Raw genomic sequence first — 72089 nt, forward strand, 5'->3', positions numbered from 1 at the left:
ATTTTGCATATTTTACTTCCTGATTGATTTGATTTTTCAAAACCCCATAGTCACTCATACTTTTGGATACAAGTAGTGAATCAAGATTGTCATGAATAGATTGTAGATTGTCTATGTGGATTAGACATTGCATTGGTTGCTACAATATTCATGAGTACTTAGAAAATAAAGATTTTGAGTAATGGATAAACCCACGTGCATAGATTTACTTCATGGATTATATCACAAGTAATTTTGAGATGATAATATCTTATATTCTTGAAATAGAGACATATGACTTGTAATTTACAAGTCGGTTGTGCATTGGTGTTATGAAAACGCATCAGTAACGTGATGTTATAAAACGTAGTGTCATGCATGATTTGGTGAGTAAAAGATACAAGCATATGAGTTGAAGTTTATTCATCCCTTTTACCCTAATGGGTAAAGCAATATCTTTGGGCCCCTCAGTGATTTGGTGTTGACATTGTACTGTTGGGCCTAACAAGGACTGGATTGATGTGTTTAATTAGTAGTCTTATGAGGTCATCACAAATCAGGAAATCGGGAAATAGAATTTTGGACAAGAGATTGATTGTAATCCATGTCTCATGTCTATACGATATCTTCAAGAACAAAGGAATATTTGATCACTTATCTTGGGTCGATGTCTGATTAGATCAGAGTCTAGTAGTTGCTTTGGAAAGCATGCTTTGCTGTTTAATTTAGAAGATATACTTGCAATTATAGTTACAGACTTATCCAAGTGGGTGACTATTGGATTAGGTGTCTAAGCCAATAACTAAATTGGTATATACTTGAATTAAAAGCAAAGTCCTTTTTAGGTTTCCCTCAAAATTAGTAATTGACAAAATGACTTTTGGAGAAAGAGGTTGATTTATGGTTTATTATATGATTATTAAATAGAAATAAATAATTTATTAATATATTATGAGATTAATATATTAAGTATAAATAGTATTATTTAATTAATAGTTAATCATAAATTAATTGGAATTAATTTTGGGATTATTTGGATTAACTAAAGGTGAAGGGACTAAAGTTGTAATTGTTTAATAGTTGAACAAGAGAAGGATTCTGGGAGATTACTAGGGTTCGCCGAAATTTGGTTTAATCCTAGAGTTTCTAGATTATTCCATATGTATAATATGAATAACTAGGGAAGAACCCCGCTTTGCGAGGTTGGGTACACCAAAAAAAACGTCAAAAGTAGGCTGAAATAAATATGGAAATATTGGTTAATTTTAGCTATTGTTGCAATAAATCCAGACATAGGGTATAATGGTCATATATTACTATTATTAAATTCCATCAGGTAGATAGAAATTATTTGATAATCAATGAATGTTGTTACCGTAAGAATAAGTATGTGATTAATGGCTTATAGTGCAAACACATAACAAAGATTAACCTAATGCGCATCCAAATCTTTGTTAGCAAAATGTAGAATTAAGCTCAAGAACCTATCATTCCCAAATCACTTTCCATAGCTGATATCCCTATTACATACTTGGTGTCTTGCTTTCTTGCAACTCTTTGTATGTTGGATTGTGTTAAAGGTCATTGAAGATAATGAAAAAGAAATTCAAAATTCAAAATTTTTTACCTGCAAAGATTAAAATAATCTGGAAAGAAAAATCAGATGAGGGTTATGATTAAATAAACGAAATTATAGAATTAAATTGAAGGATAGCTTCACTTAGGCATTTCACTAAACATCTAATATGCACCTACTCGATTTCTATCGGATCATACACATAATCCTAGAGCTAACCATTGTTGGACATGACAGTAAAAGTATAAAAAATGGAGACAAAAGACTTACCTTAGCATCAACAATCTGAGCCTCATAATGAGGCACAAATTCTCCAATGTTATGTTGTACTTTGATATCATATCTTTCTCCTTGCAACATCTTATTTTGATTTTATAATGTTTCCACCTGAAAAAAAAATTGGAAAAACAAATATCTCAAATCAATCCCAAATGTTGTAGTTAATTTTATTGTATGGTTCTGGATTATCCTGTTTATATTACCTTCTGATGGGCCCTTCCAAGCTCATCCCTTAAAGAATCTAGCTTCTTTTCTACAACGATTCTACCCTCATTTTCTTTCTTAAGACGTTCAAGGGGTTTCTATTCAGGCTATAAGTAATTTAAAAAATATACGTTCAATTATATGAAGGAGAATTTCATCCGGGGGCTTTCATTTTTAGCTCCATCCAGTAAGAAATTAAAAATAGAATAGCAAAGCATATACCAGTCATGAGCGATAGCGAAGCCTAGAGAGGCGGAAGCAGTAGCTTCTAGGACGAAGCAGGGTATTGAATAGAAAAAAATTACCTTCTAAAAATTGACAGTGATGCGACAATAAATGTCAACTTTTTTCTTAATCTCATGATCTCCATTGTTGGTACCAATGTTTTAAAAACCGGTTTTTAGTTGAACCGGTATGGTGACCGGTTTCCGGTTCAACCGGTTTAACCGGTTCGACCGCTGAGTAAACCGGTTTCTATAATTTTCATCTTTTTTCGTATTTTCGCACACATACCTACATACACAAATCAAGAATATGATGTCCATACGTTCAAACATTAAAATACACATGAAAACATGTTATAGATCATTCTAAAAACATTAAAATAACTCATAACCATAAGTTTTACATCAATCTACGTAGATAAAAAAGAAAATAAAGTCCTAGATAAATATAAATGCATCAAAAAACTTCATAACATTTATCATATGCTTTTATTTAGAAAAATTATAATAAATGTGAAAAAACTACTAAAGTTTATTATGCAAAAGGTTTCAATTCCATGTGTTTTTATTCAATTTAACCGGTTTAATTGAACCGGTTCAACCGGATTTTTGTAAAAACCAGCCGGTTCGATCTGGTTCAGAAATAGACATAAAACCGATGATAGTTAAACCGCTCCCTTCCCCGATTCCCGGTCCAACCGGTTCGACCGGCCGGTTCAAACCGGTTTTTAAAACATTGGTTGGTACTGTAGAAGGGGGGTTCAAAGAAGAAAAATAATTACACATTAAAAATGAATTTAATTCAACAATATGCAGAGAAATTGAGTCGAATAACATTGTTTTCATACCAGCAGATCTACTTCTTGACAATCCCTTAGGTTTCTTTATCTTCCATGTCAGCATCTGCATCTTGATTTTGTGAATTGTCTGTACTTGATGACGTGTCATCTCCACGAAAACTTCCCACCATTAAAGCTCCCTAAAAACAATGATCACATGCAAAATTACTTATTTGCCCTTCTTTTTCGTTCATTCCATCTTCTCTCATGTTAAATTTGTTTTTTTGGAATGTATTGGTAAAATAGTCATTTAGTTGAGTTGGACCAATCCATCATCTATTTCATAATCGATTTCACCATGTTTAGCAATTCCAGCAGCATGAATTTTAAGGATTTCCATTCTGGATTGCTCATTTGGAAGTGGAATCTCTATTTTTCTGTCTAATCGACCTGGACGAAGAAGATCTGGATCAAGAACATCCGGTCTGTTTGTTGCCATAATCATTTTCACCTAAAAAATCCACATCAATTTTTCAAACGGGAATTCAAAAGAAAACATTTAGTTATTTTTTTACAAACATTTCCAAGCTGATCAAATCCATCAAGCTGATTCAGCAACTCCATGAGTGTTCTCTGGATTTCACGATCAGCACTGGTTCCCTCACTAAAACGACGCCCACCAATCGCATCAATTTCATCCATAAATATAATGCACGGCTGCAACAACACCAAAAAATAAATATCCATATAACAACTATTTACATAATTAAAAAGAATAAAGTAAAAGTCAAAAGTTTTTTTTCAAAGGTATATATAAGCAGGCATTACTTGGTGATCACGTGCATAGCTGAACATCTCCCTGATCAATCTTGCACTCTCTCCAATGTACTTATCAATAATCGCACTTGATACAACCTATTCAAAATTCCATTCCCCAAATCTTAAAAACAATACATTTTCATGAAATATAAAATTAAATAATAAAAATATATATATACCTTCAAGAAATTAGCATCTATGTTGGTAGCAATTGCTCTAGCTAGTAAGGTCTTTCCAGTACCAGGAGGTCCATACAGAAGAACATCCTAAGCAGAACCAATACACATTTGTAAAATCCCATATATATATATATATATATATATATATATATATATATATATATATATATATATATATATATATATATATATATATATATATGGAATATAGACTTTGTTAAATTTATATACACAAGAAAATTGTAGGAAATAGCAACATACTTCACTCTATTTACCAATATATAACAAATAAAGTACAAAATGAAAGCTTGATGGGTAATTCTGGGAATTCATCAATCTCGAAACTTGTGTAATCTTTTTGTAGATCTGTGAACTCTAGACACTTTATTCTTCACTTGAACATATATATAATTTCATAAAACTAAAAGAAGAAGAGTAAAATGAAGCTGAGTAAGAACAGGGCGGTGGCACCGGGAAGTGAGACGGCGGCGGAAGGTCCAGGTGGTGGAGGGCTATAATAGTAGTAAGGGAAGTATGGCATAATTGGGTTGGGTGGTCCTGGTGTCGGGTAATTGCTGTATGGTGGTGGGTAGGTGTAGTAAGGACCCTGATCGGAGTTTGGTGGAGGTGGGTAGTAGTAGCCACTTCCACCACCACTTCCACCGGAGCTAGGGGAAGCAGGCGGTGGAGGACAGTCGATTGATATCGGTGGGGAGGGTTTGGGTATGGACGGTGGTGGTATTTCATCGAAAACCTCATGGGCATGAACAAAGAGCGCAAAGTTGCCAAATACTTGTAATACCCAAACAAAAATAAAAAAGGAAGTGGGAAAATTCTTAGAAGAGAAAGAGTTAATGATAACCTTATAGAGAAATTGATGAGTAAAGACTGAGAATTTGGATCGACGCCCTCAATCCTTCACTTCGTCTTTCCCCTTCCCTCTCAATTTCTGGTAACGGTGGGTCGAACTTGAAGACGCAAATAAGAGGAGTCGCACTGGCAGATCAAAGTAGAGTGAGGATTAGGAGACCAAGTGAAGTTGGAGTTGAGACATAGTGATCAGAACGACAGTGGCGGTAGCAGGCTACCTTTATGGAGAGAAATCATGTAGATTGGCGGAGGGAGCAGTAGGAGAGCAGAAGAATACGTGTGAAGAAAGCCGATGACCATGGGAATTGAAGCCTAGCTCCAAAGAACGAAAGCAACTAAGGATTTCACTATTAACCGGCTATACCAACCACATACGCCAAACTACAAAACCATTGGCTTCAAACTTGTACTGTTCATTAGAGTACTTGCCTTTCGTCAACCTCCGGCCTAGGTTCCACTTCCACCAGAAGCTTGGTAAATCGATTGTTGATCGACCCTTTGTAAATCAAAGATCAATCGGAGGTGTGTAGCTAAAGAGGGAGGAGACTGAGTGTGGATTGACGGTAAGGTGAAGAAATGGGGAAGCGGGGAGGTTTTAGGGATTTTTAATCGGAAGAGATAAAGAAGAAGCGGTGGACCCAATCCAATCTCCGTTGGATTAAAGAGTCGGTGTCATTAGAAGCTGGGCAATGAAGAGGTGATAACACGTAGTGTCTATCGGCGGTAGGTTCTATGAGGAGACAACACGTAATGTTCCAGCAAGCAAAGAAATAAAAAAAAACAAAAAACAAAAAAAATCAACCAATCACATGAAAGTCCTGTTCACTAGGTACTTGTAAATTAGTATATATATATATATATATATATATATATATATATATATATACATATAAAATAAGGAAACTAGATAAAATCAAGATTTGAAATAATATTATTTTATTACAAATTAGGGTTATCTAGGGTTTTCCTATCAGTTATAAATACTCAATAGAACCCTTTGCATATGATTTTCAGTCACCCAAATTCATAGAAGGATAGCCGAAATTCTCATCCCCTAACCTCTCTCCTCTCAAGCCTTCTATTGCTAAAGTTTGGGTACAAACCATTAGAGACATTGGATTTCTGGTGCTAGCTTTCCAAGAGATCAGAAGAAAGAAATTACTTTGATTATTTACTATAATAATTAAAGGGTATTGTAACGCCCGTGTTTCTGGGCTAGGCATTAATGACGATGTAATAGTCTAAGTTAACCTTTGTAACACATTTTGAAATAATAAGAATGTATTATTTGAGTATTATGTGCTTTATGCTTAACTGTGTGGCCTAAATGAATTAAGTATAAAAATAAGCGATAAAATAAAATGTTAGATAAGACCTATATCGATACATGAAGACGTGGTGGTCGTTACAAGGTTTCCGAATATATAAAGAATGCTGAAATCCGAGTTATAACGAAGAAGTTATGACCTGTCTAAGTTTCGCGACAGAACCGACACGACGCTGAATGACGTAAAATATGAATTTAAGATAGAGCGATATTTGGCCTTAGCAATCTAAACGAAAGTCGTAGAATATGTTAGAGTGTGCATAAGAAGAACGTCCAAATCAGACTTCTTATGAGGAAGTTATGATTTTTCTAAGTTTCAGCTTAGCAATATGCAGCCCAAAGTTCGAATATGAGATCGAGTGGTTTCTAGCCGAAACAATCTAAACGAGAATCGAAGATCTCGTCGATAGTAGTCCAACGGTGAAAAGACAGACGAAAACGGACGTCAAACGAAGAAGATATGATTTTCTAACGGAGTTTTCCTGTTCCGGCCTACTAAAATAATATAATAAAAGTTAAATCAAAATTAGCCGACGGAGTCTAAACGAAAGTTGTAGAGCATAATCTCACCTACGCGTGGATATAAAGAACGTCGAAAACGGATCTCGTATGCGAAAGATATGAATTTCCGAAGTTTGGAACACAAACTTCGAGGTCTGTCAGAACTCACGACGTGAGCAGGGTCCTCACGACATGAGCAGGCAAGTTGCAATGACGCACTGGATGATGATCGAGCTCACGACGTGAGCATAGCATTTTTTCCCTATAAATAGAAATCAAAGGGGCAGCCGGGTTTGGTTGTTCCTTTCTCACTCTCTCACTCCATATTACCTCGATTTACGTGCAAGTTATACCCCCGAAGCCCCGGTATCATCCCGAGACCCGAAGCGAGTCCCAACACTCTGAAGATCCTGAGAAGAAAAGAGTTTTCGAGCCGAAGCTCTGCCCGCGAGAAGCCCGGTGTGTGAAGAGATCACGGTTTCACAGAAGAATACTACTCTTAGAGCCGTAGTGCTGTTCGATCATCTTCTGATCAAGTGAGTGTATATTCCTTTTGGGAACAAATTCCACAACTCTTTTAAATCAAAGGATTACTCTGAAAATTATTTTAAAAGCATAAATTAAATCGGTCTTTTCTGGCCGTGATTTTGGGGATGTCACAGTTGGTATCAGAGCATTAGTTTAAGCGAACTAGGAAGTTGTAGGATTTCTAGACTTAAACTTAGAATGCTAAGTGAAGATTTTGAGATAGTGTCTGTTATATTTTAGACAAGAGCACTAGTTTATTTTAGGAAAGTTACCTAAAATGCTTTTATGTGCTAAATGTTATAGGTTTGCCATATATGATATTATTTGTTCGGATCTATGGTTTGTTGCCAACCGGATCTGGAGACCTTATGTGTTTAAGATTCTAAGCGTAGGATTACGGTATTAAAACTCGCATGTAAACGTTTCGGAGTGATAAGGATGATTTGATTATCTATCGTGATTGAGGATCTAAATTCACCTTGTTCGGTGTATAGATCAACGATGGCAAGAACAAGAAGTGGTGTTGGAAACGCAGACGAAAACATGAATCAACGGCTTCAACCACCAGTGATTGAGCAAATACCTGTTGTAACAGCAGCACCTGAGCCAATGACAATGGCTGGTGTACAATTGATGATTCAGACGATGTTGGATCATCAGATGGAAGAAACTAGACGCCTGCTGCAGCAGAATCATGAAGAACCTTCAATGTCGATTGAACAGCCCGAATTGAATGAAGGGCATTCGGAAGGAGGAAACTTCATTGGGATTATTGGTCAAGCCAGCCCATCGGTGGTTAGACACAACAACCAGGATGGATGAAATGATGGGTGTGGGTGTAATTACAAGGATTTCATGGCATCCAAGCCACCATGTCTATCCGGAAGCCCGACGCCGGTAGAAGTTATAAACTGGATCTCCGAAATGGAGACAATGTTTGAAAGTTGTGAATGCAGCAACAGACAGAAGACCTCTCTTGCGATCCCTCTGTTAAAGTCTGGAGTGTTGAGTTGGTGGAAGCTGTTAGCTAACTCGATGCCCAAGGGAGAAGCTAGCAAGATGTCTTGGGAAGAATTTGTGGAACAACTGAAACTGCAATACTGCTCAGAGCAGGACCTTCTGGAAATCAATAATGAGTTTCAGAATTTGAAAAAGGGAAAAATGAGCGTTACTGAATACGCTGCAAGTTTCACAGAAAAGATGAAGCTTATCCCATACCTAGTACCAACAGAACTCTCAAAGGTCAATAAGTTTGCCCTCGGATTACCAGCGGACTTTGGTCCAATGGTTAAACAAGCAGCGACATTGAAAGCCTCCATCTGGGCTGCTAGAAATGTTGAGACCTAGATCAGGGAGAAGGGTCTGGAGAGGTCAGAGGTTGGTGAGAAGAGGAAGTTCGACGGACCCTCAGGGTCCAGCAAGAAGGGTAAATTCGCGAAATCCGGTTCGAGAGGAGGTGGAGGAGGCGAAGCGAAATGGTGCGACAAATGCAAGAAGAAGCATCTTGGGAAATGTGGCGGGGAAGCCACATGCTTCAAATGTGGAAAGCCATGGCACTATGACAACGAATGCACCCTTACCAAGAAAGTCTGCTATGAGTGTGGTGAGGAGGGTCACATCTCGAGGGATTGTCCGAAAAAGAAGGAGGCAGCAAGACCCAACATTCCACCAAAGCCGAAGGCGAGAGACTTTCAGATGACACTTGAAGCTGCTAAAGAAGAAGCTGATGTCGCTTCAGGTACCTTTCTTGTAAACGAATTGCCTGCCCAAATTTTGTTTGACTCAGGAGCCAACTACTCCTTTATTTCGCATGAATTTGGTAGAAAACTAGCTTTGCCTGTTGATAGACTAGATAATGCTTTATTAGTCGAAGTTGGTAGTGGCAAGTTTATACCTGTTATCCATCGTATGAAAAGCATCTTAATTGATTTGAATGGGAATAAGTTCCACGAAGAATTATTGCCTATTGAGTTAAATGGTTTTGACATCGTGCTGGAAATGGATTGGCTTAGCGCCAATGATGCCGAAATACTGTGCAAGAAGAAGATAGTAAAAGTAAACCCGCCAGGAAAAGAGTCATTTATGGTGTATGGGGACAAACGCAGAGTAAATTCTGGAATCATTTCTCTAATGAAAGCCAGAAAGTGTTTGGCCAAAGGATGTACATCATATTTGGCATTCGTGATTGATGCAAAGAAGGAGAAAAAGGAGATGCAGAGCATTCCTGTGGTGTGTGAGTATCCGAAAGTATTTCCCGAAGATCTTCCTGGATTACCACCTGATCGACAAGTAGAATTCCGTATTGACTTGTTACCAGGAACCACACCAATAGAAAAAACACCTTATCGATTAGCACCAACGGAGATGAAGGAGCTGATGATGCAACTTCAGGAGTTATTGGACAAAGGTTTCATTAGACCTAGTTCATCACCCTGGGGAGCTCCGGTGTTATTCGTAAAGAAAAAGGACGAGAGTATGAGAATGTGCATCGATTACAGAGAGCTGAACAAGGCAACAATAAAGAATAGATATCCGTTGCCGAGGATTGATGACCTGTTCGATTAACTACAAGGTTCAAGTTATTTTTCAAAGATCGACCTAAGGTCAGGATATCATCAGCTGAAGGTGAGAGAGCAGGCTATCGAAAAGACTGCATTCAGAACAGGATATGGACACTACGACTTTTTGGTTATGTCGTTTGGACTAACCAATGCTCCAGCAGCATTCATGGATTTAATGAACAGAGTTTGTAATCTGTTCCTTGATAAATCTGTGATAGTGTTCATAGATGACATTCTGATTTACTCGAAAAGCCAAGAGGAGCATGACAGACACTTGCGAGAAGTGTTAGAAGTCTTGAAGAAGGAGAAGTTGTATGCTAAGTTCTCCAAATGTGATTTTTGGATTCGAGAAGTCCAATTCTTGGGTCACGTGGTCAACCAAGAAGGGATAATGGTTGATCCAGCAAAGATTGATGCTGTGATGAAGTGGGAACAACCAAAAAGTCCCACGGAGATCCGAAGCTTTTTGGGATTAGCTGGATATTACCGAAGGTTTATCCAAGGCTTTTCTTCGATTGCTACTCCATTAACAGCTTTGAGTCACAAAGGAGCTACTTATGCTTGGAGTGATAAGCACCAAGAAGCATTCGAGTTGCTAAAGAAGAAGCTATGTGAAGCACCGATTCTTTCTCTACCCGATGGAGTTGAAGACTTCGCTGTCTATAGCGATGCGTCTGGTGTTGGATTGGGTTGTGTTTTGACCAAAAGAGAAAAGGTGATAGCATATGCGTCTCGACACCTGAAAGAGCATGAGAAGAACTACCCCATTCATGATCTAGAGTTGACAGCGGTAGTTTTCGCTCAGAAAATATGGAGGCATTACCTCTATGGCTCGAAGTGCAAACTTTTCACTGATCATAAGAGTCTCCAATATCTCTTTAATCAGAAGGAATTAAATATTAGGCAACGACGCTGGCTGGAGTTACTCAAGGACTACGACTGTGAGATACTTTACCACCCCGGTAAAGCAAATGTTGTTGCTGATGCTCTCAGTCGGAAAGTCAATCTTGAAAGAAAAAGGCCAAGAGCGTTGAGAATAGAAGTTGTCTCGACAATTGTGGAGAGTATAAAGAAAGATCAAGAAGAAGCTTTAGAGAAGAATGACCGAAAGGAGGAACGTTTGGGCAAAACGTTGGTGTTTGGTATAAACGGTCAAGGACTGAAGGTATTCCAAGATCGTATTTGGGTACCTAAGTCAGGAGGAATAAGAGATCTTTTGATGGAAGAAGCTCACAAAACCATGTACTCAATTCATCCTGGTAGCACAAAAATGTATAGGGACCTAAAACCCTACTACTGGTGGCCGACGATGAAGCTTGATGTAGCAAAGTATGTGGCCGAGTGTGTGACATGTGCGAGAGTTAAGCACAACATCAGAAACCATATGGGAGTTTAGAACCTTTGCCTGTACCGATGGGTAAGTGGGAAGACATTGCCATGGATTTTGTCACTAAACTGCCTAGAACAAAGAATGGTCACGACATGATTTGGGTGGTCGTTGATCGCTTCACTAAGAGTGCGCATTTCATAGCAGCCAATGAGAAATGGTCTATGGATAAACTTGCGAATTCTTACGTGAAGGAAATTGTGAGGCTTCATGGTGTTCCGTTAACGATTGTGTCAGATCGTGACAACCATTTCACCTCGCTATTTTGGAAAAGTCTACAAGAGGAATTGGGTACCAAGTTGTGTTTGAGTACAGCTTACCATCCACAGACTAATGGTCAGAGCAAACGAATGATACAAACGCTTGAAGATATACTGAGAGCATGTACCATGGAATTCCAAGGTAATTGGGATGAACATTTACCTTTGGTAGAATTTTCCTACAATAATAGTTTCCACTCGAGCATAAAGATGGCACCTTATCAAGCTATGTACGGACAAAAATGTCGTACGCCGTCTTGTTGGCTTGAGGCTGGGGAAAAGCAGTTTATAGGACCGGAGATAGTCCATCAAACTGCTGAAAAGTTGAAGATAATTAGGGAGAGAATGTTAGCAGCTCAGGATCGTCAAAAGAGCTATGCTGACAACAAGCGAAGGCCGATGACTTTTGAAGTTGGAGATTCGGTTTTTCTTAAAGTCTCGCCATGGAAGGGACTTATAAGATTTGGTAAAAGGGGAAAGTTAAGTCCAAGGTTTATTGGATCGTTTAAAGTTCTTCAGAGGATTGGGAATCAAGCATACAAGCTAGAACTACCCGAAGAACTTAATGGAATTCATAACACTTTCCATGTGTGTTATTTGAGGAAGTTCACGGGAGAAGTTCCCGACATGATTCCAATATCTGAATTAAGAATTGATGAGAACAAAAGGTTAATTGAAGAACCAGAGGCAATAGTTGACCGAAAGACTAAGAAGTTGCGACACAAGATGGTCGAATTAGTGATTGTCCGATGGAAACATGCGAATGGGCCAAATCTCACCTGGGAGACGGAGAGTGACATGATGTGTCGCTATCCGCATTTGTTTGTTGATGTGTGATTCCGGGGACGGAATCATCCTAAGGTGGAGAGAATTGTAACGCCCGTGTTTCTGGGCTAGGCATTAATGACGATGTAATAGTCTAGGTTAACCTTTGTAACTCATTTTGAAATAATAAGAATGTATTATTTGAGTATTATGTGTTTTATGCTTAACTGTGTGGCCTAAATGAATTAAGTATAAAAATAAGCGATAAAATAAAATGTTAGATAAGACCTATATAGATACATGAAGACGTGGCCGTCGTAACAAGGTTTCCGAATATATAAAGAATGCTGAAATCCGAGTTATAACGAAGAAGTTATGACCTATCGAAGTTTCGCGACAGAACCGACACGATGCTGAATGACGTAAAATATGAATTTAAGATAGAGCGATATTTGGCCTTAGCAATCTAAACGAAAGTCATAGAATATGTTAAACCGAGAGCATGCATAAGAAGAACGTCCAAATCAGACTTCGTATGAGGAAGTTATGATTTTTCTAAGTTTCAGCTTAGCAGTATGCAGCCCAAAGTTCGAATATGAGATCGAGTGGTTTCTAGCCGAAACAATCTAAACGATAATCGAAGATCTCGTCGATAGTGTAACGACCCAAAAATCAGAGTTAAAAAAAATCATTTTTAAATGTAGTTGAAACATTGATACCATTTATTTCAAACATGACAAATCCTCATTATGTAAAACATTTATCAGAGTTCGTCCCAAATCATTCATTGCAGAATCATAGGTGTGTGCACTGCGATCAATCCGAGCCCTCCTTTTCCAAATCGATGATACCTGAAACCAAAACTGTAAACCGTAAGCACAAAGCTTAGTGAGTTCCCCAGAGCATACCCCACACAATCCACATAACCATATAAGCAATATTAGCTATAACAGCTACATAAACCATATCAATCACATATCCATATCAATCACATATCCATATCAAGCACATAGCCATACATATAAACATATACGGATGTCGTGGACTCGTCCCCAGGGTCTTACTCCAGGATGCCATGGGCTCCCCACATGGTCTTACACCTAAGTGCCATGGGCTCTCCCATGGTCTTTAATAGGAAAGCCATGGGCTCCACACATGGTCTTACATCCGATTGCCATGGGCTCTCCCATGGTCTTTAGTAGGAAAGCCATGGGATCTCCACATGGTCTTACATCCAGGTGTCATGGGCTCCCCCCATGGTCTTCCATTCAAGCATCACAACATCCACTAACAACATAAACGCACCCACACTTGGACTTTGGTCTTGAAGGAGCAAACTGTGACGGCGACGTAATGAAAAGACCGGCAAAACGAACCAGCGGCGACGACGGTGGCAGCCTTGTCGTCGGCGAACACGGCAGCGGCAGCAGTACTTGCAGTCACACAAACACGAGCAGGAATACCCGTGAAACACGAATCGACATCCAACGGCTTCCTTCTTCCGACCGCTTGCCATCTCAGCTCCCATCGGCGGTTGCGCGAGACGGCGGCAGCAGCGGGCGCTCTCGTCTTTGTCGGCAGATGGGACGGTCGCGGTGGTTGTTTGTTATCCGTAACCGGAGAAAAACCACAAATGACAGCAATAGCGACAGCGGGACGACACCCGCTGGTGGTCTTTGTTACCACCGGCGATGGAACAGCGATAGCTCCGCTGTCCCGACGGTTCTCGGATAGTGATGATGCTTCAGTGACGGTATAGCGGGTGGTAGCGGGTGGCGGAGGAAGGCTTCACATGGCAGCCACTAGCTGATCGGAATGGATGGAGAATGGTGGCGACGGCGCCGAAAATAATGGAAGGGGAGGTGGCGGTTGTGTTCTTGTGCTAGGGTTAGGGTTAGTGTTACCCTTATATATGGTGGTTGCATGAGAGGGTGACGGATTCACCCGTGTTTCAACCAACTTCTGCCCATTTTACAATATCGGCCCCTCCCCTCTAGATCTTTTACAATTTAAACCCAAATGTTACCTTTTAGCCCCTGATTCCATAAATTCCTTACATAATAAGCCCTAAAAATTACCAAACATACCCCCACTTCTAAAACCCTTTTCAAATTAAATCCGTAATTTACTAAACAACCATCAGTTCTCAAAATCTTTTCATAATAGGTCTGATACTTACCAACCACCCCTTGTCTTCTAAAAATCTTTACAAAATAGTCCCGAAATTACAGTTTAACCCCCGAATAATCCCATTTATAACATTTGGCTCTCAAAACCAACATCTCAGTGAATATTACGGATTTTAGGGCTGTTACTCTTTTAATAAATTTTATGTATTTATTTATTAAATAAACGGGATGTTACAACTCTCCCCCACTTAAATTAGATTTCGTCCTCGAAATCATTCCTTACCATTCCTTACACGCCCAACCACTCTAGTGACATAGCCATCACCATGGGCACTCCCTAGCCTTTCCAGGGTATCCGTGACCAATCTTCGCAACGACCTAAAATCCACAGGTGAATGAATCCCTTGCAACAAAATCGCGTCTATTCCATCTGAAATCGGCAGTCTCGAGGTGGTCTGACTCCCTGTTATTTGTCCGTACTTCCAACCTAAAACACAGATACTAATACTGCTCAAACACTGAAACTGCCAGTAATAGCATGCTGCTACATGGCTGCTTTCCAAAACTGTTGAGACCTTCCTGGTCTCAGTTCATTTGTCAGTCCTTTGAATTACCGGGTTCCGGCCCGGCTGTAGAGCCAAAGGACTCCCACTTCGTCGTCTCACACGACTTCTGAACAAAATCCTTCTCTGGAACTAGTTGCCACTAGTTATCATGTCACTGAGGCTCTAACAACCTCCTGGTCCAACCAATCGGGTCCATGCGTCGAATCCTGACATTACCAAACCACGACTAAAAGCGATTGCTACATGACCAATTGTAGCCTAATATCCCGAATGACCTTACGCAGTCCATTACTTCCATGATCTCATAACTGTAGGGGCGATCCTACAGGCTTATCATTGTCTCAACCAGATCTAATCCATCTGGGAAATTTTGAAATCCAACCCGTGGATTTTCCATATCCTCACTGCTACACCCGAACTGGTAGGTACTGTTGTTCCTTCCGCGTCCTAACAACGCGCTCATGCTATCTACCAACCATGTGAAGGTTGTGGTTACACCCATAGACTTACATCACACAAGCACTATCTATTAACCCTGTGTATGCTACGGCTGCACCCGTAGATCTACAACACTTCCAACACCATATGCTACTAGTGAATGCTACGGCTACCCTGTAGTCTTACAACACTTCCATCCTAACACAACCGTAGCCCGGTACCTTACCCCTAATCTATCGATTCGAAACGCATGCAGAGTCAATCACACACTCGACTGAACACCCGAACTGAACTCAATTTGTGACTGGAGCCCTAACTCGTCTCCCCAAATTCTATTATCAAGCCCCCAAGAAGATGCGATTCACATGACGGGGAGTCTTACCGGACTCCAAACTCGCACCACCCTCAAACCAAATAACCACTTGGGCTGTCATTTTCCCCTCAATGGGGGACAAGAAGCCCATCCCAGTCTCATACATGTCCCTGTCCTGAATACCTGCACGGTTCTCCCCCACTTAGATTCAACTAAGTCTTCGCAATACATGAGATTTGAAGGATTCCCGATCCTTCTTACTCTTTAATAACCAATTGCTGACAACTTGTTTCTTGTTCGTGCGAGTGCTCTATTACGGGTCCAAATCTCCAAGGACCACACACCCCTCAAGATCAGACAAACACTTACCGAATCCCAGCGAGACTAATAATCTCAGACGCCTTGAAATGATGTCCCACCTATATCTTGAGGTTCGAATAACCGATGTCCAGGCCAAGGCCTCAACAGTAAACCACTTCCCCTAGAGCTTCTAAAAGCCTACTCGAGCATAATGGTCGAGTCACCAATCATGTCCGTAGGCCTTCCGCATCATGTCCCTGAACCGATCTCAACCCTAAACCTAGATAATATTGAACGCTCCAAACCAGCAAAGAGGGAAACAACTTTTCGCTAACCACCCTGTAACTCACGATATGCAAATGGAATATGAAAAATGTTTGAATGTATAGTCCAAACACGAACAGGGCAACACACCCGGAGATACACTTAGTAAAACCCTCGAAGCGAAAACTCCCTCGTGCAACTTCCTGCAAGTATCACACTGAACCCAGCCCTACTGGCCTCTCACAACTGACTCGAACCCCTGGGCCCCTTTCTGGGACCCTCCAATGTATGTACTTGATCTGATCCCCTCTTCCTAATGCGCTCCAAATCAATCCCTGCTCTCGAGCTCTAGAAATCATATCATTCAGGGTCTCGCACCCTAGCACATTCACCAGCTCAATCGTCAACTGCTGAACTGCAATAGTTGGGGAAACCTCTGATCCATACCGGGCTACTAACCATACCCAAGACATAGTCTCCAATCCCGAAAGTGCAATAGAATGCAGAATCCACCCGTGCCGTCCGATACATGAGATCCACGACGATCTCAAAATCCTAACAGTCCTTCTGCTATCCGGCTCACCATCGGAGTCGGGACCAAACCCTGGTCCTTCTCCTTGTGTGCTCATTTGCATTCTGCATAGCAACTATTCCCACATTCCAATCATAATCAAGGATTCTCCTTCCCAGGCTTCTTAGATTCTCCAAGACTCTCACTGATTCGAGTATGGATCCTGTGCTTTCAGTAGTACGGGCCCATACTACCTTCCACACCTATCCATACTTTCCTCAGTAATCCTCCAGAATCCTCTAAGTCACCTACCCCATTGATGCACCGAACATCCGCTAAACAACAACACAATATCCACCGAAGCACCTCCCAGGCTCCCCCTAGGCTCCCAACCTCACTAAACCGCCCTACTAACTCACTGGAGCACATCCTAGGCTTTCCTAGGTTCTCAACCTCGCCCTGCCATTAGCTGCTGAAGAACTCCCCACGATGCCAGTCATCTACCTCCTGGATGTCGTCACATCCACTTAGTAGCTGACTCTCATCACTTAAGAGTTCCACAAAGCACAAAGCAACCAGCATTCGTGCAGTTGCACTCCGACCCAAAGAACTGCCATAAAACATTCAGTCCACATATCGCATCTTGGGCTATCCACATCCATCAATCCTCACTGTCGGCTGCCTTATGCATGCAAATTATACACAGAACAGGATCCTATAGACTGTCGAATAATAGACTCTACCCTAGGACCACAACCAAACAAGGAACATGAAATAAGGCCAAATCTATTATTCTAAGGCTATAAGATCCTAACCGTATACAATTTTAAAAGCATACACATAGCAGTTACAAATACCAATTATCATTCTCATTCCAGCATGACATCCAATATTCCAAGGCTACAAGCATCACATATCAGGCCAACCTATTGCTGACTACTCAGCACTAGCATGCAAGTCTACCAGCTCATACAGTATATACAAGCATCTCCCCTAGCACTAACTAGCATGCGAGTCACAGATTTATAAACCAAGTCATAACAGACAACATATGTGGGTATTCTGGGGAAACTTACTTGAGCTCGGCTGATTGCACGCATCACACACATTGTTCTTTTTGAAATTCTTTTCCCTTTTTAGCTTCTTTTTCAAATTCCTTTTTGTAAAAGTGATTTTCTTTTGGAAAATTTCATACCAAGTCCTCAGTCTGAGTCCAGACACACCCGAAAGTGTGCCCGAATCCCTCAAACCAAGGCTCTAATACCAACTTGTAACGACCCAAAAATCAGAGTTAAAAAAATCATTTTTAAATGTAGTTAAAACATTGATACCATTTATTTCAAACATGACAAATTCTCATTAAGTAAAACATTTATCAGAGTTCGTCCCAAATCATTAATTGCAGAATCATAGGTGTGTGCATTGCGATCAATCTGAGCCCTCCTTTTCCAAATCGATGATACCTGAAACCAAAACTGTAAACCGTAAGCACAAAGCTTAGTGAGTTCCCCAGAGCATACCCCACACAATCCACATAACCATATAACCAATATCAGCTGTAACAGCTACATAAACCATATCAATCACATATCCATATCAAGCACATAGCCATACATATAAACATATACGGATGCCGTGGGCTCGTCCCCAGGGTCTTACTCCAGGATGCCATGGGCTCCCCACATGGTCTTACACCTAAGTGCCATGGGCTCTCCCATGGTTTTTAATAGGAAAGCCATGGGCTCCCCACATGGTCTTACATCCGATTGTCATGGGCTCTCCCATGGTCTTTAGTAGGAAAGCCATGGGCTCTCCACATGCTCTTACATCCAGGTGCCATGGGCTCCCCCCATGGTCTTCCATGCAAGCATCACAAGACAGCGAGCATACCACATACCACATAGTCAATAGCATATCACATAATCACTAGCATAATACATATACATGCATACCAGACATATCAGTAGTGAATCTACAATAAACACTACAACTAACTGAATGGGCCGGCCTTGGTGCCTCAGACCCATTGTTATGGTGAGGAGACTCACCTGCACTTCTGAAGTCCCGCAGATAAAACTCCAATGCTGGTTGACAGGTTCCCGAACTGTCAACATCAAACAATACCCAATTAATAATTGGGTCCCAACATATATCCATAAATCCATTCTTGGGGGTAAAAGACTACTTTACCCTAACTCAACTTTATTCAATTCAAGGCCCAATTCAAAGCCCAAAATCCAAACCATGGACCAAAGCCCAACACATGGCCCAATTTTCCAAATTGGGCCCAAACCTCTATATAGGCTTATTTTAAGGTACAACCACTTATTCCAGTCAAAATGATTGGCATTCGGATGGTCCAATAGCTAATAGTCCTCAAGGCCTAATTATGGCCCACTTATGACCCAACTTTCCAAATTGGGCCCAAGCCTCTCTAATGGGTCCTATCCTAAGGCCTAATGATTTCTTTAGTCCATAACATGTTCCCAATTGGCCCAATAAGAACCCAAATCCGATTTAGGGTTTCTCACATAAAATATCGATTTGAGTTAAGTGTTCCTACTTAACCCATTAAGGACTTAATCCATTAAGTCCATTATTGCCTTAAGTTCATTTACCGATTATTGCTAATTAATAATTTAAGTTCAATAAATAATCCAGATGCGGTCCCGATAAATCCCAAATCCAAATATCCAATATTAGGGTTTTCTAAACCCTAATTAGGGTTTCCAACCCATTCATAGCCCAATAGGCCCAAAACCAAGTCCTTAAGCCCATTAGGGTTTTGCTAGTGGGGCACCGCCCACTACCACGGTCAATGGCGGCACACGGCGGCATCCACCACCCTAAGGTGGTGGTTTTCAATTTCTTTTATTATACTTTAGCTAATTACAATTTACAATGCCTTAACCAAGAATAAACACATACACACTAACTACACAAACACACACTCGCAACCACCCTTGTGGTGGCCGGTGGTGGCGGTGGCTTTTCCGTGAATCTCGGCCAAATGACACCACACCCAACATCCACTAACAACAGAAACACACCCATACTTGGACTTTTGTCTTGAAGGAGCAAACTGTGACGACGACGTGATGAAAAGACCGGCGAAACGAACCAGCGTCGGCGACGGTGGCAGCCTTGTCATCGGCGAACACGGCAGCGGCAGCAGTACTTGCAGTCACACAAACACGAGCAGTAATACCCGTGAAACACGAATCGACATCCAACGGCTTTCTTCTTCCGACCACTTGCCATCTCAGCTCCCATCGGCGGTTGCGCGAGATGGCGGCAGCAGCGGGCGCTCTCGTCTTTGTCGGCAGATGGGACGGTCGCGGTGGTTGTTTGTTATCCACAACCGGAGGAAAACCAAAAATGACAGCAATAGCGACAGCGGGACGACACCCGCTGGTGGTCTTTGTTACCACCGACGATGGAACAGCGATAGCTCCGGTGTCCCGGTGGTTCTCGGTTGGTGATGATGCTTCAGTGACGGTATAGCGGGTGGCGGAGGAAGGCTTCACGTGGCAGCCACTAGCTGATCGGAATGGATGGAGAATGGTGGCGACGGCGCCGGAAATAATGGAAGGGGAGGTGGCAGCTGTTGTGCTAGGGTTAGGGTTAGTGTTACCCTTATATATGGAGGCTGCATGAGAGGGTGACGGGTTCACTCGTGTTTCAACCACCTTCTGCCCATTTTACAATATCGGCCACTCCCCTCTAGATCTTTTCCAGTTTAAATCCAAATGTTACCTTTTAGCCCTTGATTCCATAAATTCCTTACATAATAAGCCCTAAAAATTACCAAACATACCCCCACTTCTAAAACCCTTTTCAAATTAAATCCGTAATTTACTAAACAACCATCAGTTCTCAAAATCTTTTCATAATAGGTCTGATACTTACCAACCACCCCTTGTCTTCTAAAAATCTTTACAAAATAGTCCCGAAATTACAGTTTAACCCCCGAATAATCCCATTTATAACATTTGGCTCCCAAAACCAACATCTCACTGAATATTACGGATTTTAGGGCTGTTACTCTTTTAATAAATTTTATGTATTTATTTATTAAATAAACGGGATGTTACAACTCTCCCCCACTTAAATTAGATTTCGTCCTCGAAATCATTCCTTACCATTCCTTACACGCCCAACCACTCTAGTGACATAGCCATCACCATGGGCACTCCCTAGCCTTTCCAGGGTATCCGTGACCAATCTTCGCAAAGACCTAAAATCCACAGGTGAACGAATCCCTTGCAACAAAATCGCGTCTATTCCATCTGAAATCTGCAGTCTCGAGGTGGTCTGACTCCCTGATAGGCCACTCATACTGAATCATTATCGTTGAATCCAGTCTGTTTATCCCTCAACAGACTACTCAAATTCTGATAGCATGCGGCTCCCACTACAAAACTGAAATCACAGACCCAATTATCCCTGCAGGTCATTTAGCATAACCCAAGCAATCTGTTATTCGTCCGTACTTCCAACCTAAAACACAGATACTAATACTGCCCAAACACTGAAACTGCCAGTAATAGCATGCTGCTACATGGCTGCTTTCCAAAACTGTTGAGACCTTCCTGGTCTCAGTTCATTTGTCAGTCCTCTGAATTACCGGGTTCCGGCCCGGCTGCAGAGCCAAAGGACTCCCACTTCGTCGTCTCACACGACTTCTGAACAAAATCCTTCTCTAGAACTAGTTGCCACTAGTTATCATGTCACTGAGGCTCTAACAACCTCCTGGTCTAACCAATCGGGTCCATGCGTCGAATCCTGACATTACCAAACCACGACTAAAAGCGATTGCTACATGACCAATTGTAGCCTAATATCCCGAATGACCTTACGCAGTCCATTACTTCCCTGATCTCATAACTGTAGGGGCGATCCTACAGGCTTATCATTGTCTCAACCAGATCTAATCCATCTGGGAAATTCCGAAATCCAACCCGTGGATTTTCCATATCCTCACTGCTACACCCGAACTGGTAGGTACTGTTGTTCCTTCCGCGTCCTAACAACGCGCTCATGCTATCTACAAACCATGTGAAGGTTGTGGCTACACCCATAGACTTACATCACACAAGCACTATCTATTAACCCTGTGAATGCTACGGCTGCACCCGTAGATCTACAACACTTCCAACACCATATGCTACTAGTGAATGCTACGACTACCCTATAGTCTTACAACACTTCCATCCTAACACAACCGTAGCCCAGTACCTTACCCCTAATCTATCGATTCGAAACGCATGCAGAGTCAATCACACACTCGACTGAACACCCGAACTGAACTCAATTTGTGACTGGAGCCCTAACCCGTCTCCCCAAATTCTGTTATCAAGCCCCCAAGAAGTGCGATTCACATGACGGGGAGTCTTACCGGACTCCAAACTCGTACCACCCTCAAACCAAATAACCACTTGGGCTGTCATTTTCCCCTCGATGGGGGACAAGAAGCCCATCCCAGTCTCATACATGTCCCTGTCCTGAATACCTGCACGGTTCTCCCCCACTTAGATTCAACTAAGTCTTCGCAATACATGAGATTTGAAGGATTCCCGATCCTTCTTACTCTTTAATAACCAATTGCTGACAACTTGTTTCTTGTTCGTGCGAGTGCTCTATTACGGGTCCAAATCCCCAAGGACCACACACCCCTCAAGATCAGACAAACACTTACCGAATCCCAGCGAGACTAATAATCTCAGACGCCTTGAAATGATGTCCCACCTATATCTTGAGGTTCGAATAACCGATGTCCAGGCCAAGGCCTCAACAGTAAACCACTTCCCCTAGAGCTTCTAAAAGCCTACTCGAGCATAATGGTCGAGTCACCAATCATGTCCGTAGGCCTTCCGCATCATGTCCCTGAACCGATCTCAACCCTAAACCTAGATAATATTGAACGCTCCAAACCAGCAAAGAGGGAAACAACTTTTCGCTAACCACCCTGTAACTCACGGTATGCAAATGGAATATGAAAAATGTTTGAATGTATAGTCCAAACACGAACAGGGCAACACACCCGGAGATACACTTAGTAAAACCCTCGAAGCGAAAACTCCCTCGTGCAACTTCCTGCAAGTATCACACTGAACCCAGCCCTACTGGCCTCTCACAACTGACTCGAACCCCTGGGCCCCTTTCTGGGACCCTCCAATGTATGTACTTGATCTGATCCCCTCTTCCTAATGCGCTCCAAATCAATCCCTGCTCTCGAGCTCTAGAAATCATATCATTCAGGGTCTCGCACCCTAGCACATTCACCAGCTCAATCGTCAACTGCTGAACTGCAATAGTTGGGGAAACCTCTGATCTATACCGGGCTACTAACCATACCCAAGACATAGTCTCCAATCCCGAAAGTGCAATAGAATGCAGAATCCACCCGTGCCGTCCGATACATGAGATCCACGACGATCTCAAAATCCTAACAGTCCTTCTGCTATCCGGCTCACCATCAGAGTCGGGACCAAACCCTGGTCCTTCTCCTTGTGTGCTCATTCGCATTCTGCATAGCAACTATTCCCACATTCCAATCATAATCAAGGATTCTCCTTCCCAGGCTTCTTAGATTCTCCAAGACTCTCACTGATTCGAGTATAGATCCTGTGCTTTCAGTAGTACGGGCCCATACTACCTTCCACACCTATCCATACTTTCCTCAGTAATCCTCCAGAATCCTCTAAGTCACCTACCCCATTGATGCACCGAACATCCGCTAAACAACAACACAATATCCACCGAAGCACCTCCCAGGCTCCCCCTAGGCTCCCAACCTCACTAAACCGCCCTACTAACTCACTGGAGCACATCCTAGGCTTTCCTAGGTTCTCAACCTCGCCCTGCCATTAGCTGCTGAAGAACTCCCCACGATGCCAGTCATCTACCTCCTGGATGTCGTCACATCCACTTAGTAGCTGACTCTCATCACTTAAGAGTTCCACAAAGCACAAAGCAACCAGCATTCGTGCAGTTGCACTCCGACCCAAAGAATTGCCATAAAACATTCAGTCCACATATCGCATCTTGCGCTATCCACATCCATCAATCCTCACTGTCGGCTGCCTTATGCATGCAAATTATACACAGAACAGGATCCTATAGACTGTCGAATAATAGACTCTACCCTAGGACCACAACCAAACAAGGAACAGGAAATAAGGCCAAATCTATTATTCTAAGGCTATAAGATCCTAACCGTATACAATTTTAAAAGCATACACATAGCAGTTACAAATACCAATTATCATTCTCATTCCAGCATGACATCCAATATTCCAAGGCTACAAGCATCACATATCAGGCCAACCTATTGCTGACTACTCAGCACTAGCATGCAAGTCTACCAGCTCATACAGTATATACAAGCATCTCCCCTAGCACTAACTAGCATGCGAGTCACAGATTTATAAACCAAGTCATAACAGACAACATATGTGGGTATTCTGGGGAAACTTACTTGAGCTCGGCTAATTGCACGCATCTCACACATTGTTCTTTTTGAAATTCTTTTCCCTTTTTAGCTTCTTTTTCAAATTCCTATTTGTAAAAGTGATTTTCTTTTGGAAAATTTCATACCAAGTCCTCAGTCTGAGTCCAGACACACCCGAAAGTGTGCCCGAATCCCTCAAACCAAGGCTCTAATACCAACTTGTAATGACCCAAAAATCAGAGTTAAAAAAAATCATTTTTAAATGTAGTTAAAACATTGATACCATTTATTTCAAACATGACAAATTCTCATTAAGTAAAACATTTATCAGAGTTCGTCCCAAATCATTCATTGCAGAATCATAGGTGTGTGCACTGCGATCAATCTGAGCCCTCCTTTTCCAAATCGATGATACCTGAAACCAAAACTATAAACCGTAAGCACAAAGCTTAGTGAGTTCCCCAGAGCATACCCCACACAATCCATATAACCATATAAGCAATATCAGCTATAACAGCTACATAAACCATATCAATCACATATCCATATCAAGCACATAGCCATACATATAAACATATACGGATGCCGTGGGCTCGTCCCCAGGGTCTTACTCCAGGATGCCATGGGCTCCCCACATGGTCTTACACCTAAGTGCCATGGGCTCTCCCATGGTTTTTAATAGGAAAGCCATGGGCTCCCCACATGGTCTTACATCCGATTGCCATGGGCTCTCCCATGGTCTTTAGTAGGAAAGCCATGGGCTCTCCACATGCTCTTACATCCAGGTGCCATGGGCTCCCCCCATGGTCTTCCATGCAAGCATCACAAGACAGCGAGCATACCACATACCACATAGTCAATAGCATATCACATAATCACTAGCATAATACATATACATGCATACCAGACATATCAGTAGTGAATCTACAATAAACACTACAACTAACTGAATGGGCCGGCCTTGGTGCCTCAGACCCATTGTTATGGTGAGGAGACTCACCTGCACTTCTGAAGTCCCGCAGATAAAACTCCAATGCTGGTTGACAGGTTCCCGAACTGTCAACATCAAACAATACCCAATTAATAATTGGGTCCCAACATATATCCATAAATCCATGCTTGGGGGTAAAAGACTACTTTACCCTAACTCAACTTTATTCAATTCAAGGCCCAATTCAAAGCCCAAAAGCCAAACCATGGACCAAAGCCCAACACATGGCCCAATTTTCCAAATTGGGCCCAAACCTCTATATAGGCTTATCTTAAGGCACAACCACTTATTCCAGTCCAAATGATTGGCATTCGGATGGTCCAATAGCTAATAGTCCTCAAGGCCTAATAATGGCCCACTTATGACCCAACCTTCCAAATTGGGCCCAAGCCTCTCTAATGGGTCCTATCCTAAGGCCTAATGATTTCTTTAGTCCATAACATGTTCCCAATTGGCCCAATAAGAACCCAAATCCGATTTAGGGTTTCTCACATAAAATATCGATTAGGGTTAAGTGTTCCTACTTAACCCATTAAGTCCATTATTGCCTTAAGTTCATTTACCGATTATTGCTAATTAATAATTTAAGTTCAATAAATAATCCAGATGCGGTCCCGATAAATCCCAAATCCAAATATCCAATATTAGGGTTTTCTAAATCCTAATTAGGGTTTCCAACCCATTCATAGCCCAATAGGCCCAAAACCAAGTCCTTAAGCCCATTAGGGTTTTGCTAGTGGGGCACCGCCCACTACCACAGTCAATGGCGGCACACGGCGGCAGCCACCACCCTAAGGTGGTGGTTTTCAATTTCTTTTATTATATTTTAGCTAATTACAATTTACAATGCCTTAACCAAGAATAAACACACACACACTAACTACACAAACACACACTCGCAACCACCCTTGTGGTGGCCGGTGGTGGCGGTGGCTTTTCCGTGAATCCCGGCCAAATGACACCACACCCAACATCCACTACCAACAGAAACACACCCACACTTGGACTTTTGTCTTGAAGGAGCAAACTATGACGACGACGTGATGAAAAGACCGGCGAAACGAACCAGCATCGGCGACGGTGGCAGCCTTGTCATCGACGAACACGGCAGCGGCAACAGTACTTGCAGTCACACAAACACGAGCAGTAATACCCGTGAAACACGAATCGACATCCAACGGCTTTCTTCTTCCGACCGCTTGCCATCTCAGCTCCCATCGGCGGTTGCGCGAGACGGCGGCAGCAGCGGGCGCTCTCGTCTTTGTCGGCAGATGGGACGGTCGCGATGGTTGTTTGTTATCCACAACCGGAGGAAAACCAAAAATGACAGCAATAGCGACAGTGGGACGACACCCGCTGGTGGTCTTTGTTACCACCGACGATGGAACAGCGATAGCTCCGGTGTCCCGGTGGTTCTCGGCTGGTGATGATGCTTCAGTGACGGTATAGCGGGTGGCGGAGGAAGGCTTCACGTGGCAGCCACTAGCTGATCGGAATGGATGGAGAATGGTGGCGACGGCGTCGGAAATAATGGAAGGGGAGGTGGCAGCTGTTGTGCTAGGGTTAGGGTTAGTGTTACCCTTATATATGGAGGCTGCATGAGAGGGTGACGGGTTCACTCGTGTTTCAACCAGCTTCTGCCCATTTTACAATATCGGCCACTCCCCTCTAGATCTTTTCCAATTTAAACCCAAATGTTACCTTTTAGCCCCTGATTCCATAAATTCCTTACAAAATAAGCCTTAAAAATTACCAAACATACCCCCACTTCTAAAACCCTTTTCAAATTAAATCCGTTATTTACTAAACAGCCATCAGTTCTCAAAATCTTTTCATAATAGGTCCGATACTTACCAACCACCCCTTGTCTTCTAAAAATCTTTACAAAATAGTCCCGAAATTACAGTTTAACCCCCGAATAATCCCATTTATAACATTTGGCTCCCAAAACCAACATCTCACTGAATATTACGTATTTTAGGGCTGTTACTCTTTTAATAAATTTCATCTATTTATTTATTAAATAAACAGGATGTTACAGATAGTAGTCCAACGGCGAAAAGATAGACGAAACGGACGTCAGACGAAGAAGATATGATTTTCTAACGGAGTTTTCCTTTCCCGGCGTATTAAAATAATATAATAAAAGTTAAATTCAAAATTAGCCGACGGAGTCTAAACGAGAGTTGTAGAGCATAATCTCACCTACGCGTGGATATAAAGAACGTCGAAAACGGAGCTCGTATGCGAATGATATGAGTTTCCGAAGTTCGGAACACAAACTTCGAGGTCTGTCAGAACTCACGACGTGAACAGGGTCCTCACGACGTGAGCAGGCAAGTTGCAATGACGCACTGGATGATGATCGAGCTCACGACGTGAGTATAAGAGGCTCACGACGTGAACATAGCATTTTTGCCCCATAAATAGAAATCAAAGGGGCAGTCGGGTTTGGTTGTTCCTTTCTCACTCTCTCACTCCATATTACCTCGATTTACGTGCAAGTTATACCCCCGAAGCCCCGGTATCATCCCGAGACCCGAAGCGAGTCCCGACACTCCGAAAATCTCGAGAAGAAAAGGGTTTCCGAGCCGAAGCTCTGCACGCGAGAAGCCCGGTGTGTGAAGAGATCACGGTTTCACCGAAGAATACTACTCTTAGAGCCGTAGTGATGTTCGATCATCTTCAGATCAAGTGAGTGTATATTCCTTTTCTTCTAACACATAGATACGAAGTATTCTCTACAAAATATGTGTTATGTGTTTGTATATTATTTGCTTATTTGAAATAATTGTTGAATGAATGATTTGTACAGGTTTTAAGCTGTATATAAATGTATATATTTTATCTACTAATATGTTGGGTAGAACATGGGTAGACAGTTGTTGTGTGATGAAATAAAATGATGAGAGGCCTCGATGTTGTTGTTGATCTAGTCATCTAGCGGAGTATGGATGACAACCACGGACTCTTTCTAGACTGTCCAGTGGAACGCTGGCAGGTTCATAACCTGTAGGTGTTGTGAACAATGTGTTCACCGGTGTACTTTATCCCCCTCATGGTTGCCTTAGGACATTCTGTTGGATTAGGTGTCTAAGCCCATAACTATAATTAGTATGTACTTGAATTGATAGCAGCACAGTCCTTTTGGGTTGCCCTCAACCTAGCAACTGGACAAGGAATTTATGAAAGGAGAGATATTAATTTATAAGATTAATAAATTAATATAAATGATTTATTAATATGTTAAAAGATTAATATATTAATTAGAAATCATTATGTTTAATTAATAGTTAGCCAGAAATTAATCAGAATTAATTTTGGGGTTAAAAGTATTAATTATAAAGTGCAGGGACTAGTTTGCAATTATCAGATAGTTGAGTGGAAGGCTCCAAAACCTCCTTGGAAGGAGGTGGACGAAATCTATAGGGGAAACCCTAAGGATTTCGTCCAAGGGGCTTTGGATAAGGCCTTTGGATTAGCTTAGGCCCCAAGCAAAGGAGTATTAGGGTTTTCCCTAAACCCTAGATCCCTCAACTATATAAGGAGCCTCCCAGCTCCTAAAATCGGCCACTCCTACCTTGGAAGAAACCCTAGGCCGATTTTTGCATACCCTAGCCTCTCTCTCCTTATAAGTTTCCTTCTTGCTAGCTCTTGGGTGTGATTCCATTAGAGGCATTACATTTGTGGTGCTAAGCTTCCAAGAAGATCAAGATCAAGAGGATTGTCAATTGTTTGCTATAACAATTGAAAGGTATGTAACTCTTAAACCCTAATTAGTTATTTTCGAAAATATCCTCTCTCCTTAGGGTTTTTGTTTTGCAATTCAAAGTTATATGTTCAATAGTTAAAACATAGATCCAAAGTAGGTTGCATGTGAACTTAGGAATTGTTTTCTAGTTTATTTGTTTTACCCAAAACCCATCACATTCATTGCTGAGGAAACCCCTTTGCAGTAATGTCCATCCCGATGAAAATCCTAGATTAGGTCCCTGGTAATAGATGTTGTTTTAGGGACGTAAAGTGAGGATAACGGGAATGAGTAATCGGGTTATTGTTGGTTGGTGAAATTAAATATAATTATTTATTGTGGGTTGAAAACCCTATATGCTCAACAGGCTCCCAAGCCTGACCCACTCAGTTTTATTTGTATTACAGGTAGTGGCGCGAGAGTATAAGTTGGACAACTTGTGAAGATATTTTGTTTATAGGCCAGTAGTTGTGTATAACTGTTGTAAGGCTTATAATATGCCGTTTATGCTTTTGGTCTGTATCGGAACATGACATCCCGAGTTTTGTTATATATAAAAATACATTTCTTTAAGGAATGCTTTGATAAATTTTATTTATCATATTTGTTTTGGGAACAAATTCCGCAACTCTTTTAAATCAAAGGATTACTCTGAAAATTATTTTAAAAGCATAAATTAAATCGGTCTTTTCTGGCCGTGATGTTGGGGATGTCACGGGTATGTAAACCGTAAATCCCTTGTAATTTTGATTATTGTAGGGCCTCCTTAGAGTTCTTGATGTTCAATTGTTTATTGCTTTCAACAGAGAAAACTTAGATCCAAATAGATTGTATGTGAACTTAAGGGTTAAGTTTTTCCGCCACATGTTTTAACTATAACTTATAAAACCTATCAGATACTTCTAGGGTTTCGGTGGCCTTCTCCCATTTGCAGTTTAATCTAAGTAAGGGGTTTCAAATCTTAGATCGAAGTCCATTACTCCACAAACTGCTTACCGTTGATCAAATCCATCCCATTCTTCCTCCGACACACCTTCTTCCTCTGACGCCCCTACTATCTTTGTCCCCCAATATACGTGTGTGTGTGTTTACTTCACATATCCATTTGAAGGTTACTCTAACAAAGTCATCCATCAATAAAACGATACTTCGATGAAGACTTAACTAGGAGGATGTCGTCCAGAAGAAGGGAAGAGAGAGAAAGAGAAATATATATATATATATATATATATATATATATATATATATATATATATATATATAGAGAGAGAGAGAGAGAGAGAGAGACGTGGGGGTGTGTATTCTTTTGGTTTTTTATATGAAAAGAATAAGAAAATATTTAAAGAATATTAAACAAACTATGTTAAGGGTATATTTATCATTTTATGTGGGGTATGAACCAAAACCACACAAAAATACCAACCATAGGGACCAAAAACACACAAGATATCTGAAATTGGACCACCGATGCACCATCAAACATTTTTAGACCAAAACCACATAATTTTAACGAACACAGGGACCATTTTTGCAATTTTGTCTAAACTAGTCTTTGTGCATCAAACATCTTTTATCTTCGTAGTAGAAAAGATTTTCACATAAATTTTATTAAGGCCATCCAATACTTTTTTTTGAAAAACTTCATACATAAATTTTGTTATAGGGCCATCCAATAAAAGATGGTTGTTGTATGTGGACCGTTCTTTCTTTGTTTACTCATGATAGTTGTCCCTAGTTTTCCAATTATCTTCCCTTTCTTTGTGGATGTTGTATCTATATACTAAAACAAAATTATAGAACAAAACAAAGTAATAAAAGAGGAAATAAAATATCTACAAAATGGAGTTGGTCATTTCTACTGACTCTAACAAAAAAATCATTAATTTTATAAAAATAGAAATAAAGATTTCATTAAAAATACTTAACAACTTCTATAAAATAAAAGTACTCCATTAAGTCTTTAATAACTCATTTTCTATCTGAACAAATATCGCATATTTGCAAACCACATTGTCACTTTTCTTATACTTGTTGAAATAACGGCCATCTTGATGTATGAGCCTTCAATTTATTATAGTTTCTAATTTCAATAAATAATTCATAAATTTAAATAATATTTTAACTAAAATCTTATCAAAAGATCAACCTCATGCTACAAACTTCAATCCTTTGACTATTCATCAATTTGCAAGTTTAATTATTGATAATATTTTACAATATTTGACCAAAATAGTTAATTGATTTTTTTCTCTTATATGTTACAATATAATAAATATGTTTCAAAATACATAAAAATAATACATTTATCACATAAAGACATTATAATTCCATTTTTGAGGTGCCAACTATAAATCCATAATTTCTGTTAAAATTCTTTAAAAATATTAAATTTGAAATATATTTCTTGAAGATAAATATTGATATAAAAATATCTTCTACATTATTTCTATTTTTGGGCTCATGGATACCTTATAGTAGTATTCTAGAGGGAAAGGCACAATAATTTAGTGGGAAACGTAGATAAAAGCCACTGATTCCCCGTTCTACACGTTGGCTCACCATTTCGTACCAAATTCTCGTGTGCATATTTACCCTTCATTTTTCATCTATCTACCAACAAACCTAAACACGGTCACGTTGACTCCAAGGACACAACCGTCATTTACTTTACTACACATCATACCCAAACGCTCAGTAGTCCGAAGCTTCTCTCGTAAATTTCTTTGTTTTGGTATTTTCTTTTGACTTTGAAAATATCCCCTAATTTCAAAACCCTACATTTTCTAACTATTATTTATACTTTTTTCCAATTCTTTGATTTTGATCATTATCTCTACGCGGTTCCTTCAATTCGACATAGTTTTGCATCGCTGCATCGTAATTCAGTTCGCCGATTGTTGTTTGGTACGTCAATTTATGCAACCCCTTTTGTTTTTAACTGTATTTTGAGGTTTTCATATTTGGTTGAGGGAGAATTGTCGTCTGATTATCATTTTTAGTAATCTGTGATTGAAATTTACTGATTAGAGAATCAAATCAAGAGAAGTGATTACTTGTGGAGTTTACTTGGTGGTTTGATCTAAATTCTAATCCAATTTGTTTTCATATTTGGTTTGAACTCGACCTCTTTTTGTGATGTGGAAATTGATCTACAGTTTGTTGTTAGATCGGGGTTTTGGTGGTAGTTGTTGTTTATTGACTAGTTCAAGACATTACTGTTTTATATATTATTCACTTCTTATTGGTCTAAAGGCGTTGCATAAGATGTTCTCCAGTTAGCATGGATGCACGATTGTCATAATTGTTGAGGTCAATTTTACAAGTACATGTTTGGTTATCTGTGCCTACCATGTGAAGATAGATATAGTTATATGGAGTACACAACACTGCATAACCAAATGCTGACATGTTGGTTTGCATATAAGTCACATTTCAGACAAGAAAGCTTGTCACATTTCAATGAAGATTTACAAGTTTTTTTTTTTTTTTTTTTTTTTGTTTATGTCCTGGATTATGCTTTGTTGCTTTTACTAAATATAAGGAGATCAAATACATTGTAGAAAGGGGAAACTTCAGAATGAATCTTTTAATCATGTTGAATTGTTTTTATGTCTGAGGAAGTAAGGATGATCTTTGAAACTAATCTTTATGTCATATTCTTTTTGTTATTCATGTACAAACAGGAGACCCTAATGTATTCTTCTCTGTGTATATATATAAATATCAAGTTCCTCACTGTTTGAAATATTGTGATAATAAACTCTCTTGTGATTACAGTTATTTCACATCTTCTAGTATCTGGAAACAATGCGTGCACCATCTTTGTTTGCACAATGCTTACCTGGCTTAGTCCCTGATCGTGTAAGTCAAAGCCTTTCTACTACATCAGATAGAGACATGCATTTACCTTCACCAGCTGTTGAAATCCTTCCATCTAAGGTATTTCCTCTCATCTATAAGAGACAACTTAGCAAAATGGACATAAGTTCCTTGATTTTAATTGCATGACATTCTTCTTATCAATACAGATGGAACACCCTTATAAATATGCTGCTGAGAGCATAGATTTGCAAGGTGTAAATATCTTCAAGGTGCGTTGTGTTGTGGTGTAGTGTTCCCTATGTCATACTCCCTAACATTCCAAACTACTTGATTTAATTGGTCTTCTTGTTTTTATTTCAGGGAAAAGTTAGTGTCTCAGATATGATAGGTTCAGAATTGATTCAATCAAAAGCTGATGGTAAGTTCAATCTTCCTGTTTGAATTACGGAAGTGAATGAGCCTAGTATATGTGTTTATGACATCATTAAACTTATTTTGATTTTAATTAAGGATCTTTCAAATCATGGGATAGCTCATTTGATCTTGTGAAAGTTCTTAAGCATGAGATTCGTGATGCACAACTAAGTTTTAGAGGGAAAAGAGTGCTTGAGCTTGGTTGTGGCTATGGGCTTCCAGGGATCTTTGCTTGTTTAAAGGTACATTAATCATTCCTCTCATAGATTCCATTCCCATTTCCCCCTAATAATAATTTTAATTTTTTTAAATATTTCAGGGAGCTTCAGTAGTACACTTTCAAGATTTAAATGCAGAAACAATAAGATGCACAACAATCCCAAACGTCCTTGCAAATCTCCAACAAGCTCGTGACAGACAAAGTAGACAGCCAGAAAGTTCACTTACTCCATCCAGACAAACCATTTCCCCCATGGTTCACTTCTACGCAGGGGAATGGGAAGAACTCGGGACTGTTTTGTCAATTGTAGAACCCGAGGGACTGGAACTGCCAAAACCCACAAACTTAAGTTTCTCAGAGGAGGATTTCATGGACGCCTGTAGTAGTCAAGATGGAAGCATCATTGGACTTGGACATGAAACTTCTTCTAGAAGATCACGGAAGCTTTCCGGAAGCCGGGTTTGGGAAAGGGCTAGTGAAACGGATCATAGAGAAGGTGGATATGATGTTATTTTAATGACTGATATTCCGTATTCCGCTACTTCTTTGAAGAAACTCTATGCTCTAATTAAAAAGGTACGTATTACTAGGTATGTAATTGTAACGTATCCCTTTTGTGATAAATTTTTTTTTTTAATTAAAAATAAAAATCTGTCATCAGTGCTTGAAGCCTCCTTATGGAGTGTTATTCGTGGCGACAAAAAAACATTTTGTGGGGTCCAACAGTGCTGCGAGACAACTGAGGAGCTTGGTGGACGAAGAGGGCGTGTTTGGGACGCATATAATTAAGGATCTTACAGACAGGGAAGTTTGGAAGTTCTTCCTTAAATGAACATATAATAATTATAAAAAAGTTTTTTACTAATTTTATTTTTTAGTTTTAACCCCTATTGGACGTTGAAGAGCATTTTTAATTACGGTGGGAAATAAATCGTGCTGTGCTTTTAACGTTGTTTTTTTTTTTTTATTTCTTTAAAAATTTACTTTATCTGTCAGGTGTATATGTAAAGAGTAAAGACCTAGTGGCTCTCTCTATAATGTTTTCTTTTGTATTCATTTATTCAAAATTGTGTATGTTTTGTGTTTCGCAGTTTATATGAATCTCGTATTTTGGGAAAAGAGTTTTCGTTTTTATATAAATAATTGCGTGTTTAATAGTTGTGGATTATTTCATTTGTATAATGATGAACTTTATCAATCAAATATATGTCTATCTAAAACTATAAATTTACATATTCATATTACAACTTTAATTACTCTTAAAATAACATGTTAGTGTAGAGCATAACAGGTCTATGTGCACTAGCATGCTTGTAATCGTCTTCAATAAAATTTAATATTACATTGTACTTTGAAGCAGTGAGGACGCTCATATTCTGTCTTGTATGCCTCCAACTCTTTTATCAACTGATATTGAATAGTAGGCCATTAATCTTCCTATAAACCACGGCATAAAGTTATCGCTCAAAACAACAATTTCCTTGGTGATATATTGATAGAGACATTTTCAGAAATTGGTTAACGTATGTATGTTGAGGATGTTGGTCATATGCATAAATAATTAAATATTACATCTTGCGGGTTCTTGGTTTATATAGCCATGATCACACTGAAATCATCCACCTGCGAATATTTACCTTCTGGTCTAAATGGACAGTTAATTTTTTGGTGCTAATGTTTTTTGTGGAGATTTGCATACTTTTGTATATACCGCCGCGATCATACTGAAGTAAAAGAATAAAATTACCTTTGGAATTTTTTATGTTGATAACATAACCAAAAGAACATCCCGTTTGTTGAATTATAATCTACTAATTTTTGATGAGAATTATACACATGAAAATGATAAAAAGTTTTAAAAGCTAGCAAACTTACTGGATAATACTAATATTTTTACAAATATATAGTAGAGAACTTAAAAACATATATCATGTGACCAATAAAGTAACTAGTTTCATTCTCGTTTTCATTCTCATTCATCACACTCAGTTGATTGTGTAAATATCATTCATTTAATTAAAATACTATGTAAAAACTTATACAGAAAATTTTAAAAAGAGAAATACCTCATAATTTCTTTGACTATTGATTTGGAAATAGTCTTCCCAACTCATGTTGATAAAAAACTTGTGTATGTGAAAGCCTTGTGTATATGATTCGGTGTTGTTGAAGTAGAAATGCAAATGACTGTATTTATAGAAACGGTAAGAAAGTCGGTGTTCGTTTATACCCTTTTCCAGTTTAACAGAATAATCGATCAAACTTAATTTATTAAATATAATAATAAATATTTATAATATTTAATATTGATATCATTTTAAAGGTATACACCTATGTTTTTAGTAACGAAGTTCTGATATTAAATATACGCTATTGTACTATATATTTATTAGAAAACAGAAAAAAAATGAATAGAAGATAAAATATAAATTGAAAAAAAAAACAAGGTATATTTCACTAATATTGGATAATTGGGAGGGGCAAAATTAGTACTACATAAATAGCAAGGTTTTGAAAACCGGACCGGAGACCGAACCGACTATCGTTTTACTGGTTCGATGGTTCAGTTGGTCCAACCGGTTGGACCAATCTCAAAAACCAGAAAAATCGGATGATGTCATAATTACATTATTATTAATTTTAATTATATAAAAATAAAAAAAAATGAAAAAAATAAATATTTTTTAAAATTTCCGGTTTTTACCGGTTCGACCGGTTCACATGAATACCGGTTTTTTGGACTATAAGAACCGGATCCGGGACCGGTTCCCGGTCGAACCGGCTGGTCCGGTTTTCAAAACATGGATAAATAGAAGGTTATCTTAAAAATGGCACACGTTTTGAGAGAAAATATGACCTTTTTTTCTATCTAACGATTTAGCAACAACTTTAATGTAAACTAGTGGAAGCGCCTGCGTCATTGGCGCTTGTTTATGTTTGAATGGGTAATAGGTTTCGACGACCTACTTAAAATATCCCAACCTCTTAAAATACTCGTTGCCAAAAGAGAATACAATGCTATTTCCCTATTATATTTTTTATCAATATAAATGTTATCCAAATACAAAGCAAATGGCTACTACTAAAATTGGATAGATTGAATAGAGTATAATGTCCTAAAAAAGAAATGAAAGTAGAATGCCTTCATAAGAAAAAAAACTAAAAGTACAATATTGTAGTAAAAAGAGATGAAAGTAGATATCCCTAATATCTTCATGTGACTAAGTGCATTTACCAAATAATTAACGTCAAACATCCATCCCTTCTGATGGAGACAAATCCTGCACCCATTCTGATGGAGACAAATCCTGCACCCATTCAATATCAGTAACACGGTACCTTTATTATATACAGTACCTTCATTATATACGGGAAATTTAAGAAGTTTTGGAATAAGTCTAACATTACGAACTTTACCAAACACAGAAAATTGCAATGAAATATTATTGCAAATTCCAACTCCATGTAACATACACGACTTCACTAGATTCACCAGATTAAGATCTGCTACAATACCTCTCTTAACTACATTAGCATAAAAACCAATTTGAGAACTATTCACCTGACCCTTATTTCTAAACACATTCTACTATACACAAGAATTTGCAGGTCTTGCATCATCCCTCCCAAACTGAGCCAAAGAAGCGTACACATGATAATTACTAATCCAAATGTCACGTAATGTAGACTCTAAATCCCTTTCATCAAATAAATTTAATAAAATGAACAAATGAAAACCACTTAGAGCATCTATAATGGTGAGTTCAATGGGAGAGTTGAATGAGGTGGCAAGTCTAGTTGTCATTTAATAGATGAAACTGTATCATAATGAGATGTCATATTGGCATTCAATGGTCATTGAACTCTTCAATAGGAAAAAGGAACGTTTTCTAATCTTAAATACATACTATAAATTAGCTTTTGTAACTTTCCATTGAACTTTGTAGAGTTGAATGCATTGTAGAAAAAAAATGATTAAGTTATATAAAATGTAGAAAAATAATGTGACAATCCATTGAACTCTATGAATTTCAATACATTATGGATGCCCTTACCAATCTTGAAGAGTTTACGAGCCACATAGACTTCTGACACCACCTCATATTTTTCCCAGATAGCACACAACTTCTTTGAATCAAAATTTGTTGGGAAAATGGTAATATAAAATGGAACTAATAATCTATATGTAATAAATTTAAAATAAAGAACTATATGTAAGTAATCATTTGATATTCAACATACAAAACTAATATTAATTTTTGAATTACCAGATTCCTCATACCAATCATCTATAAATAAAAAATTAAAAAAATAATTAATAATTGTATTCGAATGGAAGTATAGAGAAATTTCTTACAATAATATTTCAGCTTCATTGATAAAGGTCACCCAAGATGAAACTTTGACCTACTATAACATTTTAAAAATATCATAATAATTTTTCTTATCAAAATCTAATGGTTTTAGTGAAATGTTAATTAGCGTTAGTTTACTATTAAAACTTACCGACAATAAAATTTGATTTTCTATTTTAACCACTTTAGCCGGTTACAATTGTCATTGCAGTGGTGAAAGTAGTCGATCATACAAAAACATAATAAACTTGGATAATTTAATCGACAAACTAATATATAGTAGTCAAACCACAAAATAGACCTAAACACAGCGGCTTTTATATAATTTGCGAGAACCAAATTGATTAAGATTTATCAACATTTGTTAAAACATATTTGTAACAAACCATTCGTTGATTCCAACAAACAATCCACTAAAACATATTTTCAAAATAGCTTCTATACATTTTCTTGAAAGAGTTTTACATACCAACCCAAGTCCCAAAACAACAAAATAAACCAAAACTCATTTCAAAAAAAAAAAAAAAAAAAAAAAAAACATTATTAAGCATCATCTAGAGTAGTACCCCCTCGCTACACACACACTACTTACTACACAAAGGAATCAAGGTAGCCATAGTTATGGCGTTTGTTATACTGTAACAAACTGGCATAAGTCCGGTCCCACACTCCAATATAAAGGGATTCGTCATCTGGGCTCAATGAAACCCCGGAAATCTCCCCAAAAAAATCAATTTCTTGTCGTTTTTCATAGTTTAAATTGGTGTTGTAAACATGAACGAAATCAGCGGGTTCAGCCACCACCAAAAACTGCCCGTTTGATGAGAACCGGACTGACCGGACTGCCCCCATGTTCCCCTTGAGAACCGAAACCGGGTTTGATAGGTTTCGTAGGTCCCACACTCTGCATGTCTTGTCTTGGTTTCCTGTTGCAAATATTCTTCCATCTGGATGCCACGCCGATGCAAATGAGTAGTCCAGGTGTCCCTCCACCGATCCCACTGTCTAAAAAGTAGAAACAAAATTAATTAATTTTTTTTTCTTATCAAGCCATTCTACTTTAAACAATGTATTTTCTTTTTTCCTATTTGACTATACATTATTTATATCTTACTTTTCCATTTGTTGAGTCTACAACAAGTGCATCAAGATGATCTCCAACTACAGCTATAAGTTTGCGATCCGGGCTTAATGAAGAATGCTGCATCCAAAAAAAAAAATTAAAAATTTCAAATTGAAGTAAATAAAAATATTATTTATTTTATAAGAAACTCACGTTGACTGGCCAAGGAAAACGGAAGTGATTCATAAGTTGAAATCTCTCCATATCGTATTCTCTCACGCCACCATCATTATTTGATGCCATAAAATGCTTTCCACCACTACAAAATCAATATCAACATTCTTATATTTATTAACTCAAGTGTATTGTTTATATTGGTAAAAAGAGTAGATTATTATGTTGTTATTTGATATAAGGTAAAATGGTAATATAATTGTACCTTATGCTGTCATATATCTCAACAGCATTTGTTATGGCATTGTCATCATAAGTTGTTCTTGTGCAGAAACTTACTCCTTGTTTATCCAACCTCTGTACCATTTAATCACAAAAATGAATAATTGTAATATAAAAAGAAAAATCTCCCTTTGAAAATTTGACACCTTTCCTTATCATGTGATATTTGTTACACTTATTGGGGACTATTTTGGTAATAATTATGTTGCAAGAAGACGCATATGCCCCTTTGTGACAAAGATTTATATGTAGAAAATAATAACAATAATAATAATAAAACTAGGAATCTTGCTAGTTAAAATTGTTGGCTTTATTAGGAACAGAATGTTAATGTATAAAAGGTGGTTGATCTTTCCTTCTTTTTTAGTTTCTTCTTTTCCTTAAAGATTTAAGTCTTTTAAAAAAAATAAAAGACTGAATATGTGTACCTTACAAGCAAGCTCTCCTTGAAATCCTCCAGCAACTAGAAAATCATCTTTGACTGAAAGTGTACTGATTTGAGTTTGTGTAAAACCTTCCAGCAAACTCCCAGCATGTTTCTACATATTCAGAAGATAAAATTTCATAATTAAATGCAAAAAATAGCATTCTACTTTGAAAGCACAATACTAGGTAGATTTTATAATATGAAAATAGTTAAAAGCACAATGTTTTATTGTTTTTAGCAATTAATAAAAATTACCTCAGTGGGTGCTACATGGCCAGAGAAATTAAGAATCTCAGTTAAATTGTAAGATAATGATGACCAATGCATAATTGAGTAGTTAGACATGAGATACACATCATGTTTTGAGTTAGCCCACACCAGATTCCTTAGCTGCAAATAATATAAATAATCAATTAAATTCCCATATCCATTATGTCAAAAGAAATAGTTTTATTTTATACCTGAAAGTGAAGAATCGTAGGCTTGACTATTCTGGTATTATGGAAAAATTCATAGTAGTTGCCACCTTTCTGTTTCTGTTTACATTTCTAGACATACAAACAAAGTTTCCATGATAAACAAGAAAGAAAGGAGAAGAAAAGGGTAAAAAGGGTTTTGAAAGTTGTACCTTATCAACAGCATCACCTGATAATGGAATGTTTTCATAGTTTCTGTATTGTTCTAGTCTTGTTTGTCTGTAACTTTCTCTTGTTATATTCAATCTTTCCCATGGAATGCCTTGAATGTCTTTGCCTCTTCTTGCTTGAGCTGAAGATGTATCTGTCACCTTTATAAGTTACAAAAGTTAATTTATGAAGTAAGCATTTGATGCTTGATTGGGTAAATAAAAGGTCAAAATGAGTAATTGTTTAATGCGTGTAACTTTAGACTCTTTTCACTTTTTAGCTAAGTTTGTAGACAAAATGTTAACCAAATTGTGACATTTTAGGCAAACTAACCATTTCATTATCATCAGCAAATCGAGCTCCATCACCATTGACTTCATCATCATCCATCACAAAATCCAAAATGTCCACCTCATCTGCCATGTAATCGATTCCCTCAACATCATTATCAGGCATCCTGTAATCCCTGCATTAACAACCAATAACTCTTTAGTATATTTTCTTGGAGCTTTCAATTCCATCAAGTTCTCTTTTTTTTTTTTAATAAGAAAGATGCAGTTAGCTTCTTCTTCTAAAAGAACCACCGAAAATTTACACCTTTAAAATCTATGAAACACAAAAAAATGCTGAATGTAGAGATGGAAATCATTGGAGTGGAAGACAGATAAGGTAAGCCAATAAGTTGTTTCAAAAGCACTCCCAAACACCCCCTAAATTCAGTATCACCTCACGAATAAACATCACTTGGAACAGATAAGGTAAGACAAAAAGAAAACAAACAAGAAAAATGTATCGAATTCTTAAAATGGTGGAGAAAGATCCACCAAAAAATAGGTCTCTGTATACTCTCACCGATTGTAGATTAATTTATCTTCGATATCAAACGTTTCTACTGTGACTAACAACTACATGAATCTACGGAAATAACATCACAGATTCACAATAACAAAAAAAACGTTATGAATTTGAAGTTTTGCTAATTCCCAGACCTTGCACAATTACCGGATTCGTTCAAGTACTTAAAAATAAAAATCAAAACTCACACCGCATCGCCAGAAAATAGAACCCTAAATTAAAATTGTTGAAATTTCAAATACATAAGTGAGAAGGAAGGCATTCGTAACCATACATGCGTAATTCACCAGATGAGAAACCCTGGAGAAATCGCGCAGCAGATTCAGATGGAATGACTTGATTCTTTACCGATGAAGAATAATTCAATCTGATGATCTAGCGGTTTCTTTCTTTCTCTCTCTCTAAAATCGAAGACGAATCTTTGAGGGGTTTTCCTTTTTTCTACAAATCTCGTGGATGAATTATTATAATAATTGCAATTTTCACAAGTGGGGGCAGCCTGCTTCATCATCCAAACACGGCCTTTTGGGCTCTGGCGATCATGATTTATCACGTTACTGCCGTTGCAGTGTTACTACTCTACTTTATTACTATTTATATTTATATTTATTTGTGTGGTTAATCGAATGTTTTTTTATTACATGTTATAATATATATATATATATATATATATATATATATATATATATATATATATATATATATATATATATATATATATATAGTATTATCTAACATGATAAGATTATTTATTTCAAACTTTTATTATAAAATATTTTTAAGACGCTTCACTTGACTTTTATTTTTGCTTTTTATTTTATTTTTATCTCACTTAGAAAAAAATATACTAAATAATAGATTTCAAAATTGTGCTAAATAGTTGTTTTTTTAAGGCTGTGGAGAGTGATAGCATGTTTAGCATCTTGCAACATAACAATATCATTTTAGGGAAAAAAAATCAAATGAAAAAGGACCAATGACAGACTTTCTTCTCTTCTCTTCTCCTCTTCCTCTTTCCTCTCACTAACCAGGTAGCGAGCTCAACGTGACGAGTCATCTAGCAAAGGTAAGTGGGTGGTCTTGGCAAGCTTGTAGTGTGTCTCGGACTGGTCTTTTTCGGTCCGATCTTTTTTTCCGATCAGTTTTTTCGGTTCTTTTATTTTTTGGATTGGTTTCGGTCTTTTTCAATCCGGTCTTGCGATCTTTCCGTACACCTTTTTTGTTTCGGTTTTTGAGTTTTTTTGGTTTGTTTCTATATTTTTCGGTTTTGAGTTTTTTCATTTACAAATATGTGATTACACTGAAATGATAGATTGAGATTTATTAAAAATGATACACTTAAGTTTAATAATAAAAAAAAAAGGAATTTAGAGGGTGTTTGGTACAAAGAATTGAAAGTTGAGAAAATGAATTGATTCTTTTCTCATGTTTGGTTAATGCACATGATAAGGAACTGAGAAATAAATCATTTCATTTTCCATCAAAACCGATCTCTATTTTTAAGAAAAAAAATAGGAGAAAAGAAAAAAAAACAAATCTCTATTTTAAACGCAACATCTTGACCAAGGCTATCCGGTTAGCTAAAGAATACAATTATTCTATAAGTGTAGGTCGGTCAACCGACTACACCAATGAGTTGGTCAAACACAACATCTTGACCAAGGCTATCCGTTTAGCTAAATAATACAATTATTCTATACAATGTATATTGAATATTAATGTCAAACAGCGAATTAAGGAGATTGACATGTTTAGCAAATATCAGTTTCTCGTCCAGTCATTTTTGAAGATGATCGAAAATGAAAAGTTTTGTTACATGGAACTGATTGCGGATAGCTCAATAGTATGATAGGTTATTTCAATTTATCTTTTTTAATTATTACGAATATTAAATTTGATTTTTTACGCATCCATTATTGGACATATTATACATTATTTTTAAATAGTGTGGTTTTCATATTTCTTTATGTTTCTATCTATTTGTAACTTCGCCTTTTATACTAAAACTATGTTTTTCAATACAAGATATATATAAAAAAAATTAACTGACATTTACATAAACTATTTGGTAACAAGTAATGTTAAAGTGAAAAATATAAACATAAAATATCTATATTTTGACAAATTATGACAAAGTACATCATAATAATTTTTATATAAAAAAACATTTTGTTTGACCAACTCAATGTAGTTGGCTGACTAACAGTGAAATCAGTTCTCTTTTACTATCATAATTTTTTTATATTAAAAAACCATTTACATCTCATTGCTTAATACAACCAAAAAAGGAAAATTATTATCCTAAACATTTATTAAGTAATTCTCTAATCTACTAACAGTGAAATCAATTCTCTTTCACCATCATAATTTTTTTTCTCTACGTTTTCATTCTCCGTAGTAATTTCATTTCTCCGTAGCAAACGGTCTTATCGGCCTTTTTTCAATCCGACTTTTTTTAGGACCGGTCATTTTTCGGGTCTAGTCCGAAACCGATCTTTTTGTGCAGCTCTATCTCCCCCTCCTTTTTTAAAAAAAAATTTGAATTTTATTTTACCATTTGGTCAAGTATTCTCCAAAAGTAACTTTACATTCTTTAAAATTGTAAAAATGCATACAAAAAATTAAGCATAAAAGTTCCAAAAGCTATTTGAATTAATTTTTAAATTAAAGTCTTAAACTTGTAATCCCGAAAGCTTTTTCTTTTTTAATTTAACTTTTGTTAAGCTAAAAGCTCACAAAGTGCATTGAGGAGGATATCCTAAATTTAATACTGTATGGTGTATTCAAACTAAAGTTGAAGCTGCTAATTTTAAATATTTGTTAAAAAGGAAAAGAACGTAACTTATGTAAATATAATACCAAAGAGGTTTTGTTCTAATGTCAAAATTCAAATATAATAATTTTATAGATGTTATTATTTTTGTTCGGTTTAAATAAAATAATTGATATTGTTGCTTCAAATAAACAAGAATAAATGGAGTGAGAAAAAAAAACAGACGCATAAGATATTATACATTTCAACTAATATATATAATTTATTTATGTTAAACAATTTAAACTCGACTGAAAGTTATATAGTTATTACTTATGAATGAAATAAAATAGTTTGTTTAATGTTATCTAAATTATATAATAGTTACGTTAAAAATACATGTCTAGGCATGGGATTTTTTGGTTTTTATAAATATATTTTTGTTAAATATACATGACTTTCGATGCAAGCTTACACTACTGACTATTCGTATGATCCTATCTACTTCTATTGGTAACTTTCTTTATTTTTATATAGTTAAATAATTCTTTTCTTAAGGCATAATTCAAATTGAAACTTGCAAAAGATAATGTTCCAATTCGGAAGAGGTGTGATTGCGATAAGATAGAGCATTAACAAGAGTGGAGTCGTGGAGACATAATGTTAGGGGGTTGGCCCATAAGGCCCATTTTGGCCACCAAATTCCTGGTTATTAGGACCCACATTGCCATAACATGATATGGACCCCGAATTATTGCAATAAAAGTTGGATCAAGTGAAAGAAATTTAATGTAACCTTTTAAATTTCATATTACATCATTGTGTATTATTATCTTGTAAATTGTCTTTTGTTCAAACAATATAGTTTAAAAAAATTATTTGATTATAGCAATATGATACCTCTTAAACGGAAATCAAACCTGACATGATGTCAAGACTCGTGGTTGATCAAACCATGGTTGAACATAGATGACTTGAAGACCAAATTTGACTTGATATTTTAATAAAATGTCAAGGTTCGACTGGCGATTAACCGATTTTTGTATTTTATGGTTATGTTGTTGTTTCCATTTAAAAAAAAAATTATTTTTGAGGTTACGAGGGTTTATTAGCATAAAAAGGTTATAAAAATTTATTAAACTAGTAGTTTTGTACCTTATTAGTTGTTACTTACATGATGATAAAGGTACTTTTACGGTAATACCCTAGGGTTTACATTAGATGAGTATTTTTACGATTTGTTGCTAAGGTGAGTATGTATGTAGTTGAATTTTTAAGCGCACGTCCAGTGGAAAATTAAATGTATCACTAAGTTTTTGTTTCATGACTTGTGTTTATACTATATGTACTACTTGATGTGAGGATATAATTATATATTATATATTGATGTATGCCTAGTTGCCATACTAGGATTAATGTTAAGATGTTTAGATGATTTGATGATGATGTTATGATATACTAATTGTCATGCTAGGTTTTTATGCATAAGTTGAAGACGATGATATTTTTTATGCTAGATGTTTTGCTAGGGTTATTGCATGTGATGATGATGATGATGTTATAGATCTTACATTCTCTGATTACTTGCCACTTACCCTTTTGACGTACCACATGGCTAGGAATCCCCAACGTCATGTAGCCACTAATGAATTTGGGATAAATGATTGGTGTTATGTGAGATATCTTGGGGTAGGAATAATAGGTATATATTTACACAATGTATTATCATATCATGATGATATGATGTTAGATGTATTATTGATAATGTTAGAATAATAGGTATATAATTGATGTTAGATGTTGATGTGATTCCACATTGATGTCCTTTTCATATAAAGCTTATATATAATTAATGTTGAGTATTAAAAAACTTATGTTTCTCAATAAACTCTAAACTTTATAGTATGATATATTATTTTAATGTGCATCTCAGGTAACGACGTTGGAAAAATTTGCCCTTTTGACTTGGAATTTATGATATACCGATGTTTGATGCATGATTGAGATATCATTTATATTTATTTAATGTTTTAGACTATTTTGGATTTTCCAATGTAATATGATGTTTTAAATCACAGCCATATTTTTTGCAATGCACTTTTTTAATTCCACTCATCATTTTAAGTTTTAACCATGTCAATATTTTCCCAAAATAAGGTGATGATGATATTGGATTACTTCCACTTGTACAAACAATCTGAGAGTCCAAAATACAATCTTAAGATGAAATTGCAAGCAAAAAGACTGGAAAATCCTTTACGGATTTTGCAGAAATCAGATACACATCGTAAAAATTTATTTACAAAATTACCCTTTAGTTTATCGTTCACTGACAAGCTACCAGACAAGTTGATGGAATTAATCCGTGTGTTATGGTTGCCTAATAATCCTTTAGTATTGTATGTATATATATATATATGACTACTACCTTTAGGGGTATTTCAGGAATCAAGATTTATAATGGTAAAAATAAAGCAATCACTAAAAGTGATATCAAATATCTATGAGGAATAAGACTTGAAGTAGATGATATAGAATGAGGACCTACTAAATGCACTGATCCAGTAATTTCATCCCTTAGTTTAATGCTTGAAGAACCTGAAATCATTAAATCATTTAAAAAAATAATAACAATAATTGTAAACCATTTATTTTTTTTAATGGTATATTTTGCAAAAATTAAAAGGGAAATCACAACTCACAATTATACTCAGTCCATCCAATTGTTTGATTTTCAAGATCATATAACACAAGCTTATTTGATAGTACCAAATCTGCAAACATTACAAGAAGATGGAATGGAATTTAATAACTAAGATTAAATCAAAATTTGTGTTTTTATATATTTCATTTTTTTTTTAAAATATAATAATATAGAGGTTACTTACCTCCAAGTACAAGTGTGTCTGATGAGCTAAGAGAATCCATGCCATTATTTTGCCAGCCAAAACACAAGTAATCTTCCTGCAACATTTGGATAAAATTCAATTATGAGAATTGAGATATATTAAAATTTAAAAAAAAATAAAAAAATACAATTTAATACTTACAAAGGCGAATAAGTAATCATGTGGATAAACCTTCAAGGAAAGTGAATTTTCAAAATAGAATGTAACCGGAGGAAATCCATCATCAACGCTGCACTTAGTAAAAATCAAAAGTTCACAACTCATTCTACTTTTTAAAAAAAAATTATATAAAAATAAAAAAAAGGTAATACATAATTACATAATTACATATTACCTTCTGGAGAATTCAAAGCATGTATACTGGTCATGAAGGGTATGTAGTTTCAAATCAGGCTGCGCTATGACTATCTAAAGAAAAAGAAAAGAAATTAAAAATATATAAATGATGGATTTTATTTTTTTATTGTAATTAAAATGATAGTTATATTGGTATAAAAAGTTTGACCTCGTTGACTAATGGCTTGTAGATTGCATCAGGAAGATAAGCCAATGTTGTACCACTATCTATTATTGTTCTTCTTTTGTCCCCAGAACCATTTGTATTTGTTGAAATATTTAGAAATTGGTTTCCAACTTCAATTCCCATCAGATTTGCAGCATAATGAGGCCTATGATTTTATAAAATTTAATCTTAAGGCACTAAAAAGAAGAAAAGAAGAAGAGTAAACTTTATTTTTTGGTCCCTGTGATTACTTAATTTTCTTTGGTTTTGGTCCAAAAAAGAATCTATTTTTTTTGGATCAAAACCGAAGAAAATTACTAAGCATAGGGACCAAAAATGTAGTTAACTGAAAGAAAAAGGAACATACTGATCTGGGATCAAAGGTGTTGAGTTGACTTTGGGTTGAACAACATGACCAATTGCAAAAATACCACCACCATTGTCACCATCCAGACAATGAGCAAACATCTTTTTCACTTTTCCAGATGAAGCCAACTGTGAAATGATTGATGAATTTGATTTTCCAAAACCAAGAATCCCATCAAGTGCATCCTCAGATGAACCTAGATTCCCAGATTGTCTAGCACCACACCTGATTCAAAACAAAAAAAAATTCTAAGAATTTAATAGCTAAGATGTCTGTTAACGAAATCAAAAGGGGCAAAAGAGGAATGAAATATTTGATAATGAACTGGAAGTATTATGAATAGCAATGAAAACATACCCAAATATGACACTTCCATTTGCCAGCTTAGTTTCCAAATCACCTGAGACACTGTCATACTGAACAACATCCATTACAAAGTAACCAATACTGTAGCTCCCATCACCATAAGTCTCTGTATATAGACAAGATGCATTGGCCTTGCAACCAGTAACTGCACCACCATTGATCTCTGCACAAAAATCTTGAGAGCATGTAACCAATTTCCCTGTGAATGAATCTTCTGGATCGTATAGTGTAAGTTCCAGCTGTTAGAAGCATGGTAGGTCAAAAACTGTTAGCATTCACATCCATCAAGATCATTATCTGTTCATACTATTAGGGAACTTATAAACAAGTTTTTCTTGAATATGCTAATGTGCATTTGGAGAGAAGATGGATGAGACATTTTAACAACTGATAGAAACAAGAAAAAGTATACAACATAACTAATTCTAGTGAACTACATCATTTGGAGATACAGTAAAAATATGAATAGAAGAAAATCAAGAAAAGAATACCCCGTGATAGCCTCTCTTGGGGCACTCTCGGCATTGTATACAGTTGATCCACATTATATCACTTCCTGTATCTACTTGCACATAGTATTCCTTTGGTGGTGTTCCAATTCCAATTTTGGCATAGTAAAGCCTGCAAAAATAAGGTCTAGATTTCAGATAGTTGTCAAACCAGTAGACAGAATATCACACATAAAACACTTTGATTCTATTAAATCAGGCCGATGTGGTGATGAAGTACCATGCCATTTTTTCGAGTACAAACAGTACTCACCATTTATCTAAATCGATTCTTATGCCAATTATCATCATGGTATCGGTATGGAAACTTGATTTCATCCCTACACAAGCCCTAATTCTCATTGAAATTCAAATCGAGATTTAAGAAAAAAACTAAAATCTCCAATCTCAGTCATGTAACTAGAAAACGATATGGCACGATCGCATAGATTAAGATAAAAGTAAAAAAGGAAACATCGAGAGACGGCGTTTAAGAGTATGTGCGTACCCAACGGCATCAGGACGACCGGTTCCACCGAGAGGTAGGTCGACACCAGATGCTAGAATCTGAAGATGACGAAGGTTGTCGTGAGCTTTGAAAAGACTAAGTGATCGTTCCTTGCCAGAGAATTTGGAATTCACGCCGAAAACAGCACCGCGGAAATCGCCGTCGTTACTAGCAGCCCCGGAAACAGAAATCAAAACGACAAAAAGTAACGAGATGAAGCTGGTCTCTATAGCCATATAGATGATCGTATAGAAGTATATCGTTGATCTACGCCGGCGATGGAGCAGTGGAATTGAAGTCGGGAAAAGTCGATGAAGACGACGACTGACCAAGAGAAGGCATCTTAAAGTTAATAGAAAGTTTGTCACAGAACACCCCTGAAACTTTGGCCAAATCTAATATCCACCTCCGCTCAAAACAAATAGAGAAAATAAAAGCCATCCAATTTTTATATAGAGAAAATAAAAGAACAAAAATGGCTAATTTTTCAAAAGGGTATTGGGTTTACATAATTTAGGATTGTATTGGAATTGAAAGTCGATTCCTACCAAGTAATGTCTTTGGTAGGGTGTGTATGGGTCGATTTGGTTCAGTTATAGATCAAAACCGGATTATTATCATTATAACCGGTTAATGTATTCGATAGTTATTGTTTATCGGTTAAGGTTGGATTCGATTAAGACCTCTAATTTGTTAATGGTTTTGGTTATTGGTTAATACAGATGGAAAAATGACTTATTAAGGTAATTAACTTTTTGGTATGGTTACATTTGGGTAACTATCTTTTTTTTGTACACATCTGGGTAACAAACTTGTTGGAAGTGTTCACATATGACCATTATGACCTGTTGTAGCAGGTTAAATCCTAGATGTGAACACTTTCAACAAGTTCGTTACCTAGATGTGTACAAAAAAAATAGTTACCCAAATATGAACAAAACGAAAAGTAAGAGTAAATTACACGAATGGTCCTTGTGGTTTCGGGGAATTTATGTTTTTGGTCCCTAACTTATTTTTTTAACTTGGATGGTCCATACTGTTTATTTTTGTTACATGTTTGGTCCATGTCTTACCTAAAAAGACTATTGTGCCATTATTAATTTATTTTTTAACTAATTTTCTTATTTATGTATTTGTTTTTTATATATTTAAAAAAATTAATAAACCCTACGTATCTGTATCTCCTCGGATGATCCCTGCCGTTTATTTTTTAATTAATTCATTTTTTTAACTCGGATGATCCCTACTGTTTATTTTGTTACGCGTTTGGTCCCTGTCTTACCTAAAAAGACTATTGTGCCCTTATTAATTTATTTTTTTAATTAATTTTCTTATTTATGTATTTATTCTTTATATATTAAAAAAAATTAATAGACCCCGCATATATGTATCTCCTCACCATCTCATCTCTCATCCTCCTTAACTTCTATTTATTTTTCATCTTTAGTGATATGAATGTCTTCACCATCCCTTCTTTTTTCGGTCCTTCAACTCCGTCGAATCAACACCACACCCCACTAAAGATGAAGAGACAGTGGATTATGGTGTTGGTTCGCCAGAGTTGAAGGAACAAAAAAAGAAAGATGGTGAAGACGTCGATGTCACTAAAGATGGAAAAGAAATAGAAGTTGACGAGGATGAGAGATAGGATGGTGACTGGTGAGACCCAAATAAAATTTCTCAAATGTGGTTTCAGGTTTACGGTGAGGAGATACAGATATGTGGGGTCTATTAACTTTTCAAAATATAAAAAAAATAAATACATAAATAAGAAAATTAATTAAAAAATAAATTAATAAGAGCACAATAGTCTTTTTAGGTAAGATAGGGACCAAACGTGTAACAAAAATAAACAGTAGGGACCATCCGAGTTAAAAAAAATAAGTTAGGGACCAAAAACACAAATTCCACAAAACCACAGGGACCATTCGTGTAATTTACTCTTACTTTTCGTTTTGTTCATATTTGGGTAACTATTTTTTTGTACACATCCAGGTAACGAACTTGTTGAAAGTGTTCACATCTAGGATGTAACCTGCTACAGCAGGTCATAATGGTCATATGTGAACACTTCCAACAAGTTTGTTACCTAGATGTGTACAATAAAAAGATAGTTACCCAGATATGAACATACCGAAAAGTTAATTACCTTAATAAGTCATTTTCCCAATACAAATTAACCATAATGGTCCAAACAGTCACAGATCTAGAAAAAAATTTGAGAAAGAATTTCCAAAATGGTGATTTCGGATTATTTACATCATTTCTTAAAAATAAAGGATCCCACATTCAACAATAAAGAGATGTAGCATAGTATAGTTTAGCATTTTTTCAAAAAAGTCAATGTAGTTTTTTTTTTCACTAAAACCAATCCTGAATTCTTTTTTTCAAATTTAAATCTATTTTTCGATTTTTAATTCGAATGATGACTTAGATGTTTTTGATGGGTTCTCTATGCATCTATACACGAATTTTAGGCAATGAAAGTATTTAATAATAACCCTATGTGTATATGCAACCTAGATCTAGGTTTTACTAATATAGCAATCTACTTTTCAAAATTATGAATTTAAACTACCAAGAGACATATAATTACTAACCTTTAGTGCAATATCATATTTACGTTTGATTCCCTTGAAAATATTGAAGTATTGGTTGCTTGTAGAAGGATCTAGCACCTAAAATAGGAATCCACCTTTGACAACTGATGGACTATGAACATAACATCACTCATATGGTGTACATGCAACCTTAATTGCTTTGATCTAGGTTTTTTCCAAATTGAACATACAACATTGCATACCAAAGCAATAGACCCTATGAACTAGCATATAATTCGAAATTGACATATAATTAGGGTTAGAAACATTACCTTGATTGTTATGTAGCGATAACAATCACAATCCTTCTTGATCTTGACTTCTGAAATCCTAGTGTCTCAAATGTTGCACCTCTAATGGAGTCACAAACACCATTAGCAACAAGGAAGAACAAAGGAGAGATGAGAGGCTTCAAAAAATGCCCAAGGGTTCTCTTAGAAGGTTAGGGACTTTTTTGGGAGCCTTTAGCGTTCCTTTTATAGTTAGGCTTCTAGGGTTATCAACTTGGAAACCCTAATTTCCTTGCTTAGGCCCTAAGTAACATATGGAATCCTTATTGGACAAGCCTTAGACGAAATCCTTATGGACTCTCATAGAGATTTCGTCCACCATATACCAATAAGGTCCATGAGCCCAAACTATAAATATTACTGATTTACATAATCAGTCTTCATCAATTTAATCAGTCTCTTTTAATCACCAAATTAATTCCAAATTAATTTCTGATCAGTACTAATTAAATAATATGATTTCTCAATTAATATATTATTCTTATAATATATTAATAAACCATAATTATCCTCTTTCTCCCTAATTCATCCTATCAGTTGCTATGGTGAAGGCACCCCAAAAGGACCATGCTTACAATCGGGTCAAGTACATACCAAAATAGTTATGGGCTTAGACACCTAATCCAATAGTCTCCTACTTGGATAAGTCTAATAACTATTTTGCAAGTACGACTTCAGAACCTGATTAGCAATCGTAGCTTTCAAAAGCCATTGTCGAACTCTGATCTTATCAGTAACACGTCCTTTAGATAAGGGATCAAATATTCCTCCCATTCTCAAGATATCATATAGACATGAGACATGGATTATAATCATTCTCTCTGTCTATGTGTTGTTTCCCGATTTCTGATTTACGACGAATGACTAATTGAACAAATCAAATCAGTCCAGGCTTGGCCAAGCGCTTTGGGGTGTCATCAATAAATCATCGAGGGGCCCACAGATATTGCTTTTATCCTATATTGGGTAAAAGGAACGGATAAACTTCGACTCATATGCTTGCTCTATTTACTCATCAAATCACACACAACAATATGTTTTATAACACCAAGTTACTGGTGTGTTTACGTATTATCAATGTGCAACCGACTTGTAAACTGCAACTCATATCTCTAGGTTTCAAGAATATAAGATATTATCGTCTCACTAATCACTCGTAATAAAATCCATGAAGTGATTCAAGTGAGCGTGGGTTTAATCCAATACTCAAATCTTATTTCAGGAGCACTCATGAACTCTGCATCAAACTTGTGCTATGTCTAAACACTTTAGACAATCTACAGACGGATTCATGACAGTCTTGCCTCAATACTTACTTCCGACGTATGATCGACTATGGATATTTGAATAACCTAGTTATTCGGGAAGTCAAAACATGCAAAGTGAAACACAAGAATAATCGAATCCAATGTGGTCTCAAACTTTTGAGTATAAATAAAACACTTATTACTTAATCACCATATCAATGTGCAACCGACTTGTAAACTACAACTCATATCTCTAGGTTTCAAGAATATAAGATATTATCGTCTCACTAATCACTCGTGATAAAATCCATGAAGTGATTCAAGTGAGCGTGAGTTTAATCCAATACTCAAATCTTATTTCAGGAGCACTCATGAACTCTGCAACAAACTTGTGTTATGTCTAAACACTTTAGACAATCTACAGACGAATTCATGATAGTCTTGCCTCAATACTTACTTCCGAAGTATGATCGAATGTGGATATTTGAATAACCTAGTTATTCGGGAAGTCAAAACATGCAAAGTGAAACACAAGAATAATCGAATCCAATGTGGTCTCAAACTTTTGAGTATAAATAAAACACTTATTACTTAATCACCATATTTATTACACATTATTCATTGTATAATGTTTCGAGTAATCAACTTACTACTTGAATTAAAAAACACTAGTTGTCTATGCTCCAAGCATGCACACTATGTTTACCTATGGTCCTTACTTTGTGAAATAGATCAATTGAACACATTACCAATGATGCTCATTTCACAACTCCTAATCCTTATTATAAGTGTAAGAATACAAAATTCTTGCCACTATTAGAATATGTTAGATTCTAACATTTTATGCAATAATCATTTTCTAATGTCATAGCACCAAAGTCACCAAGACTTTACCAATGAAATTACAAACTGCTCTATTGGAGATTGTTATAAGACAACTCCATATATATGAAGTCTCACATTCAAAGTACATTCCTTTGAACATCCTTTCTGCATAAAAGTTTCTAATCTACATAGATTCTCAATATCCAACTCCCATTATGGAAACATTTCCATATTTCCCATATGACAACTCATTCTTAATATAGTCATATCTATTCATAATAATGCAATATGGTCCATCCATTACTATACTTCCAACTGCCCACAAGCGACCAATCCTTAGCGAACCTCAGATCGTCCTTGACAGTTGTTTAATTATTTTAGTCATATCCGGTTGTGGTCCTTTTTCCATCTTAATGTCTTAGACATTTGGAAAATCAGAACTGTCGAATATTACAACATATGCAATCGATCCAATACCTGAAGCGTATGGGATACGATTCATAATGTCTTACATAAAGACATGATACTTTACCAGTCTCTTGCTATAATATTGCCATATATAGAATTTCTGTTGGGTCTAAATTATGGTTTATACTTTACTTTTCTAGGAAAATGTATTTTTATGTCTAGGACGGTAAAAAGCTTGGTGTTTACGGCTGTTTATGTGTTTACGGCCGTGAACAGGTTTACTGCCGTAAACCCATTCACGGCCCATGTCTTCTATATATATGGTGAGGAGTGCATGAGAGTAGGGGGCTAGAGAAGGAGTGTAAGGCTAAGAGTGGAGAGCATATTGTAGAGAGAGAAACTAAAGATAAGAATAGTGTGTGTGAGAGAATCTTGTGTAAGGAGCATCATTCATATCTTCAATACATTCAAGATTCAAGTTATTCTTCTTCTCCTTCTTCTTCATTTGATCTGGCATCATCCATTTGATTGGGATTCCGCACCATCAAACGGATCTGATTGATACACAAGCAGATTGGGGACTTACAATTGGTATCAGAGCTTGGATTGTATCAATTATTTTTGTCAGATCTGGAGCTTATTTGATCTTATTTTTGAAGGATTTCTGCGTTTTTGGATAAATCTTGGCAAAATAAGGGGGGTTTGTTCTTTGCATTTTTCATAAAAGCGAGTTCTGGATCGAGTTTTGGAGCAAAATGTGTGAAAAACGTCGTTTTTCTTCGCATGTGAAGCAGGGTTTACGGCCCCGGAGTTTACGGCCTCGGAGTTTACGGTCGGAGTTTACAGCCTCGCCTCGGAATTTACGGCCCAGCAGCTCCAGCACGTGTCCGACCATCTTCGCACACGCGCCTCGTCCTCGCTTCGCTTCGTTCTCGTCCTCGCATCTCAGCATCCTCGCAGCGTGCATCCATTAAAAAAAGAATCGATTTTGGGGGTGTCGGGGATCGAACCCAGGTCTCCTCCCAACTCAGCCACACACCTTAACCCCAAAATCAATTTCCTTTTATTTTAAATTCCATTTTCAACCCAAAAATTTTAGTTTTTAATTTTTGACTTTTTACTTAAAATTTTGACTTTGACTTTCAAGTTTGACCTTTGACTTTAAACTTTGACTTTCTCGTTTAACCTTCAAATTTTCAAATTTAGCTTATCGGTTTGACTTTTAAGTTTGACTTTTTAAGTTTGACTTTTAAGTTTGACATTTTAAGCTTGACTTTTAAGGTTGACTTTTGAGTTTTTAGTTAAAGGGCATATTTTTTTTTTATAAAAATGAGTTCCACAAACGTCACTGAAGTTTCATGTTCTCAATCTTATGAAACTACTATTAAATTTCTTTGCGAACAAATTGATTTGCTAAAAATGGAAAATGAGGACCTAAAATACGAAGGATATCAACTTAGGAAATGTCAAAAACCCTTAAAAGCACAATTAGAAACCAAAACAAAAGATTTTAGAAAACTTCAAGAAGAATACAGTAATAAATGTGCAAACTATAGATTTGTGACAGAACAACTTGCTGAGTTAACTGTTGAGCTTGACACATTGAAAAACAAATTTGAAAATGCAGATTTTAATTTTAGAAAATTTGATGTGTCGAGTGAAGTAGTTGCGTCAATGATGGAAAATAGTTTGAGATTTAAAAATAATCAGTCAAAGGGTTTAGGGTATGATAAAGTGCCTCCTCCTTTTAATCATACATATCAGTATAACCCTTTGACAAAAGAGGAAATGGACAGAGAGCCACATCTTAAATATGGATTTGTGTCAGGAGGTAATATTAATGTTGAAAATACTAATGTCTCTACTTCCCATGCAGATCAATCTTTAAGTCAATCAAAGCAAGCAGCTGAAGAGAGTGTGTCTGATAATGAAATTGTATCAAAGTTTGATGACTTCAATTTTTTCGATATATTTGATGATATCTTTGATAATTCTGCCGTGGTTGTGCCAGAAAGTGTTGAGCTTAACGATTTTAATGCTTCTACCTCTTGTGCAGGTAAAGTAGTGGAAGATGAGAACAAGGAGAACATTATTGAACAAACAAATGACTCCTTGAACTCTGAATCTGTTGCTTCGAACTCAGTTGCTTCTGATCAACCTGCTGTTGAGAAATACAGGCCACCAAAACAAGCGAAACAGAGTGCTTGCTGTAATTGTGCTTGTGGGAACAATAAGAGACAAGACATGGATACGCCATCAGGGGCAGGAAGAAACAACTTCCCAGTGAAGAAAAAGAATTACTTTCACTGTGGAACACCTGGACACATTTCTAGAAATTGTCCAAATCGCGCATACGTTCCCTACTACGCACAAGGTTGGCAGAACGCGCCAAGAGGGAGATTTTCTAAAAGAAACCCCTCAAGGTCACGATCAGACAATGGTGACTGGAATGCCATGAAGGGCAAGAATTCAACTCCCAAGGCCAAGCAATCAACTCCCAACAACAATAAGGGAATGTCGGCCAAGAAGCAAAGATCAAGAGATGCTCTAGTGAAGACAAGACCGGTTAGGTCAAAGTCATCTCGAAGATCGGCTTCCAGTTCAAAATCAAGTACCGAGGCACCCATCCGATCGAAAAAGAAATGGGTTAAACCCAGATGGGTACCAAAGGTGCAATCTCCCAAATCTTCTAATGATTCTAATATTTCTACATCTTCTATTTATGATAAACAAGACATGTCATGGGAAAGTGTACCTTGCAAGGATGACAAAGGTCAACCTAGTTTCAAAATGGATTGGGTTCCAAAGACCAACTAATCCTGCTCTGTGTCGGAGCAGCTATGGAGGCATATCATCAGACTTCGGTTTGTTGGTAGTGGTTGTTCCAGGCACATGATAGGAGGCATCTCTCAACTGTATAACACTCAGAACATTGTTTGAGAGTATGTGTCCTTTGCAGGAAAGGAAGAAAGGAAAGGATCACACATAGGGTTAGTGCTTAATGACATGAAGAATTTTCGGATCTGTTCTGAGATTATGCGTGCTGTTCTCAAACCTTCTGGATGCAAATTCAATCGGTGACTTACGGTTTGAGTTTTCTTCTCTATACTCTTGAGTTTATCTTAAACTGATTCATTTTCAAGACAATTTTTTCTTTCTTATAGTTTTTCTTTAGTAGGTATTGTTTTGGGAAGTGATATGAAGTATAGTGCTAAAGGGCAATTTATGATGCGTGTAATGCACTAAAGTCGAATTGTCTAGACTCTGTATTCAATGTGCTGGTAGGCACACAGGATTCAAAAGGACTAGATATTGATTGACCATGAAAGGACTAGACAATATAGACTTAGATAGTTTCATTTGGACTGACCATACGACGCTCGGGTAGATTGAGCAGTGAGATAAACATGGGAGCCTGCGAGATACACTAAAAGTTAATTATCTAGAACCGTAGCTGAACATTTCCTTGATGTATGGATTCATGTCCTTAATTCCGGTATTGATAGGGCAACTGGGGGTTCTGATAAAGTAGGTCTGTAGGAAATTATTTTCTTGCTTTCTATCTGTCAGTCATATGTTGCTTCCTTTGCGTGATTGGAACATATCCAACCTGGAATGCAACATATGTAACTCTATCTCTACGCACCTCCTTATCTATGAAATTCTTTCTATCTGTTAGCCATATGATGTCCCCTCTGCGTGATCGGAAGATCCGACCTGGGATACAGCATATGCAACACTCTACCTCTCAATCCCTCTATCTCTGTTAGTCATATGTTGTCCCCTCTAGGTGATTGGAAGACATCCGACCTGGGATACAACATATGAACTTGTATATCTGACTTCTTTCTTAATAATTGTATACTCACCTAAAGTAAGGAGTTCTTTGGAAGTTCTTGATTACCGGAGTATATCGGGAAGTGGGAAACATGTTTTAGTACATCTAAAATTGAACCATTTAATAGGTTGTCTGTAGATCTTGCCGCTTAATTTAAGTGGACAACAATATCCTTGGTCGTCGTCACCTAAATGTCCATTTAGGAATATATATCACAATGACTTGTCACTTATAATCTGTCCAAATTGTCAACATCCTTTGTGTAGCACCTGGTTCCTGGAAGGAGGAAGAGCATAGAAGGATCAAGAGGAGACTGAAGGATTCGAGTTTGGTTCATCATTTGCAGTCTTTGAAAGGTATAAAGTCTGTACCTTGCTTGCTTGTTTGTTAGATCCCTTTTTGGGGAAGATTTAGGGCTTTTTAAGCCATATGAGGTAGCCAACCATGACTGCAAACATGGTTGGGGGTTAAGACTTCGGATCTAGCACTTGGGGAGAGTCACAAGGCAGATTTGGGTTGCTTTTGCACCCAAGGAAGGCCCCATGCGACAAAAGAGCCATTTTAGAGTCTTTTTGGCTCAAAGGTCCCATGCATGCACGTAAAGTTCGTAACTTTACGTGCTAGATCGAGCTTAGGGGCTTGGATCTATCATTTGGACAAGTGTTGTACATCAGAAATCGAGGATTTAGAGTGTGGACGTTACCGACTCGGCGAGTCCGTTCTTGGGACTCGACGAGTCTAGGGCTTTGAGTCCCATATCTGTTGAGGGTCAAAGAACTCAGTTGGGTGTTAGAAGGGTTGTAGCAAGACAGAAAGAGTGACCCAACGCATTGGACTTAGTTTTAGACCTGGAGTTCATGGGACTCGGCGAGTGCTAGAACAGACTCGGCGAGTCTAAGGTAATCTTCTTATGTTTGAAGATGAACTCGACGAGTTGTTCATACAACTCGGCGAGTCAAGGACAGGACTTGTTCATCAGTTGAAGGCGATCTCGTCGAGTGTTCATCCGACTCGGCGAGTCGGATGAAGGTTCATTCGATGTTCATATCGAAGAGGAACTCGTCGAGTCGTCGCTAAACTCGACGAGTAGAGTCATGGATAAGGACGAGTAAAGGGAAGGGACTCGGCGAGTTGACGGCCCAACTCGGCGAGTCCGGTCAACTGGAAGTTGACTTTTGACTTGGACTTGGTTGGGGGTAAAATGGTCATTTTAACCTAAGAGTATATATCAGTTTTTGACTGAGTGTTTTGGTGGGGATTGTAGCCGGAGGATTTCCGGAGCAACAGCAGATAGAGGTTTCCCGCACAGATTATCAGCAGCTACTCGTACGAGGTGAGTTACCTTCCAGTAGCGGTGGGTCTACGGCCACAATGCCGGCCCACCAGTAGGAGTTGTATGTTAGATGATTATCTTTGTGATATCATCTAGGTTTGCTACTACCTAATATGTTATATGCTGGCATGATATGTTATATGTGATGGTAGTAGAGTTCGGTTGTTAGGATCGAAGGGTAGGTCAGGCACCCCAGATATGTCTGACAGTATGTGATGATATGTTTATGTGCTGGTATGATATGTTATATGTGATAGTGGTAGTAGGAGGGGAATAGTCCCCAAGTTCGGTTGTTAGGACCGATGGGTAGTTCGGACACCCCAGATATGTCTGATAGTATGTTTATGTTATGATATATGTGATAGTAGCAGTGGGGGGTGGAATAGTCCCCGAGGGTCGGTTGTTAGGACCGATGGGTAGGTCGACACCCCAGAATGGCTTGACATGGGTAGGTCAGCACCCCAGAATGGCTTGACATGGGTAGGTCAGCACCCCAGAATGGCTTGACACGGGTAGGTCGGCACCCCAGAATGGCCGTACAGGGTAGGTCGGGCACCCCAGAATTGTCTGGCAGTATGTATGCTTTGTGATCGTATGGTATGTGGTATGATGGGGGAACTCACTAAGCTTTGTGCTTACATTTGTAGTTTTGGTTTCAGGTACCTCTTCGTCTAAGGGGAAGGAGCCGGCAGTGTAGCAGTGCATCACACACACATGATTTCCGCATAGAGTTTTCTGGGATTGTACTCTGACATGTTGTTATTTATGACTTGGGCTTTCAGACATGATACATTGTTTTATGGGTTAATGTGTTGGCACAGTATTTTCTTATGAATGTTTTTATGAGTCAGTTAATTAAAAAGAAATTTTTGGGCTTGAAAATTGGGATGTTACAAGTTGGTATCAGAGCCCTGACACACCCTCGGGAGTGTCTGGACTCAAACCGAGGGATTTAAAAGAGTTTTACAAAGAAAATGGTTTTCTTACATCTGAGTTAAAGGGTTTTGAGAAAGAACAAGGTGTGTGATGCGTGCGACCAGCCGAGCTCAAGTAAGTTTTCCCCAAGATACCCATACTTGCTATGTTATGCTATATGGTTTTGATTCAGAAAACTGCATGCTAGAATAGGACTAAGGATCTAGGAAGATGCCTTGTGTGCCTGATATATGATTCTGAGAATTGCATGCTAGTTAGGGCTAAGGGTCTAGGGAGGATGCCTTATATGCCTGTTGTATGAGCTGTATGCTAGGACTGTTTAGTCAGCAGTAGGATGGCCTGCGTAGGTTATGCCTGATTTGGTTACCCAATGCACGAATGCTGCTTGCTGTGTGCTATGGGGGTTCTAACCATCTTCAACTAGCTGAGGAACGGATATGTAACAATATCTGCAAGTTAGTTAGGGGGAAGTGGTGGGGACTCCTAGTGCAGCTGATGGCGGAGGGTAGGTCGGAGAGTGCCCTAGGGAAGCCTAGGATGAGGTCAGTGGAAAGGGTATCGGAAAAAGGGACTTGGTGAAGTCAAAGCGATCCTTGAGGAAAGAACGGGTAGATGTGGAAGGTAGTATGGGCCCGTACTACTGAAAGTAGAGGACCCGTACTCAAATCAAGGAGGGCCTAGATGGAACCTGGAAACCTTGGAGAGTGTGTTAGACCTCTCGAGAGTATGTATGATCCTGACATTTATACGTGTATTTTCAGCATGGTGACCACGCGACATGGAGCAGGAGGTTCCGGATCAGGATCAGGATCGGGCTCGGGAGCAGGATCCGAGCAGGTTGATGATGGGCTGCGCGAGTTCATCGCGTCTGAGATCACGACAAGCATTCTTGAGTCGACCCCTATCATTTTCGGGTCGATCAAGGAAGGGATTGTTGAGTTGATGGAGGATCGCCTCCGAGCATTCAGGAGTGATATGGCGTCTAGCCAGGCGGGTACGCGCACACTGTCCTCCAAGGACTTCCGAGGGAGCGGTGCGCCGGATTTCCATGGGGCGAAGGACCCCATTGCTGCCAGACGATGGATTGCAGACATTGAGTCTGCACAGTTGACTAGCTTCTGCCCCGAGGGGTCGAAGGTGAGATATGCAGCAGGATGCTTGAGAGACAGAGCCAGAGACTGGTGGGAGTCTGTTGGTAACTCATTGGGAGCCTCGGCTGTTGAGGCTATGACATGGTCAGGCTTTATGACCAGATTCAGGGAGGAGTTTGCGCCAGCTGTTGAGCTTCAACAGCTGGCCAGGGAGTTTTTGGATATGAGATAGACTACGAAGACGGTGGCGGAGATCACCGCCAAGTTCCAGGAGAGGGCGTTGCTGGTGCCCCAGTATGCGGGAGATGAGGATATGAGGAGGACCCGCTACCATGACATGCTACAAGCTGACATTCGGGAGCATGTTAGTTTTTCAGCTTGCCCTACCCTGGATTCCATGGTTGCCAGGGCAAGGGAGAGGGAGATTGATCTGGATCATATCCAGAAGAGGAAGGTAGAAGAGGGGCAGACGACTGGGGCTTCGGGGAAGAAGCCCAAGGGATCAGACGGTAGGCCGAAAGGCCAGTCAGGACAGGGCCGCTGCAGGAAATGCGGCAGGCCGCATGAGGGAGCTTGTAGAGCGGGATCGTCAGGCTGCTACAAGTGCCGCAAGACGAGGCACTTTGGCAGGGATTGTACTGCCCCGCCCCCACGGTACAGATGACAGACCTGATTTGCTTCCATTGCAATCAGAGGGGCCATAAAAAGGCCAACTGCCCGAGATTGACAGCAGCGCCAGCAGTGGCGCCGGTCTCAGCGACAGCGCGGGTTGCAGATGGCCGGAAGGCCAAGTCAGAGGCTCCAGTGGTGCGGAGCCGAGGATTTCAGTTGACAGCCGAGGAGGCACGCGCTGCACTTGATGTAGTGACGGGTATGATTCCTTTCTTATGCTTTTATGTTATGGCGCTGTGATCTTGATATGTTATGTATGTGCACTATTTAGGATCGTTCCATGTGAACGGTATCCCAGTTCAGGTATTGTTTGATTCGGGTGCCACCCGATCATTTGTCTCTCTTGCACTTAGCAAGAAGTTTCCTGAGTCGTCGGGCACGTTGGATTGCCCTCTGGAGGTCGAGATTGCGGACGACCGGTCAGTGCGAGCGTTAGAGGTTTACCGAGATTGCGTCCTGCGATTGTTTGAGGAGCGTTATCTGGTAGATCTGGTTCCCATACCTTTGCGGGGGAACAAGGTTATTATCGGTATGGATTGGCTAAGCCCCAATGGGGCAGTGATTGACTGTGCGCAACAGTTGGTGCGGACCAGGACCCCAAGTGGGGGAGAGCTGGTGATTCAGGGCGAGAGGCCACAGCAAGGACCAGCTTTATGTTCAGCAGCGAGAGCTAGGCGTTACCTTCAGCAGGGTTGCGCAGGTTATGTCGCCTATGTTATGGATACCCGGGAGGCGGGTAGGGCGACAGTGGGCGATGTGCCCGTGGTACGAGAGTTTACGGACGTATTCCCCGAGGAGTTGCCTGGGATACCTCCGGAGCGACAGGTGGAGTTCAGGATCAACCTAGTCCCTGGTGCGGCTCCGATAGCCAAGGCACCGTATCGGTTGGTTCCTCCTGAGATGCAGGAGTTGTCTACGCCGCTGCAGGAGCTGTTAGACAAGGGTTTCATTAGACCGAGCAGTTCACCCTGGGGAGCCCCGATTCTGTTTGTGAAGAAAAAGGACGGGTCGCATCGGATGTGTATAGACTATAGGGAACTGAATAAGGTAACGGTGAAGAACCGTTACCCACTCCCGAGGATTGATGACCTCTTTGACCAGCTACAGGGAGCATCTTGGTAATCCAAGATTGATTTGCGTTCGGGGTATCATCAGATGAGGGTCAGAGAGGAGGATGTGCAAAAGACGGCGTTTCGGACGCGTTATGGCCACTATGAGTTCGTGGTGATGCCTTTCGGGCTCACCAATGCTCCTGCCGTGTTCATGGACCTCATGAACCGCGTGTGTAGACCGATGTTAGACCGGTCTGTGATAGTGTTTATCGATGATATCTTGGTTTACTCCAAGACACGAGAGCAGCATGAGGAGCATTTGAGAGAGGTTCTGGAGACTTTGAGGAGGGAGAGCTTGTATGATAAGTTGTCCAAGTGTGAGTTCTGGTTGCGCGAGGTGCAGTTTCTTGGGCACCTTGTCAACCAGAACGGGATTTCGGTAGATCCGGCCAAAGTGGAGGCCGTGATGAGATGGGAGGTTCCGAGGTCTCCATCTGAGATTCGGAGTTTCCTAGGATTAGCCGGCTACTATCGGAGATTCATTCAGGATTTCTCCAAGATAGTCGTACCCCTGACCAGGCTAACAAGGAAGGTCGTGGTCTTTCGATGGGGGCCTGCGCAGCAGGCTGCATTTGAGACATTGAGGCAGAGATTGTGCGAGGCGCCAATCTTAGCCCTGCCAGAGGGTATGGAGGATCTCGTCGTGTACTGTGATGCGTCCATCTCGGGTTTGGGCGCAGTATTGATGCAGAGAGGGCATGTCATTGCTTACGCTTCGAGGCAGCTGAAGCCTCACGAGGCGAACTACCCGACGCATGATTTGGAGTTGGGGGCTGTTGTGTTCGTCCTCAAGATTTGGCGTCATTACCTCTATGGGGTTCGTTGTACGATTTACACGGACCACAAGAGCCTGAGGTATCTCATGGACCAGTCAAATCTGAATATGAGGCAGCGTCGGTGGCTTGATGTGGTAAAGGATTATGACTGTGAGATCCTCTACCACCCGGGAAAGGCCAATGTGGTGGCCGACGCGCTTAGCCGCAAGGCAGCACCAATCAGGGATATCTGTCTGAGGATGACAGTGGTGACTCCACTTTTGGAGCGGATTCGGGAGGCCCAACAGGAGGTCATGAAGGAGGAACATCGGAAGAGCGAGCGGATTGTGGGGCAGGTTTCCTCATTCGACTATGATAGCCGAGGGTTATTGACTCTTCACCCTAGGGTGTGGGTCCCTTATCATGGAGGCGTGCGCCAGATCCTGATGGACGAGGCACACAAATCCAGATTTTCTATCCACCCCGGAGCGACGAAGATGTATAGAGATCTTCGTCTTGACTATTGGTGGCCCTGCATGAAGCGGGATGTAGCATGGTACGTGGAGCGGTGCTTGACCTACAGGAAGGTCAAGGCCGAGCACCAGAGGCCACACGGCAAGATGCAGGCGTTGGATATTCCACTGTGGAAATGGGAGGACATTACGATGGATTTCATCACAAAGCTTCCCAGGACCGCGCGAGGGGTGGACTTGATTTGGGTCATCGTCGATCGATTGACCAAGAGCGCTCATTTTATTCCGATTCAGGAGAGCATCTCGGCCGAGAAGCTGGCCGACATCTATATCCGAGAGGTGGTAGCTCGGCACGGAGTGCCAGTTTCAGTGATTTCCGACAGGGATGTGCGGTTCACTTCCAGGTTTTGGAAGAAGTTTCATGACGAGCTGGGTACTCGACTGCATTTTAGCACCGCCTTTCACCCGCAGACGGATGGTCAGAGCGAGCGGACCATCCAGACGCTAGAGGATATGCTGCGGGCATGTGTTTTAGACTTCAGGGGTAGCTGGGATACCTACCTTCCGTTGGCGGAATTCTCGTATAATAGTGGCTATCATGCGAGTATTGACCGACCTCCCTTCGAGATGTTATACGGGAGGAAGTGCAGAACCCCGATATGTTGGGGTGAGGTTGGCCAGAGGGTTATGGGGAGCACCGAAGTGGTGCTCAAGATGACTGAGAGGATTCAACAAGTTCGGAGCAGACTTCAGACTGCTTAGAGTCGGCAGAAAAGTTATGCCGACAAGCGCCGATCGGACCTGGAGTTTCAGGTCGGGGATATGGTTCTCCTGAAGGTGTCGCCATGGAAGGGCGTCATCCGATTCAGGAAACGGGGCAAATTGGGTCCCAGGTACATTGGACCCTTCAGGGTTATAGCCCGGGTGGGCAAGGTGGCATATAGGTTGGATCTCCCAGCCGAACTTAGTCAGATTCATAGCACTTTTCATGTCTCCCAGTTACGGAAATGTTTGGTGGACGACTCGGCGGTGGTACCACTAGAGGATATTCAGGTCGATGACAGCCTGAAATACATTGAGCGGCCTATAGCGATTCTCGATCGGAAGTCGCAGGATCTGAGGAACAAAAGGGTGGAGCTCGTGAAGGTGCAATGAAAGCATCGGAAGGGCTTAGAATGGACCTGGGAGCCGGTGGATGAGATGATGGAACATTACCCAGAGCTATTCCAGGATCGAGCAGCAGACTTCGAGGACGAAATCTAAAATAAGTGGGGGAGATTTGTGGCACCTGGTTCCTGGAAGGAGGAAGAGCATAGAAGGATCAAGAGGAGACTGAAGGATTCGAGTTTGGTTCATCATTTGCAGTGTTTGAAAGGTATAAAGTCTGTACCTTGCTTGCTTGTTTGTTAGATCCCTTTTTGGGGAAGATTTAGGGCTTTTTAAGCCATATGAGGTAGCCAACCATGATTGCAAACATGGTTGGGGGTTAAGACTTCGGATCTAGCACTTGGGGAGAGTCACAAGGCAGATTTGGGTTGCTTTTGCACCCAAGGAAGGCCCCCATGCAACAAAAGAGCCATTTTAGAGTCTTTTTGGCTCAAAAGTCCCATGCATGCACGTAAAGTTCGTAACTTTACGTGCTAGATCGAGCTTAGGGGCTTGGATCTATCATTTGGACAAGTGTTGTACATCAGAAATCGAGGATTTAGAGTGTGGACGTTACCGACTCGGCGAGTCCGTTCTTGGGACTCGACGAGTCTAGGGCTTTGAGTCCCATATCTGTTGAGGGTCAAAGAACTCAGCTGGGTGTTAGAAGGGTTGTAGCAGGACAGAAAGAGTGACCCAACGCATTGGACTTAGTTTTAGACCTGGAGTTCATGGGACTCGGCGAGTGCTAGAACAGACTCGGTGAGTCCAAGGCAATCTTCTTATGTTTGAAGATAAACTCGACGAGTTGTTCATACAACTCGGCGAGTCAAGGACATGACTTGTTCATCAGTTGAAGGTGAACTCGTCGAGTGTTCATCCGACTCGGCGAGTCGGATGAAGGTTCATTCGATGTTCATATCGAAGAGGAACTCGTCGAGTCGTCGCTAAACTCGACGAGTAGAGTTGTGGATAAGGACGGGTAAAGGGAAGGGACTCGACGAGTTGACGGCCCAACTCGGCGAGTCCGGTCAACTGGAAGTTGACTTTTGACTTGGACTTGGTTGGGGGGTAAAATGGTCATTTTACCCTAAGAGTAGATATCAGTTTTTGACTGAGTGTTTTGGTGGGGATTGTAGCCGGAGGATTTCTGGAGCAACAGCAGATAGAGGTTTCCCGCACAGATTATCAGCAGCTACTCGTACGAGGTGAGTTACCTTCCAGTAGCGGTGGGTCTACGGCCACAATGCCGGCCCACCAGTAGGAGTTGTATGTTAGATGATTATCTTTGTGATATCATCTAGGTTTGCTACTACCTAATATGTTATATGCTGGCATGATATGTTATATGTGATGGTAGTAGAGTTCGGTTGTTAGGACCGAAGGGTAGGTCAGGCACCCCAGATATGTCTGACAGTATGTGATGATATGTTTATGTGCTGGTATGATATGTTATATGTGATAGTGGTAGTAGGAGGGGAATAGTCCCCAAGTTCGGTTGTTAGGACCGATGGGTAGTTCGGACACCCCAGATATGTCTGATAGTATGTCTATGTTATGATATATGTGATAGTAGCAGTGGGGGTGGAATAGTCCCCGAGGGTCGGTTGTTAGGACCGATGGGTAGGTCGGCACCCCAGAATGGCTTGACATGGGTAGGTCAGCACCCCAGAATGGCTTGACACGGGTAGGTCGGCACCCCAGAATGGCCGTACAGGGTAGGTCGGGCACCCCAGAATTGTCCGACAGTATGTATGCTTTGTGATTGTATGGTATGTGGTATGATGGGGGAACTCACTAAGCTTTGTGCTTACAGTTGTATTTTTGGTCTCAGGTACCTCTTCGTCTAAGGGGAAGGAGCCGGCAGTGTAGCAGCGCATCACACACACACATGATTTCCGCATAGAGTTTTCTGGGATTGTACTCTGACATGTTGTTATTTATGACTTGGGCTTTCAGACATGATACATTGTTTTATGGGTTGATGTGTTGGCACAGTATTTTCTTATGAATGTTTTTATGAGTCAGTTAATTAAAAAGAAATTTTTGGGCTTGAAAATTGGGATGTTACACTCTGTGTTTAAGTGGACCACAATACCGGTGATTGACCAAATCTAGACATGCAAGCATGTGCTGATAAACGATATTGGATTGCTTGACAACTTTGATCCCAAATATTTTTGTTTTTGTTAAATTTTTTCATAGTTTTCCTCTATGCACAAATTTAGGGGGAGAATTAAAAAATTCAAAAATCAAACAAAAATCAGAATAGTAAAAATCCAAAAATAGTGTTATTTCTGTTTTATTTCTTGTTCAGAAAAATCAAAAATCCAAAAATATTTTTGTTTCTGTTTTATTTTTTCCGAAAATATGAAAAATCCAAAAATATTGTGTGCTAAGTTTTCTTTTAGTTTTTTTTTTGTCTTAAAAGTGAATTCAGATGTAGATGCAACTCATGGAGTCTGTATCAAGAATTTCTGAGCCAAGACTTCATCCGTGAGTGTCGAAGAATTTTCATTCGAAGGAGCAAGAAATGAAGATTATTCTTTCAACATTCAATCCTTCAACCCCAGAAGCAAGGTGAAGCTGACTTGAAGATTATGTGTCAAGTTGCATTGAAGCCTCCTCAATCAATTTGCTGCTATCTTGTACCTGCTGAAGTGATCCAAAAGTTTCGTTCTCTATTCTCTCTGAAGATTCTCAAGCTGAAAGCGAAATTTTCAAGAATCTTTTCAAGAAGCCTCCTCACTCAACGTACGTTCAATGCCAAATTCTGAAGAAAAGCCCAAGTGCTCAAGATGAAGTCATTTATTGAAGATTCATCATGTTCATCTTGTAGCTGTGAAGAATATGAAGATTAAAGCTGAAGCCAAGCTCCCAATGAAGATTGACTAGAAAAGACAGCTACTTTTTAGGGGGAGCTTGTTGGGTCAATTAGAAAAGAAAGCTATAAACTAAGGGGAGAATGTTGGGTCTAAATTATGGTTTATACTTTACTTTTCTAGGAAAATGTATTTTTATGTCTAGGACCGTAAACAACTTGGTGTTTACAGCTGTTTATGTGTTTACGATTGTGTTTACGGCCGTGAATAGGTTTACGGACGTAAACCCATTCACGGCCCATGTCTTATATATATATATGGTGAGGAGTGCATGAGAGTAGGGGGCTAGAGAAGGAGTGTAAGGCTAAGAGTGGAGAGCATATTGTAGAGAGAGAAACTCAAGAGAAGAATAGTGTGTGAGAGAGAATCTTGTGTAAGGAGCATCATTCATATCTTCAATACATTCAAGATTCAAGTTATTCTTCTTCTCCTTCTTCTTCATTTGATCTGGCATCATCCGTTTGATTGGGATTCCGCACCATCAAACGGATCTGATTGATACACAAGCAGATTGGGGGCTTACAATTTCCTTATGTTGAATCTTTTCAACATAACATTCATATATGTCCTTTGACAAAACTCGATTAAAATTTCATGATCTAAGCTTTTAGATTTGAAATGAAGTATAATATTCTCTCCCTTAATTACAGCAAAACATCTTTTCAATTTCTGCAACTTTGCGAATTGAAACTTTTGTTTTTTATAATTAATATTGCCAACTCGCAATACTTATAATAATAATCATGCTCCCACTAACATGATGATTATTTCCTTACTAGCATAACACTTATGCTCCCACTAGCTTTGACATGTACTCAGAAAATAGCTGGGCTTCTAGAAATCAATACTTATTGACTTTTATTACCAAAGTTCATATTTCTGATACGAGATGCTTCGATAAGTCTTTATCTAAGCTTCTCAAACTCATACACCTTTCCTTAGATAACTCATATGTATGTCTAAACAATTCTAGAACTTACAGCAATAAGTCTCAAATGTTCAGACCCTTTTGCCATTTCTCACAATTCGAACTATGAAGAGGGATGCCGTAATCATAATCGAATTTGAGAATGCAATTTACATAATGCTATCTCCTTAAAATCTTCTTAGTGAAAGCGTTTCTTCACAATCATTTTCATGAAGCGGACATAAACCTTATGACACTTAGTTTTTATGGTATATGTGTTCCTATCCATGTGAATTTGTCACATCCATAATCACACGACAATGTTTGTGACAAATCCCAACTCATATGAACTGAACTTGTTCATTCTTAATTTCTTGCCACTTGGCAGCACAAGGGCCTACCATGTCTTTCAAGTTGTTCAACAGTTCACCTTTACAGATCAATGAACTTTCATTGATTAAGGTGCTTTGCCTTTATGCACTCAAATGAGAACTCATAGAACTCACATGCACATTCAACTCAACTGTAATGGCACATAAACAAGAATATGTCAACACGATAGGTTATAAACCTCAAGTCGTGTGCTAGTGATAAACAATTAGGTTTATTCTTGATTAGCTCTTGAACCTTTCAAGAACATTAAGACTCCCACTGACCTCTTGACATATAATATTCTCTTGTCAAGAAACATTCCTTGACAAAAAAATATTCAAGAGTTAGTGCGGGTTCTTATCAAGACAAACACTTTACACAATTGGTCTTAGTTGGTCTTTGTCTTATTCAAAACATCACAACTTACCAATTTCAAACGTACAAGAGTAAGAAACTTTTCTACTCTACGTTTGATGAGTGCTATAAACCTTCTTAAGATGATGTCACTCAAGTCACAATCTTGGAGTATGACTCTAAGACTCGATTTTGGTTCGAAGTATGATTTACCCTTTTGATTTAACCATTTCAACAATTCTTGGTTCCTCTTCTTAGCCATGCTAGTGTACTAAGGTGTCCTTAGAGGATCAATTGTGATATGGTTCTATAATCACTAAGATGACCATAAAACACGATACAAAAGTACTCTCCCATCTTTTCAGATTGGAGAAACTTTTTATCTCTCTGCCTAATTGATTCTTCTTATTCGTTCTGCCATTCATTGAAACTTTTCCAATGTTTCATAATTACACCTAATCTTGTAAGCATCACCACATTTACTAAACTTTTAGTAAAACATGATGAATAACCTTCATTGTTATTTGTGGTGGACCTGACCAATACACAACAATGTGTACTAGATCCTTTAGTCCTTCACTTGACTCTTTGTCAAATAATTATTATTCCTTTTCCAAATAAAAAGTTTCTCATTCATCATACAATACCATTTGCATGATTCCAAGTTTCTGTCCTATTCAAACTTGGGTGATGTGACAACCCGAAATTTCTATCTCGATCAATGGATCAATTTAATCAAAGATAGACTCGTTTCGCTAGCTTTTAGCACTGTTTGGGGTCTATTTGAGTGTTCTAAACCCAATACAATTAAGGTAGGAACCTAGAAATAGGATAACACGATGCATATCAAGCAAAATCGGGCCAAACACTCCAACACATGGAGTGTGCGGCAGCATACTTGAGTGTACGGCCACACACACGTGTGTGCGGCCGCACACCCATCCCAACCGCACACTCCCACCTATATATTCAACACTTAGCCATTTTGAACACTTTTTCCACTTCTTCAAAGCTAGAACTCGTTTTCTCTCAAGTATCATCCAAAGTTTCACTTCAATCTTCAATCAAGTGAGTGATTCATCCTTTGAATAGCTAATATATGACCTTAACTAGCCTTTCTCCTTGATTTGATCCATGAAAACACCTATTTGGTGTTAGATCACCAAGAACACCAAGAACACCAAGAACACACAATAGTTTTGGACCTTAATCACCCTTTCAAGCCTCTATAACGTGTATACACTTATCATAACTTGTTATATGCTAAGAACACTTGATGATATACTAGAAAAACTCGATTTTATCATCTTCATAAAGGGTGTGCGGCCGCACACACCATGTGTAGCCGCACACACCCTTTTTAGGTCCAAAATGGCAATAAACTCCATATAAGGCTAAGGCATGAAGTAAGAAACCTTCCTAGATGAGTCCTAAAGCCTTAAAATACATTTTGGCACATTTCATAGGGAGTGTGCGGCCGCACACACATCCTGGCCGCACACCCTGGCCGCACACACATAAATGTTGTGCATTTTGACTATACACTCCCTTGTATAGCCATATAACCCTTATATACAATCATATATGGTTGTAACACTTAATTCTAAGTGTTTTTATGTCCCTAAGGCGTGTCCCTAACACTTTTAGTGTTTATATACATGGAATGTATTCATATATGTGTAATTATATGTTAAATAGGATTCGTTTGTGCTCAAGACTCCAATTGACACCCAACAAATCCTATATCGATCTTTTAAATGATTT

At 38.7% G+C, this 72089-nt stretch overlaps 3 protein-coding genes across 4 annotated transcripts; 1 reads left to right on the plus strand and 2 right to left on the minus strand.

The window, feature by feature from the left end:
* The first annotated feature begins 31679 nt into the window (after nt 1-31679).
* LOC145121229 (uncharacterized) lies at nt 31680-34529 on the plus strand. 2 transcript variants are annotated; one of them, XM_079057012.1, is made up of 7 exons: nt 31680-31858; nt 32732-32893; nt 32983-33045; nt 33137-33194; nt 33287-33432; nt 33510-34000; nt 34072-34214. In XM_079057012.1, exons 2-7 carry the CDS (start codon nt 32762-32764, stop codon nt 34076-34078), a joined length of 897 nt encoding a protein of 298 aa, XP_078913138.1. In that variant the 5' UTR covers nt 31680-31858; nt 32732-32761; the 3' UTR covers nt 34079-34214. The 2 variants fall into 2 exon arrangements, with proteins under 2 accessions (XP_078913138.1, XP_078913137.1); XM_079057011.1 differs by having other exon boundaries at nt 31686-31858; nt 33510-33986; nt 34072-34529.
* Nucleotides 34530-38188: 3659 nt separating this feature from the next.
* On the minus strand, nt 38189-41759 carry LOC145120132 (putative WD repeat-containing protein C2A9.03). The gene is made up of 10 exons (XM_079055925.1): nt 41467-41759; nt 40671-40803; nt 40340-40498; nt 40173-40259; nt 39967-40101; nt 39713-39823; nt 39268-39359; nt 39042-39147; nt 38880-38966; nt 38189-38770 (listed from the first exon to the last, which is right to left on the minus strand). Coding segments are annotated over exons 1-10 (1326 nt in total). The 5' UTR covers nt 41469-41759; the 3' UTR covers nt 38189-38356.
* A 4414-nt stretch (nt 41760-46173) lies between these two features.
* LOC145121162 (aspartic proteinase 36-like) lies at nt 46174-49490 on the minus strand. Its single transcript, XM_079056947.1, has 10 exons — nt 49085-49490; nt 48580-48709; nt 48080-48327; nt 47723-47947; nt 47359-47521; nt 47188-47261; nt 46995-47082; nt 46833-46908; nt 46647-46718; nt 46174-46542 (listed from the first exon to the last, which is right to left on the minus strand). Exons 1-10 carry the CDS (start codon nt 49318-49320, stop codon nt 46400-46402), a joined length of 1455 nt encoding a protein of 484 aa, XP_078913073.1. The 5' UTR covers nt 49321-49490; the 3' UTR covers nt 46174-46399.
* Between the last annotated feature and the right edge of the window lie 22599 nt (nt 49491-72089).

The sequence above is a fragment of the Lactuca virosa genome, chromosome 6, assembly GCF_052849685.1.
Source record: "Lactuca virosa cultivar CGN04683 chromosome 6, Lactuca_virosa_CGN04683_v6, whole genome shotgun sequence".
Classification (NCBI taxonomy): domain Eukaryota; kingdom Viridiplantae; phylum Streptophyta; class Magnoliopsida; order Asterales; family Asteraceae; genus Lactuca; species Lactuca virosa.

Bases quoted from the DNA above. Each gene is read 5' to 3' on its own strand.
- LOC145121162 (XM_079056947.1), bottom strand. From the start codon at position 49,320: ATGGCTATAGAGACCAGCTTCATCTCGTTACTTTTTGTCGTTTTGATT. The intron at 48,710-49,084 runs GTACGCACATAC...TTATTTTTGCAG, and splicing joins GGTCGTCCTGATGCCGTTGG to GCTTTACTATGCCAAAATTG. The intron at 47,948-48,079 runs GTATGTTTTCAT...GTTTTGAATCAG, and splicing joins AATGGAAGTGTCATATTTGG to GTGTGGTGCTAGACAATCTG.
- LOC145121229 (XM_079057011.1), top strand. From the start codon at position 32,762: ATGCGTGCACCATCTTTGTTTGCACAATGCTTACCTGGCTTAGTCCCT. The intron at 33,195-33,286 runs GTAAGTTCAATC...ATTTTAATTAAG, and splicing joins GATTCAATCAAAAGCTGATG to GATCTTTCAAATCATGGGAT. The intron at 33,433-33,509 runs GTACATTAATCA...TAAATATTTCAG, and splicing joins GGATCTTTGCTTGTTTAAAG to GGAGCTTCAGTAGTACACTT.
- LOC145120132 (XM_079055925.1), bottom strand. The intron at 40,499-40,670 runs GTTAGTTTGCCT...TAACTTATAAAG, and splicing joins TTGCTGATGATAATGAAATG to GTGACAGATACATCTTCAGC. The intron at 39,360-39,712 runs GTACACATATTC...TAAATGGTACAG, and splicing joins AAGGAGAGCTTGCTTGTAAG to AGGTTGGATAAACAAGGAGT.